Below are 51,916 nucleotides of genomic sequence, written 5' to 3' on the forward strand. Positions count from 1 at the left end.
GTTCTTCCAGAATGGTCCTGTATTTGGCTCCATCCATCTTCCCATCAATTTTAACCATCTTCACTGTCCCTGCTGAAGAAAAGCAGGCTCAAACCATGATGCTGCCACCACCATGTTTGACAGTGGGTATGGTGTGTTCAGGGTGATGAGCTGTGTTGCTTTTACGCCAAACATAACGTTTTGCATTGTTGCCAATAAGTTCAATTTTGGTTTCATCTGACCAGAGCACCTTCTTCCACATGTTTGGTGTGTCTCCCAGGTGGCTAGTGGCAAACTTTAAACAACATTTTTTATGGATATCTTTAAGAAATGTCTTTCTTCTTGCCACTCTTCCATAAAGGCCAGATTTGTGCAATATACGACTGATTGTTGTCCTATGGACAGAGTCTCCCACCTCAGCTGTAGATCTCTGCAGTTCATCCAGAGTGATCATGGGCCTCTTGGCTGCATCTCTGATCAGTCTTCTCCTTGTATGAGCTGAAAGTTTAGAGGGACGGCCAGGTCTTGGTAGATTTGCAGTGGTCTGATACTCCTTCCATTTCAATATTACCGCTTGCACAGTGCTCCTTGGGATGTTTAAAGCTTGGGAAATCTTTTTGTATCCAAATCCGGCTTTAAACTTCTTCACAAAAATATCTCGGACCTGCCTGGTGTGTTCCTTGTTCTTCATGATGCTCTCTGCGCTTTTAACGGACCTCTGAGACTATCACAGTGCAGGTGCATTTATACGGAGACTTGATTACACACAGGTGGATTGTATTTATCATCATTAGTCATTTAGGTCAACATTGGATCATTCAGAGATCCTCACTGAACTTCTGGAGAGAGTTTGCTGCACTGAAAGTAAACGGGCTGAATAATTTTGCACGCCCAATTTTTCAGTTTTTGATTTGTTAAAAAAGTTTGAAATATCCAATAAATGTCGTTCCACTTCATGATTGTGTCCCACTTGTTGTTGATTCTTCACAAACAAATACAGTTTTATATCTTTATGCCTGAAATGTGGCAAAAGGTCGCAAAGTTCAAGGGGGCCGAATACTTTTGCAAGGCACTGTAGGTGCTGTCAGCCACAAAACTTTAAAAAAGAAGAAGAAGCCTATGAGCAGAGAACACTTGACAAACATTTGTCTTGAAGTAGAATTACAGAAATACAGAAATCATTGTGGTGTTAAAACTAAACTTCAAGCTGCTTCATTGGGCATGTTGTTTATATGGATTAAACATATGTTTGAGTTGATAAATACACAGGAATATAAATTAATTTAGCGAAAAGACATGCAAGACTACTGTAACGGTAATCCTTTCAAACATGTTTTTATTATGGTAGGCTAAATAATTAATATTAGTGACTATCACTAACACTCACTCAGAATCACAGTGTTTTGTCATGTAGGACTGTTCACAGCACAAGGCCCAAATAAATCATTGTTGTGATTATTTAGGCTGTTCATGTCTCACAATAAACACTATTGAGGCCATTGTAAAAATCCGTGGTGCTTGCCTTCACTGATATTCAGCATCAGTCACTGGAATGAAGCAAATAATAATCTACGAGTTGACTTAAACAGGCCATGTTAGCATTAAGTCCTTAAACAGCTTATGTAACTTTAACATCAAATAGATTCTCCTCAAGAAAAATGCCTCATTTGATTTGACAGCTCACAAACTAATCAGTCATTTAATGTAAAATAATGATGATGATAATATAAACAATTTGTACTATAATTAGCCACAACTGAAGTTCCCCTTGGGCAAACAAATACAATTATTCTATTAAATAAAAAATTAAGGGTACACTCAGCCTTGGGTTTGCCTTGACAATAAATTGCAAGTTGATTACATGTTAGACAGATTAGGTCAAAGGCACACAAATATTTCAAGTCAAAGTTTATTGGTCATGTACACACATTTACCGATGTTATCGCAGGAACAGCGAAATGTTTCTAGCTTTAACAGTGCAGTAATACCCACATCAATACAATTTTTAAACCCAATACACACATAATCACAAAAAATAATATAGAAATTAAGAAATATCAGAATGAGCAATGTCAGAGACCGGAATATACTGCATGCAGTATATATATATATATATATATATATATATATGCAGTATATATGCTATATATATATATATATATATATATAAAATAATCATGAGTGTCATCCCCATCGAACACCTTTGGGATGAATTGGAATGCAGCAATTTTCCAACATCTAGTGGAAAGCCTTCCCAGAAGAGTGGAGGCTGTTAAAGCAGCAACTACATATTAATGCCCATGATTTTGGAATGAGATGTTCGACGAGCAGGTGTGACCCTACATACTATTGGTCAGCTCTGTGCAGGCCAGTGAAGTTCTTCCACACCGATCTCGACAAACCATTTCTGTATGGACCTCGCTTTGTGCACGGAGGGCATTGTCATCCTGAAACAGGAAAGGGCCTTCTCCAAACTGTTGCTGCAAAGATGGAAGCACAGAATCATCTAGAATGTCATTGTTTGCTGTAGCGTTAAGATTTCCCTTCACTGGAACTAAAGGGCCTAGCCCCAACCATGAAAAACTGCCCCAGACCATTATTCCTCCTCCACCAAACTTTACAGCTGGCACTATGACTTGGGGCAGGTACCGTTCTCCTGGCGTCCGCCAAACCCAAATTCGTCTGTTGGACTGCCAGATGGTGAAGCGTGATTCATCACTACAGAGAACGTGTTTCCACTGCTCCAAAGTCCAATGGCGGCAAGCTTTACACCACTCCAGCTGATGCTTGGCATTGCGCATCATGATTTTAGGCTGCTTGGCCATGAAAACCAATTCACGAAGCTCCTGACTTACAGTTCTTGTGCTGACTTTGCTTCCAGAGGCAGTTTGGAACTTCAGCAATTGAGTGTTGCAACTGAGGACAGACGATTTTTACACACTACGCGCTTCAGCACTCGGTCCCATTCTGTGAGCTTGTGTGGCCTACCACTTTGCGGCTGAGCCCTTGTTGCTTCTAGATGTTTCCACTTCACAATAGCAGCACTTAGCGTCGACCGGGGCAGCTCTAGCAGTGCATACATTTGACGAACTGACTTACAAAGGTGGCATCCTTTGACGGTGCCACGTTGAAAGTCACTGAGCTCTTCAGTTCTATTCTACTGCCAATGTTTGTTTATGGAGAATGCATGGCTGTGTGCTCAATTTTATACACCTGTCAGCAACAAGTGTGGCTGAAATAGCCAAATCCACAAATGTTGAACTTTTTTGTGTGTGTATGTGTGTGTATATATGAGTAGTCATTTCATTGAAAATAGTTATTCTTGTCATAAAAAGCTAACTGTTGCATACAGTACAAACACATTTAGTTGGCCATGTAGACACTAGTTTTTCAAAATACCATTAGATAAAGAATACTTGGTCAGATAAATGTTATATGTTTACATACAATGTAATTATTAGGACCTCTGCTCATTCAAATGTTTAGAAAATTCATAAAATAGAACTCTTGGATAGAGCAATGTGGCACACAGTCAGTCTCAAAGAAAAACAAAACAAATTACAAATGATGCTTTGCGAACCGTGTGAAAAATAAACCAAAACGTCCTTTAAAAAAACTGGGATTACATTTTTCACCACGGAATAAGAGGCACATGTTAGTGTTCATTTGAGTTGACAGATCTTGACCGAGGTTCCAACTCCAAAGCCGGGATAGAGGGGCTCCACAAACATGGTTTCGAACCTGTGCAGGAGAGTCATGTGGTTGCCTATACTGAAGAAGGCCAGGACCCCTGCCGAGTGGTCTAGGTAGACCCCTATCCTCGGTGAATGGGGCGCATTGATGGCTTTATCTGCCCTGTTGTGCCAGGCTGAGTACCCTGTATCAGAACACAGCAGGCTCCAAGACTTATCATTATAGCCCAGCAGACACAGTGATCCTTTCCCCTTGCGGCTGATTCCCTTATAGGCCACGCCCATGGAGAACTCCCCGCTCCACTCGATCTCCCAGTAGAAGCGGCCACCAGACAGGGCCTCGCGGCACAGCACTTGCGCGAAGCTGTCAAACCTTTCCGGGGTGTCAGAGTAGGGCTGGAGGTCCCTGGTTCGGATCACCTTTCTGCTGCTCTCCGACAGGTGTAGCTCCTTGTAGGCTGTGCTGGGGTCCAGTCTCAGCTGGCAGAAGTCTGGGGTAGGGATGTGAAATGGGTCAACATTAGTGTTGTTCTGTGATACAGGTTTGAGTCAACAGGCTTATGAAGAGATAATAAGCCTGGTCTCAGATCTGGTTTGTACTATCTTGCCAACTCCTATGGTCATTGTTTGGCATGACAATGACCATAGGCGTTGGTAAGAAAGCACAAACAGATCTGGAACCAGGTTTGAGAGTAGGTGCTAATTGAACATATATGTACTTACATTTCAGAAACTCTGATCTGGTCTTGGGCTCTGGTGGAGGAGGGCTGTCCACTGTCATGACTTCTATGACTAGAAGGTGAAAATAGAAGACAATGTCTCAATGTCTATTCAAATCCACAGCACTTAATTTCTTCATAGGCCTTCACCTCCCAAACCATTACATTTTTTGTTTGCTAGTGTGTTATCTAACTTTACACAACGAACAAACATCATATACAGTACACTGATCACAAGACTCACCTCTGCTGCTTTTCTCTCTCTTTTCTGTCGTATAAACAGGGACCTCGTTCACTGTGAGGGGCAATATAAAAGGTAGTCAGCAAAACATTGTGTCTTGGCTACTGTTAACAGAATTTCAGATATACTGTGTATTGTTTTTAGATATAAAACAAATGATGGTCAGTTAGATACTGGTTGTATATGTTCTAGTCTCATAGGTCAGACAATTGCTTCTGAAATAGGACACGGGAAAGACTGGAAACGGGGGCTATGTATGTTGTTTTGACCTGACTTGGAGATCTTCACAAGTTCCTCTCTACCCAGCTCCTCCAGACGATCCTTGATCTCTGCCACGGCTTTCCTGGCTGCGCTGAACGAGAAGTCTGGGTTTACCGACACTCTGGGGATAAAGCCATCATCCGTGGGAGTACACAGATAGTTGAAGTTCTGTATAAAAATAATCATGAGTGTCATCAAATAAGCAAGTTCAAGGACCAACAATGATTGAGCAGCAGAGGAACATATTGTAGAGATCCATGACTTTGATTGCTGCTTAATATCATTGCAATATTGAACCTTTTAAAGATCCAATTTTCTTGCCCTTTACAATTTAGTGGACATCCACTGACCACTATAAGTGAATGTACTGTATGTACTACAGAATATTCAGAACATACAGTATGTAATTGTATGTAGTCCTCTCAGTCTCACCTGTAGGAAGTGGATGTGGTCCTCAGTGCTGTACAGCTGTTTGAGTCCCGTCTCCTTCTTCTTCAGCTCATCTATCTCCTGCTCCAGCCTCTCCACCAGCCCCTCAGCCTGGTTGAATGCAGCCTTCTCATTGATGCCAATCATCTTTGTCACCTCTGACCTCATTCTCTCGATGGAGCGGATCATATCCTCAAACATCTTCTCACTCTCCGCCATGGCCCTCCGGGCTGAGCTCTGGACAACACAGTTAATGATAAATTTATCTCAGGTCAAGAGGCCTATACACATAAGTTAGTTGTACATTTCTAGACAAGACACAGTCATCATTGATACATCGTGAGTTACAGGCTGCCATGCAGAAGGTCATCACACATTAATTTGATCTACATTTCTCTGCTTTAATTGGGAATCAGGAATGTAGTTTAACAAGAAAATTATATCTAATGGTTTTTTAAACATTGAACATGACAGAGCAGTTATGAGTTAGTGTATGAAATAGACAATCATCAGACAATGTTTTCAAGACATTTTCTCCTTACCTTTAGTGAGTCCACTGCTGTTCTCAGTTCCTCCAGCTCTTTCACCCTGTCCTGACATTTCTGTCTGATCTCAGCTTGAGCAACTCCCAGGAGTTTCTGTTGAGGTGACACCACAGAATCATCAACACAATACCTCTTACAAGTGAGTCACAAGCGGCACCTTAATTGGGGAGGACGGGCTCATAGTAATGGCTGGAACGGAATCAATGGAATGGTATCGAACACACATTTTTCATGTGTTTGTTACCATTCCATTCACTCCATTCCAGGCATCATTATGAGCCATCCTCCATTCAGCAGCGTCCTGTGAGTGAATATTTAAGGGCCTTGCATGTCATTCAGTTCACGATTAGTATCATTAGATTTGTTATGCCTTCCAACTTGTCCTTGATTATGTAATGTCACTGAATGGTTTATTTGTGGTTAACAGTGACCGTGTACAGCATTATCTTGAGGGGCATTGCATGTGTTTATGTTATACTCTGCAATTAAGATTGAATGCTTATTTCTCATACTGTTATTAGTTATTAGGTCGTTTGTGTTTCTTTATGAAGTTAAAAAACGTATCTTATGTGACAAAGATGCAATTATACTATGAGAGTAATAGTGCCTTTTTCCCATAACAAGCTTAGCTCTAAAGATCTACTTAGAATGGGCGGCTTTACCTCCGAAGGAGGGGGAAAAAATAACCTCATGTAATCCTGACCATGCCAGGAATGTGAAACTACTGCTGTATGCCTGAGCCTGACTTTTAAAGAGATGTTTTAAGGTGCACACATACTGGCCTATACAGTATAGAGAGGAGAGGGAGAGCTAATTCAGCCTTTACTCAAAACCTACCAGCCCATTCTTCAAGATAAGCTCAAGGAATGTGGGGAATCTGGGGAGAGGGGATAGGGGGAAGAGAGGGAGGGGAGTGTGAAAGAGAAGGAATGAAGCCATGGGAGAGGAGAGTCAGGTTGTAAATCTGGGGATGAGAGGAACCAGTCTCCCCATTTAGCAAACAGAAAGGCTGAATTATGGCCTTTGTAAAAAGCTTTTCTTCACAGTATTACGATGATGTCATATAAATGTCCTTGATATACATTAATGTCATAGATATTGGTGATACTAATGTAAAAGTAACATACTGTATATTAGTGTGATGTGGCCCAACTGTGGCTGTTTTAAAAACTGTAGCTTTTGACTGCCAATTCTGGCAGTCCATTCGAATAGAGACTGATTTGGACGCAGTGGCTGGTCATGGTCAGGTCAATGGTTTGTTGATCATAAATAGGACATGCGGTTAGACAAGGTCTTGATTCAGTCTCTGCATTCTGGTACAACTGCATTCCATTATCACCATCCCCACTACCAGGCTTAAACCCAGCCCCTTCCCATAGGTGGGTTTCAAAGTTTAGTCCAGGAAACTAGAGTTTCTAGTTTCTGTAATAAAATAGCCCCAAATACACCAGGCTAGAAACCCTGGGTCTGCCCTTGGTGTATTCGGGTCTTCCTGGGACTTGAGACCCCTGTTTGTAAGCCGGGAACATGGCTATCAGATTGGGAACACTGTCTCATCAAGCACAGCTGGAACACCACAAACCTTTACCACATATTAAGAACACATTCCTCGATCAAACTCACAGCTAATCAGACAGTTGTACTTGTTTTGGATGTGTGAGTGTGCTTGCCTGACCTGCAGGAGTGGGTGGTAACGCTGGCTGGTTGGTGAGCTAGCTGGGTCAAAGTACAAACGTTGCAGAGGTGGTGAGAGTGGGTGGAGGAGTGGGGGTTGGGAATACTACGCGTCTGCCTAACCCCACATTCCTGTATCATCAACACGCACCACCATAATCCACTGGCCACTCACTCACATCCCTGTCCCGTATTTCCCCTCTGACTAACTACCTAGTTCTGTTCGCTCACTCTTTCTTTAGGAGGGAAGGAGGTGTTGGTGAATAAACCATTAGTCAGTTAACCTTTGAGTCAGTTCTAGAACACTCCCCTTAAAAGTGACTGTGCCTTGTACCTTCTGTAAGTACTGATTTCTGCCATATGACCGACTGAACAACTTATTTACATTGTATGTAAAGTATCCAGATATCCTCACATCACACCTGATTTCAGTTTAAATTATTCATATTTTGATTTCAAAATACAAATCATTCTGTGAAAAATTGTAAACCTACAAGTCAAGGTCTGGGCTACTCCCATAAAACTCACAGTTAAGCCTGACACTCGGATAGAAAGAAACATGTCTTCTCCTTACCTGTTTCTCACTCCTCTCTGCCTCGGCTGAGACGATGTCATGTCCCTTGTGTTCGCTGACAGTACAGATGGCACAGATACACATCTGGTCAGTCCGACAAAACAGCTCCAGGGACTTCTGGTGCTGGGGGCAGATCTTTCTGTCCAGGTTCCCCAGCTCGTCCACCAGCTTGTGCCTTTTGAATGTGGCTGACTCATAGTGGGGCTTCAGGTGCTTCTCACAGTATGAGGCCAGGCAGTTCAGGCAGGACTTAACAGCCTTGAGCTTCTTACCAGAGCAGTAGTCACAGGGCACGTCGGCAGGCCCAGCAAAGGTGTTCCCTGGGGGTGTGAGGTTCAGGTTGAGGTTGGCACCAGTCTTCTTGATCTTCTCTGCCACCTTGGTGAGCATAGTGTTGGGCCTGAGCACAGGCCTCTGGGTGAAGGTGATCTTACACTGGGGGCAGATGTAGATCCCTGTGTAGTCTGCCTCATTCCAGTAGCCGCTGATGCAGTCCATGCAGAAACTGTGTCCGCAGGGGATAGCCACGGGGTCCCTCAGCAGCCCCACACACAGTGGGCAGCTGAAGTAATCCGAAGACGTGGGATCAGCCATCGTCGCTACTCACTACACTACACACTCCTCAGAACTGTAGAGAGAGAGAAAGGCAGACAGACAGAGGAATCCACAGAGGGATCTAACCAGTGCACTAGGCAGTCCGCCGTCCACAAGAGTGTGGCAGAGCCTGCCAGAGACAGGACCTACTTGTATTTCTGAATTCCAGAGGTTATTGATTGAAAGCAGGCTCTACCCCTGTGCTGCCTGAGAGAGTATGTAGAGCTCAGCCCAGTTCAGATAAACAGGTTGAGCAAAGGCTGTAGGAGACTTAAAGGGAGGGGGAGAGAGCGAGGGGGCGGGCTGAAAGGAGATTTAATATTTATTTATTTTAAATAGGGGATAGGCTGAGGCAGGGAGAATGAATGAATTATATCACACAAGGAGGCACTAACTGCTGCTAAATATGCCTGCATTTTTGGGGGGTTTCAGTGTTTGGACTGATTCAAAAAATTTTAAACTGTATTTGATTTGATAGTGTACAAACTACACTGTAGGCTGGATCAGTTAATCATTGTTTTGTGTGCTGATCAGAGACTACGATACAGAGATAGAGATACAGCATTGTTTTCAAATATAAATCATTTTTCCCATTTTCACCCCCGAACTCAACTGGAACAGTGAACAGAATTTCAGATGTCATAGGCCCGACAGTAGATGCAGTTGAATAGACATAAATGCACATTTTGTGGAAGATCAGGTTGAAGGGGGTGGAGTTCACCCACTGAACAAACAAACCTGCTCCTACCACAAACAGGATAGGATAGGATACATTTCAAATTTCAGAGGGGATCTTTTTCTATCTTTTGTGACCCAAAACAAACAGCGGTACCTGTCACTGTTTGAACTGCCTGCCACAGGTGTTTTGACAAAGAGCAGTTAGAGTTCAGGACAGAAGTTATTGTATATATTTAAACAGCAGCCTGTTGAACAAGTCTAACTGCCCAACAGATACATCCCAGGAGGTTGGTGGCACCTTAATTGGGGAGGTAGGCCTCGTGGTAATAGCTGGAGCGGAATAAGTATAATGGTTTCAAATACAGCAAGCACATGGTTCCAATGTGTTGGATGACATTCCATTTGCTCCGTTCCAGCCATTATTGTGAGCAGCCTCCACCAGAGGTGCATGGAGTAGTAAAAGTAGATATGGTGTGTGTTAAACAGAGAGAGAGAAAAATGCTCATTAGAGGCAGCCAAAAGAGAACATTGCAATCACAGAAATATGTTTGACAAAACATTCCTATCTCTTACAGGTTTATCTGTCTGATGTTGATCTGAATGCTTCACATATTTTTAAGATATTGTGCCATGTAAAAATGCACATCTAGCCCATGACTTAAGGCCCCTTGTTACTTTAGTATTTGGTATGTACAGGATAAACATATCCTGTGTCTTTATTAGCTATAGTCTAAGTCCATCTTTCAAGAAACACACCTTGGTTTCTATATTGCCAAGTGTCATCCTATCCTCTTTCTCCCATGACAGGCTTATTTAGTAATATTACAGTAATATTACAAAGGCTTTAAAGAGTAAGCCTTTAAAGGGGCAATCTGCAGTTGCTACATACATTTTTGTAATTAAAAATTCATTATATGTACCCATTGATACTTGAATATAACTTGTGAGCTTATTTCAAGTGTCATACCCAATCAGAACCCCAAATATAAGCTTGTTGTACTACAATGTTTGTAAACAAAGTAAATGTAAACTAACACTATATAGCTTCAAAACATGGTAAAACTATTTTTAATATCATGGATGGTCAGTCCTTGCATCCATAGCTCTGTTTATTAATTTGTCTATGACCTGACGAAGATCAAACTCGGATCAAAACGTTGTCTTTTTTTTGTGTCTGATTAATTCACCATGGGAGCATACCAGAGTTGCTGACATTTCTTTGATACATTTCTCCAGGCCCATCCCTCATCTTTCTATGGAAACAGGGACCGGGAGGATGCTTTGTTAATGTTTCAACTGCTGGTTTTACTTTAAAGACCCATGCCACTGGGCACACACTGGTTGAATAAACGTTGTTTCAATGAAACCAACATGGAATAGACATTGAATTAATGTGTGTGCCCAGTGGGATGGTCCATTCTCACCCTAGAATTCTGGATCAATTCTGACATCATGAACTAATTATCTCATTTGCATTTCAATTTACACCTGGGTTTCGTCTTGGGCCAAGGATGTGGCCATACTGTAGTGCACATTTCTCTCTCTCACTAGTTCATTAAAGAGGACCTAAATGAGAAGCTCATTACCATGTAGCCACAAGGTAATGTGTGAGGTAGTGGACCTTAGAGATCAAATGGTTTGCTGAATTATCTTATTCCAGAAGAGTTGATAGGCATACTAAATTTACAATTATTTAAATTACAGGGCCACTGAAACAACCGGTTGTGTAAGGCCGTGTACGCAACTCCTCCCTCATTGCATATCTTACATCATTGCACTTTAGAGATAGTTTCGCCTCTCTCCGTATTTGGTCAGGTTTCTGATAAGCCAGTTTCTCTTCCTCTTTTTTTGTGTGGATCAGATGCCAGGAAAGTAGACCAATCCAGAGTAAAAGCAGCCCTCTGTTTTCCTTATTGATTAACGAGAGAGAGAGAGAGACTGTGATGGAAAGGGTCATACACTGCCAAATGCATGGTCTTGATTTATGTGGGAAAAAAATAATCTAGTTATACAGTAACAACACACAGGTATACAAGTTAGGCTCATCTGATTAGGTACAGACACTTCCCATTTTTATGAAAAACAATGCACAAGGCCTGCAATGTCTTGCAATGTACTTAATAAACTCAAAGACTAATGCCCACCACTCAAAGTTTTTGGGTAAGGAAGCAGTTTGGTTGTCATAAATGCATAAACATGTCCTAGTTATGTCTTTTGATCAGTCATTCATAAAAAACTTAAGGTTTACAAGGTGAAAGGTCAACATTCATTAAACCAAACATTCTCTTGCATCAGGTGTAGTGAGGGGTAACCGGGGGTAACCAGGAGATTTCAGTCAGGGAATGTTGTTGTGGAGAGTCAGTGAGTAAGAAATTACAAAATGGCTGTGTGAGTGTAGGATTACTTCCTAAATGGCTCCCTAATACCTATATAGTGCACTAGGGCTCATAGGTTGCTGGTCAAGGTAGTGAACTATGTAGGGAATTGGGCGCCATTTGATACGCAACCTAGAAGTCAAAGACCCAGCTGTGTCTGTGTGTGATTGGTCAGAATATGGAGAGAGACAAAGTATTTACAAGTGTTGCCTTGGAACAATGGTTACCTTTGTTAGTGCTGGCTGGCAGATACACAGGGCTGGCGAGGAGGAGTCTGGACAGGGGCCAGATCACAGGGAACAGGTTGTTGCTGCACACTGCAGAACAGACCTCCACAACAAATAGGGGCAAAAAGGGACAATTGTTGATGTGGATTAAATATATATTTTTAATGACATTTGTGTGGTACTTTGGACAGTTCACTTGGAAAAGTACCTGGAAAACAGAGACAGAAATGTATTATGCAAATGTAGGTTGTAGATTTAACATTGGCTCTGCATGGAAATGTATGAAAGCAACCAGTGAATCCATTGAGACAATGTAAGACATGGATTGTGTATGTGTGCCATTCAGAGGGTGAACGAGCAAGACAAAAGATGCCTTTGAACTGGGTATGGTAATAGGTGTCAAGTGCACCGGTTTGTGTCAAGAACTGCAATGCTGCTGTTTTGTTTTACGCTCAACAGTTTCCCGTGTGTATCAAGAATGGTCCACCACCCAAAGGACATCCAACCAACTTAACACAACTGTGGGAAGCATTGGAGTCAACATGGGCCAGCATCCCTGTGGAACGCTTTCGAAAACCTTGTAGTAGAGTCTATGCCCCGACAAATTGTTCCTAATGTTTGGTATACCCAAACAAAGTACAGAGTCAATCCAACCAATAAATAAAGCATTGCTGTCTTCTGTTTTGTGTGTGCAAGATTCACAGATTAACAAACTGGATAATTGTAACAGCACCACTGCTGTGAGTGAGCCAGCTATACAAATATCAAGGCTTCTCCTAAAACTGTCAAACACTGAAACCCCAAACTTAGAATTAGAGAGTTGTAAAGAACCTGTTTTTTTAAATATATAGAACTAATAAGATGAATTGCATGGCAAATGTTGATCATGTTATAATTTCCCTGGCCCTGGGGCAATTTCAGGTTAAACCTAGATTTCAATCTCTACCTACATTCTACAACACAAAAAAATTGACCAGATCACCTCATGTGCAATAATCTCTTGCAACCATCTCGTCAAACATGACACTGGACATTTTGTGAGTAGCATGTCAGCTACAGTACTTGTTCAGGATGACTTGCAGACCCTATAACAATGACATTTGGTGTGTAGAATATAGCCACTATGCTCTGACTAACACAATGTACTTTTTTAAAGCAGTTTTCTTTACACTGGTGTTATCTGGGCCATCTAGCCTGGTCACATTACATTCTTCATTTTTAACAACACTGAAACTCCACAGAGCTAACAAGCTGACAGCCATCTTGGAATGGACAGAGGAATGTTTAGGCTGATGTGAAGAGGAGAAATGTGGAGAAAAAATAAAATCCAATTAGAATCAGGATTTGGATTAATAGGAAATGAGTGGAAGAGAAATGGGAAATAAACAGTTGATAATAAACTGCTCTCAATCGCATAGCAGCGTGATGAACACCTATTGCAAGTCACTTCCTGTTGCTCAAGCCAGATTCCAACCAGCCAACTTAATTTATAGCGGAAGGGCAAGGGGATTCGTTTTGTCATTAGTCACTAAAGAAAAGTCCACAAAAAATATCTTCTTTACCCTCCCCTCTTTGATTTACAACCAGGCTTTAGCTCTCCAAGTACCAATAGGTCAGTGTGTACCTAGACCTGAGTGGGCATCCATCATATCACTCTTCCCCACAGCCATGCCCTCACTACAAGCTGGAGGCTATCAACCAGCAGCAATACTCTGAAGCCAAACTTCTGAACTAGGGGCCACATTTATCAGTGACAATGTTAACAGATTCATCTCGCTATGGACAATTATTACATGCAAAACATGCCCCATCCCTATGCCTCCTGAGAAAAAAATATTTATTCCCTATGACATTTGAGATATATGGTCATTGATCTTTTTTGTTTCCATGAACTGACAGAGGAGTACATTTAAAATTAGAATGCATTTTAGAAGAATGTGTTTAATGTTTAAAATATTGTAATAGATCGGGCATTGTTATAGGTCTACCAATAAGTGGCAGTAATGAGGGAAATGGAATCAGCCATCTTGAAAGCCATCTTACCTGAGATTCTGTTGGCCATGTGTTTGTCACGCTGAAGGTAGACCTTAACTGATCTGCAAATCTACTTGTATGATGGAATTGTGTATACAATGTATCTAGCATGTTTTGTCATTGTCGAGGTGTTGATGGATACTTCGGGCCAGACTTTAGAACTAGTGTGAAAGATGCCCTATTTGTAAGTTTGTTTAAAAAAAAAAAATCAAGTAACCTCTGCAAACTGTATTGTGATTTAATGGTAAAGATTCTAATGGAATATTTAGTAATTGTGCTGTTGATAAAAAGGCAACTCCAACCAGCTTTTTTGTCCTTTGTTTTTAGTATTGAAACATGGCTGAATTTTAAAAGATTAGACAAACCACAAACCACTTGTCATTTAGTGGGTTAGACTAATAGTTTACCCTTTTGTAGTGTGACTTATCAAAGAAACATATCACTTGTGTACAACTGATGTTGGTACTTCATTAGATGTGCAGTGAAGTCCAGTGTGACACATATCTTACATTATTAGAAGTGCAGGGAAATCCAATGTGAAATTAAACTGTGTGCAGTGAACCATGTTTTATGTCACATGTTAAATAAAAATATTGCACTGCATAAACAAACACGAGGGTCAAAATGTGAGCTGTGTCTGGGGTAGAGTCCCTGTTGGAAATTATGGAAACCAACAGTTATCTATATTTATAACTACTGTATCTATTTGCAGTACTGTCAAAACAAAGTTCAAACCTGAGATCACACAATTCAATCATTCCTCTCACTTTCTCTATTCACACTCCTCTTCCTGATTGACGGCTGTTGAATGGTTCCATTGACACTCTGTCCTCACCTGGCCCCACCCACATTTTACTAGTTTCTGCTTAACCAGTTTAGTCTCCTTCCCTCCCTGACTGTTTACTTTATATAACATGCTGCGGAAGCAACTGTTGCTCACTTTGCTCAGACCTGACTGACAGGACAGACTGAAAATTTGACAGTCTCACTTCGTCTTTAGCCTACTACTACCAAGAACCTAACAGCACCAGGGTGCATCAGTCAATCCCCATGTCTACTGACCAGGAGAGCTGCCATCTGTGTAAGGAAGACCTGAGGGACCCAGTCTCCATCCTGTGCGGCCACATCTTTTGCTCCATCTGCCTGAAGACCTACTGGGACCACGCTGACCACACCGGTTCCTACAACTGCCCACGTTGTCGGGTCACCTACAACAAGAGACCCACCCCGCGCCGCCTCCAGACCTCCCGCTCCTCCACACACTCAACCCACTCGCATCCCAGGATGTCTGAGACCTACCCTCCTCCACCTCCAGACCCAGACTACAACTACGCCGGACCACAAGATGTGGGATGTGATATCTGTATTGGGAAGAAGCACAAAGCCATCAAGACATGCCTGATGTGCCTGGCGTCCTACTGTGAGAGGCATCTAAAGCCCCACTATGAGAACCCTGCCTTCAAGAGGCACAAGCTGGTGGATGAGATCGGCCATCTGGACAGACAGATTTGCCCCCAGCATCAGAAGGGTCTGGAGCTCTTCTGCAAGACGGACCAGATGTGTATCTGTGTTCTGTGCACTGTGAAGGAGCACAAAGGTCATGACATGGTATCTGCCGAACAGGAGAGGTCAGAAGAACAGGTAAAACGGCTTTGCATGATTTTTGATTCAAACTTTTATATATTACGATGATTTATCTCTTTGAAGTAGTTGATGTTCTGTATTGTTAAATGACAAAGCCATTCGTGTAACAGGGTGAAAAAAAATACTTTTTTCTAGGCTTTTCAATAATTTGCCTTTTCAAAACCATAAGGTTTCTGTCGTCAATTGACTCCAGTTGTGTGACTGAGAGCGACAGGTTGATTGTTGGAATAGAGTAGCTAGTATCAGCCAAGCCCCTAAAACAAATACTTCAGGCAATCAGTTAGACCCACCCACATGAGTGAAAGCAGTTACTGTAAATGTGTGTGGGCTGGGGTGTTGCAATCTTCTATTCCAAGAACTACTATTGGCTAGATTTTATTACTGCATTGTCTGAACCTAATGCACATTGTAATAATGCATTTTGACGGCCATTTCAAATTACATGAATGGGGAGGAAAACGATGCCACTTCACTCAGCCACGATTTTTGTCTGTAGCATTTAGGTTGATCAGTTTTTTGAATATTTTGGAAACAATTGTCTGACTTGTGGGGCTATGTCACTGACGTCCTGTGTCCTCCATCCATAGCAACGTCTGGGTGCCACCCAGGCAGAGATCCAGGAGAGGATCCATGAGAGGCTTAAGCAGATGGAGGAGCTGAAACAAGCTGTGGATTCACTCAAGGTACATGTCTCTATAGCACATAAAACACAGTGGGTTGTGAAATTACACAATTACAATATACTGTTAAGTCATACTAAACATACTGTAGGTGTACTCACAGTGTATATTTCTAATGTGTGTCCTGGAGAGACAAATTATATTTTCCCACCAAGAGATTTCATGATCACAAATATCAATACATCACCAATAGAGTTCCATTATGACTGACCTCCTGGGTGTATTGGTACAACCCAAAATGCTTTAGAGATTTTAACAGCATGCCCATTAAGTGTGCCCCTTTCCTCTCCAGAGCTCAGCCCAGAGGGCTATGCAGGAGTGTGAGAAGTTGTTTGGCGACATGATGCGTTCCATCGAGAGGATGCAACAGGAAATGACCAAGCTAATTTCCTCCAATAAGAGGGCAGCACTGAACAACGCTGAGGGTCACCTCGAGCGTCTGACCCACGAGATCGCTGACCTCAAGAAGCGAGACAACGAGATCACACAGCTGTCACGCACAGAGGACCACATACACTTTATCCAGGTGACTAAAGGCTTGCACACATCGCACCGAATGTGGTTCTAGCGTTTGTCTTGCGATCGTTCAGTGCGCTTTGTTTTAGGAACCACCGTAAAATCTGTGAGCACTTGGTTCGCAAATGATGTTCAGAGGTGCTAGTTCTCTCGGGCTTTAAAGTCTAACACCCCTCACCCTAAAACAACTACTATAATATTTGGGCTCAAGCCAAGGAATGACACAAGCCATTTTAAACATTGCCTTCCCCCTAACACTATATATCTCATATTTGAGTGGCCCGCCAAGCTCATCACCCCAAAATAACCAGAACTCTTTGCACAATTTGGGTTAAGTGCCTTGCTCAAGGGCACATTGACAGATGTGTCACTTAGTTGGCTCAGGATTCGAACTGGCGACCTTTCGGTTACTGGCCCAATGCTCCTGCCACTTCAATGGGGCAGAAGGCCGTGTGTTGTTGTGATTCTGGATGGCCAGATGGCAAGTAACAATGATAAGAAGCTGCAATGTGGAGACTAGTAGTAGCTGGCTAGTTTTATCTTTATTTTTGATACCATGTCTTGTTTTGATGTCTCGTCTATGCTAATATGGCAAAAATTCACTAGCTTGCTAACCAACAACTGCAATGATGTATTTGAGACAACAATTGTGCAAATGCATTTGTTTTTAAATGAACATTGAAGACTAAATAGTTACATGTCAACAATCTAAGCCAACCCAGTCTGTTTTGACCCATAGTTGCACACGCGTCGGTTTTGTTGTTAAACAACCAACCTGTCTATAATAATTCAAGCCAGGAAATATGAAGCCAGGAAATGACACGAGCCAATTCAAATTATGAATGTGTCATTTGAAAAGAGGGCGTGTCTGTCCTCATCCATTCACACAGCTAACTGTCTCTTATCCTCTTTGTTGTAGAGCTACCACATGCTAATCGCTCAGACGGAGGCTGAGGAGCTGCCCACAGTCTCAGTGAACCCCTACTTCTCTTTCGGACCCGTCACCAAGGCTGTCTCTGAGATGAAGGTCCATCTCCATGACATCAGCAATGAGGAGCTGGTCAAAGTGGCCAAGACTGGTGAGGCAGTGAGATAATGCACTGTAACTTCAGTTAGTTACTGCCATTGCTGAATGAATGATGTAGAGCCAAGACCTAGATTAAACCCCAGACTTTTGTCATTTTTAAAACCATGGACTTGGAAATGCTTCAGTAATTTACAGTAAATTCTTAGAGAATATTTACTCAACCAGAACTTTTCCTGTTTCAGTGAACAAAATGCCTTTCTGCCAACTGGATGAAGCCAAAAGGAGAAATACTGTGAAAGGTGAGTCAATCAACATGAAACTCCCCACTGATCTCATTCTGGAAAATACTTGGAATGGTATTAGTTCAAAAACAAGAATATCGACCCCACCACTCCACCAGGCCTCCATCAAACCCCCAAACAACATTGTTAGGTGGTTGCTGAGGAAATATGGGCTTGCCTTGTGCTGTAGCTAAATTTCAGTAATAATATTTTCACAGGACAATTACGGCATAATCTTAATTTCAAATGGCTCCTTGAGTGATTATAATTTCCTTATTGCTCTGCTGTGCATAAGAAAACAAAATGGTTCCTCTAGTATTGTTGGAATAGTAAAGTAGTCTGAGCACCTTGATTTTTATTAGAGGGCACTCAACGGTCAGGTGGTGGCTCAAGTGGCCCTGAATATTTACATTGGCTGATAAGTTAACTCTCTTAGAACACCACACACGCATCAAGCAATTCTACACAAACACACACTCATTAAAGTTGGATTTTCTGGGGATATCCAAAACACTAATAAATCCCAAGATTGTAAAGTAAATTTCCATGCATGCAGTATCAGGCTATATTGTACAATCCAAATACAGTGTTGTGTATGTTTTTTGTTTACTTTTGCATTTCCTTCTCTTTGTAGCCGATGCAGTTGTTGCCGTGTACAAGACACCAAGCCAGGAGCCCCAGCACAGAGAAGACTTCCTGAAATGTACGTCTATTTAATGATTCACCTTCTGTGACTATACTTACCTAATCAAATACTATAGGACTCAGGGTTCATTCTAGTGCCATTTAATTATTCATACTATTTGATCATTTAAGTGTGAACTACTGTTCATAAATTGCGTTAAAACCACTATAAAGACAGGAGTTAGTCTAAAATACTACCTGGCGCCCAGCCCACATGGAAACAGGCTAGTGCTGTGATGGGAGTAGTCTTACCACATTCCTTAGATACTAGGTTTGTAAGTGGGCATGCTCAATGAACTTTATACCGGTTTACTGCGGTGAGTGGGAGTATAGGTTTGTAAAAGGGTTATACAGAATGACATCACTGTGTTGGCAAATCTTTCTAAGCTAGGTTACTTGACTACAACAACTATTGGACACTACAGCTTCGGCAAGTTTAAAACCTGCTCTGAATAGGACAATCAAGGTATAGAATAGAAGTGCGTACTGAGCATGCGGAAAGGGAAACATCGGTCACAAGCAGATTTGAATAACTGTGGTCCGAGCTATACATGTAAATAAATGGCTCTGCCTCCGGTGGTATTCCAGATGATAGGCCAAGTGGTCGATCTTCCAGACCAGATGGGCCGAGTGGTCGGTCATCTCGTCCTAGCCATGGCTACAGAGAGTACCACCAGTTCTGACCTGGCTGAGGGGGTGCAGGCGCACACACAGCAGCACAGCCAGGTGAACCAAGTCTATAGTACATGAGCTACTGTAGCTGTTCTACTCTACCTGCATGCTGGTGCACACCTGTCCTGCAGGGTCACAAGTTTTTATTTCGGAATTTTTTTGTTTGGTGGTTTACAGGTACAGTGTCAATTCATATATTCAGTTTATTTAACATGTACCTATGGGCTCTACAACTTTTTTTTTTAAGTAAGAAATACATACAGAAATAATTATTTTGATCAAAAAGGATTTTGTAATAGTACAATTGGTATGTAACCATGTTTTCCACCCCGTCTAGCAACACAGGTTAGTTGTCAGTGCCCACTCCCTTAAACAGCCAAGCTTCCTTGTCAACTGAGGATGCTTTTACATCCTCCCTTCCCATTTCCTCCCAGAGACCAGAGAACCCTCCCCATATTGTGCCTTCCCCCTACCAGCAGTAATCATCTGAGAGATTCAAGGAGCTATCACCGTTAAGTAATATAACATAGCAGATTGAACATTTACATTCATGCACTTTGAAAAAAAATGTGTAACTTTGTCCCAGAAGCATTTAACTGCAGTTCACACCCACATTATATGAAGGACTGTGCTTACCTGATTTAGGGCACACAGTGAACAGTTAGGCATGGGGCCAATTTCATCATATAACTTTCCTTGGTGTTAAATACAGTTCAAATAAAGTGTAAATTGATGGCTCAGATTATGGGATGTCAAGGTCATATTTTTCCATACTCTGTTCCAGTTAAAGGGTTGTTCAGATTCACTTGGATCTGAGGACCATACTTTTAATAGCTAGCTCAGAACATGAGCTTTCTAAAAGTTGTTTATATGCAGTGTATTCAGAAAGTGTTAAGACCTCTTCCGTTTTCCACATTTTGTTACATTACAGCCTTATTCTAAAATTGATTAAATACAATTTGTTCCTCATCTATCTACACACAATACCCCATAATAACAAAGCGAAAACAGGTTTTTATAAATGTTTGCAAATGTATTACAAATAAAGAAAACTGAAACCTTATTTACATAAGTATTCAGACACTTTGATATGAGATTCTAAATTGAGCACAGGTGCATCCTGTTTCCATTGATTATCCTTGATGTTGGAGTCCACCTTTGGTAAATTCAATTGATTGAACATGACTTTGAAAAGGCACAAACCTGTCTATATAAGGTCCCACAGTTGACAGTGCAGAGCAAAAACCAAGCCATGAGGTCAAAGGAATTGTCCGTAGAGCTCCGAGACAGGATTTTGTTGAAGCACAGATCTGGGAAAGGGTACCAAAACATTTCTGCAGCATTGAAGGTCCCCAAGAACACAGTGGCCTGCATCATTCTTAAATGGAAGAAGTTTGGAACCACCAAGACTCTTCCAAGAGCTGGACGCCCGGCCAAACTGAGCAATAGGGGGAGAAGGGCCTTTTTCAGGGAGGGGACCAAGAACCCGATGTTCACTCTGACAGAGCACCAGAGTTCCTCTGTGGAGATGGAAGAACCTTCCAGAAGGACAACCATCTCTGCAGCACTCCACCAATCAGGCCTTTATGGTAGAGTGGCCAGACGGAAGCCACTCCTCAGTAAAAGACACATGACAGCCCGCTTGGAGTTTGTCAAAAGCAACCAAAAGGACATTCGGTCCATGACAAACAAGATTCTCTGGTCTGATGAAACCACGATTGAACTTTTTGGCCTGAATGCCAAGTGTTACGTCTGGAGGATACCTGGCACCATCCCTACAGTGAAGCATGGTGTTGGCAGCATCATGCTGTGGCTGTTTTTCAGCAGCAGGAACTGAGAGACTAATCAGGATCAATGGAAAGATGAACGCAGCAAAGTACAGAGAGATCCTTGATGAAAACCTCCTTCAGAGCACTCAGAACCTCAGAATTGGGCAAAGGTTCAACTTCCAACAGGACATCATCCCGAAGCACACAGCCATGACACGCAGAAGTGGCTTCGGGACAAGTCTCTGAATGTCCTTGAGTAGCCCAGCCAGAGCCCAGTCTTGAACCCGATTGAACATCTCTGGAGAGACCTGAAAATAGCTGTGCAGCAACGCTCCCTATCCAACCTGACAGAGCTTTAGAGGATATGCAGAGAAGAGTGGGAGAAACTCCCAAATACAGGTGTGTCAAGCTAAAATAAATTTGCAAACATGGGGTATTGTGTGTAGATTGAGGGGGGGAACAATTTAATCAATTTTAGAACAAGGCTGTAACGTAACAAAATGTGGAAAAAGTCAAGGGGTCTGAATACTTTCAGAATGCACTGTATGTCATATCTTGTTTTCATTAAACCATTTCCATCATTACCCACACTTATTCATCAAGTCTGCTAACTGAATTTTAATGTTCAGAATTGTGAACTTATTTACTTATGTTTTATACCTTAAGACAAAATATGCTGCTGAAGAGATTCCATATATCAGGCTGCGGCTACAACTCCGTAATTATAGTGAGGAGGGGTCAGGGAAGGGGGAATGGTTTTACAGAGGGTCTTCTGGGGGCTGGGTGGGTTCCCTGTGGGTGCTACTTATTATTTTACATCCATGGGCATACCAACACTAAAGACAATTGTCTTAGAAAAATTATTGTATTCATTGCAAGTCATTTTAGAAAAATTATTGCAACACTAGTTATTCTCTTGTGGAATTTGAAAAGCCTTAATAGTCCTATCAAATGTGTAACAAAACTAATGTGTAATCATAATGATTTATAAGAACCTCAATTACCATTCTTGGTAAAGGCAAAGATCAAAAAGGCAGAAGCACTTTCCCAAAATGTATCCATAATTGAAAGAAAATTACTTTTATTACATCCATAATTTAAAGAATATTGCTTTTATCAATGTCTATGCACCAAATATATATTTTTTTAAATTCTCTGAACAGTATATTGTCTGAATTGACTGAATTCCAAATGGTTATTGGGACAGACATGAACCCCATACTGGACATGCAGGACAAATCTAATAAGACCAACTACAATCTTGCAGGGTCCCATTAATCATAGCCTGGTGTCCTGGTCCCAGATCTGTTTGTCCTGCCTTGCCAATTCATGAGAATTACCAGAGGAGTTGGCAAAACAGCACAGACCGACCTAGGACCAGGCTAAATTACTCGCCCTTAGTTTGTCTGGTGAAACTCAAGGTCACTTTGCTGACTTGAATGACTAGTAGCATTTGCAATATTATGTTTGTGGTAATTCAACTAACTACGTCTGACCTTTTTGACATTTCAGATTGGAGATGTGCTAGACGATAGGGTACTTAAATCTGGGACTTGGACTGTGTTTAGACAGGCAGCCCAATTAAAAAAAAAAAAATCCCACTAATTGGTATTTTGACCAATCACATCAAATATGTTTTAGAGCTGATCTGATTGGTCAAAAGACCAGTTAGTGAAAAACATATCAGAATTGGGCAACCTGTCTAAATGCAGCCATTGTTTTGTATAATTGTGTATAGTATTGGTTTTAAACAACCTTTTACATTCCATAACTAACCTTGTAATTTCTAATATTGTATGGGTATAAGGGTTAAATGATCAAGCCAACAGGAAAGAAGAGCATTCAGTTCACACAGTGGCACTCACTCATGACATGCCTTCTCTTTCTCCTCTCTCAGATGCCTGCGCTCTCACCCTGGACCCCAACACAGCCTACCGCCAGCTATATCTGTCTAGAGGCAACAGGAAGGCAGCCCTGAAGAGAGAACCGCAGGACTACGCTGACAGTGCCTCCAGGTTTGACTGCCTGCCCCAGGTTCTCTGCAAAGAGCCCCTGTCTGGAGGTGCCTACTACTGGGAGGTGGAGTGGAGTGGAGAGGGGGCCTCCGTGGGCGTCACCTACAAGGGCATCAAGAGAGTAGGCTATGGGGACAGCTGCCGCATCGGCTACAACCGCAAGTCCTGGAGCCTTTTCTGCTCCGATTCCAGCTATTCCGCCCGATATGGTAAAGACCAGGTGGAAATCAATGCACCCTACTCCTCCAGGATAGGTATCTTCCTGGACCACTCAGCAGGCACCCTCTCATTCTACACTGTGGGGGACACCATGTCTCTCATACACCGCTTCAAGGCCTCCTTTGCTGAGCCTGTCTACCCAGGCTTTTGGGTCTGGTATGAGTCAGCAGTCACCATCCGTCAGCTGTCATAATATTATATTACCTATGATTAAATTACGATTGTCCATGTATCGGTCATCATACATATTGTGATTCAAGTAAATATAATTGCATTTGTAATTTGACTTGATTTAGTATCCCCTTTTCTCAAATTGTACTATTTAAATTGGCAATGTTTTACTTTGTTCTATTGAGGTTTGAATTCATGTTTTATACTGTATATAAATCATCAGCTAGAGAGAGATATCTCCGACCAATTGGGTTTGGTGAGTAAAGGAATAAACCATGTTATCTATAATGTTTTCATAATCATGAAGGATCTACTTTAGAATAGACTGAAGTGTCAACTAATATATTTGATAATATATATTAAATACATTTAAATTTGAACTTATGTACTTTTGTATATTCTTGGTATATTAGACAAAGAGCAAAACAAATATACTTTGAATACACCTTAAATACATTGTATGTATATTTGTCATAAATTAGAAATATACTACAATTGTATTTATAGTCTCCTCACTACAAGACTTAGCAAATACACTTCTACTCATTAACCACATTAGCTATTGGAATAATAATCTTCTCAGTGGATGTTAACATTCTATTTTTATTCTGTATATTTGTATTATTCTTTTCACTTAGTCATTTAAATCGTTATTGTGGAGTCACTACAATGTTGTTGTTCCAACCTTAGTTTTCTCCTATCACAGCCATTTAACTCTGTAACTGTTTTACAATCACCAATCACTTCATGGTAACATCCCTATGCAGTTTCATTCCTGTCCTGCAGCTCATTTCAGAAGTATCTTTGATATTTCTGGGTGGTGTAATACATAATCCACAGCATAATTATTCACTTGACCATGCTTACAGATATATTCAATGTCTGATTTGATATTGTTACCATCAATCACTGCCCTTTTATGAGGCGTTCAAAGGGTGTTCAAATGGTCTTTGTCGTTGAATCTGTGCTTGAAAATCAGTACTTGATTAAGGGACCTTACAAATGTTGTATGGGGGACAGAGGAAATGTTAATCATAAACAAATAATGTCAACCCCTATTACTTCACACAGTCCATGTAGCATATTATGTGATTTGTTAAGCCACATTTGACTAATTTAGGCTTGCTGTAACAAAGGGGCTGAATTTGTATGCAATGGTTATATTTTAGTTATCTAATTTGTATTATTAATTTTTTACTTTGACATTAGAGTACTTTGAGTTCATTGTTGACAACAAATTACAATGAAATTAATTTTAATCCCACTTTTTAACACAATAACATTTGAAGAAATACAAAGGGTATGAATACCTTTGCAAGGCACTGTATACTTATAGTGTACTTGATCACTCACAAGCAGAGTTTCATAAAAACAAACCTGTGTCTTTTGAATGAATATAATAAATTACAATTAAAGCGATTGAAATTGAAGTATAGTTTTAATGAGTGTGTTTAAGTTGAATGATAGTGAGCATATAGTATACTTTAATGAATTTAAAGTACACTTTTAATAAGTATACTGAAGGTTGATAATAGTTTATTTATAGTACATTAAAAGACTGGAAAAATGATTAGTATAAAGTACACTTTTAATAAGTGTAATGATATTATATTTATAGTAGACTTAAGAACTTGCATTATGTTTTATCATTGATAAACAGTGCAATAAAAACATATGATGAGAGACAGAGAACATCAGGTCATAACAAGTGAGTGAGAGAGAGAGTGCATGTGAAGGAGTGACAGAGAGAGGCGGAGAGTGAGTGAACGTGAGTGATAGAGACTCCCACTCTCACTCAATCTCTCAGTCACTCACTTTCTCTCATTCTCTCTCACTCACACATACCCTCCTCACTCTCTGGCAGTGTGAGCAGTGGCAATTTTATTATGTAAATCTTGGTGGGGCAAAAATTTTTTTAAGTGCGATGCATGCCAGCAAAGCCACTACACAACACAACACTAAACTATACATTAATTGCACTATAATGGTGACAAACCGTGCCCACAAACTGTTAGGACCTACTTAAAGCTGTCCCAACAAGCAGAGTCCCAACAGCAGTCCCAACACCTTACCACATCTACACCTGGCTATCAGCGGAGCCTTGTCTGGCAGCGAAACAGTTCATTCAGCCTCATTTACTGACTTTAAAAAAACATAACTGACTTGCTGCCTTGCGAAACAAATGTGGTTTCTTGGAAAAATTCTGTATGGAGGAATGGTCTAAGATCCCTCCTAATGGGGTGGCAGGTAGCCTAGTGGTTAGAGCATTGGACTAGTAACTGAAAAGTTGCAAGATCAAATCCCCAAGCTGACAAGGTAAAAACCAGTTGTTCTATCCCTGAACAAGGCAGCTAACCCACTGTTCCTAGGCTGTCATTGAAAATAAGAATTTGTTCTTAACTGACTTGCCTAGTTAAATAAAGGTAAAATATTATCTTGACTTTAACATTAATCTGAAGACTGTTATTTATCTAATTACCTAAATATGTTTAATTGTTGCCCAATTAAATTAATCATGTAACAATTAACTCATTAGTATCCGGTGCACTATGAGAGCAGTTCTTTAAAGAGTTATCATCTCCCGAATTAAACTCTAAAAGGTCTTCACCTATCACATCTATAAACATTCAGGGTCCTGTGTGGCTCAGTCGGTAGAGCATGGCGCTTGCAACGCCAAGCGTCATGGGTTCGATTCCCGCTGGGGCCACCCATATGTAAAGTAGTGGCCCCAGCCGACTTGTAAGTCGCTTTGGACAAAAGCGTCTGCTAAATGGGATATATATTCAATTTATTAATTATAACCTTGTATCAACAGTTGTAACCTCCTTGTATCTGCAAAACGCATAGGATGGACACTTCAGACATGTAGTGGGTATACTTTCCAAGTTACAGTATTTCCTTTATAACATTCTTAATGACATCACAAAATAACAAACAAAATTACATTAATGTTCTGTAGATCGCCTCTGACTATTCCCCATGTTCTATGCTAGAAATGTTGTTCCAGTATTCGCTTTTGAACGTTTTTATTTAATTTATTTAACCCTTATTTTACCAGGTAAGTTGACTGAGAACACATTCTCATTTACAGCAACGACCTGGGGAGTAGTTATAGAGGAGAGGAGGGCGGATGAATGCGCCAATTGTAACGTGTTAGAGTTTTGGCGGGAAAAGTATCTTGAAACAAAGGCACATTCCTTTGGTGGATTTAGAGAGGGAGACTTCTCTCCTCGATTTACAACAGGGCGTGAGTTGTTCATCCCCACCAGTTCCCTCCTCCCCCATCTGTGGGTGAGAGGGGGCCTGGTTGAAGTTATTCATTGAATACCTGATCTGACCTATTTGGATGCTCACACCTTGTGACAATGTGTGATTCTGTCACTATCAATTGATGTTTGACATTTCAACAGGCTCTTAAACAACATACTAACTCTAAAATCAGTCAAAATGAATTATTTAGTGTGTATTATTATTATTTCAAGCTATAGCCTGCCTTTTAAGAAATCAGTTGTGAAGCATTTGTGGCATGCAGGAGCACTCAGCACTTCAACAACATGCCTATACATTTCACTGTTTAAAATTGTATATATTTTTTAAATTACTTAGAATGAAATTATAATTAAACGAAAAATCCCTTATTTGGCTATACAGTCATTCTACAAACTAGGCATGCATACTCGGCAGGCATACTCAAGCCATTTGTTGTTTAATGTATTCTATTTTATTACATGATATTGTTGTTCCGAAATAGATGTGTTGACTGTGATAAGAGCATCTGCTAAGCTAAATTAACAAACTAGGCATGCATACTCCACTGCATGATCCTCAAACTAAAGACTGGGCAAAATTGGTGTTTCTAAAACTGAATTCAGTTTTAGCAAACACAAGTTTGCCCAGTCATGTAATAAAATAGAATACATTAGGAAATTACTGCAAATAAGATGACAGATTCCTGCAGTGCCTTTATTATAATGGATATCTTTTGAACCTCTACCCTTGGCCACGGTGGTCTGCGAATCCACAATCGTCTGGCTACTTTTCAATCTAATGCTTTCAAAATGAAGAACAGTTCCTAAATCTGCTCTGGTCTGTCCTAGGAGTGAGAGTACATGGTAGGCATGTTCTCTGTTATCCACTTTATGTTTAAATGATTATTTTGTGTATAGGGGAGGGTAAATTGTTTTTTTTCAAGTGTTCAGGGAGGGTCTGCTAAAAAATATGCTTTACTGAATGGAGGGCTGCCCATTTTAATTTCAGAGGTCCGATTTTCACAGGGTATCCACCATCTGTGCAGGTACACCCTGTATATAGTCTCACTATTGTTATATTTACTGCTATCTATACGTGTTGTATTCAACGCATGTGACTAATAAAATTTGATTTGATTATAAATAACATACAGTCCCTTACTTTCAACTGTTGGTCTAACTCAAACAGTTCAGAATGTCACCACGGAACCCCTGTTTTAACTACATTTAAATGTCAAAACCCATTATTCTTATTTTTGTACCCTTTACCACAATTGTGAGGAAGTCAGTTCTGGTGACTTTTCTACTTCAAAACGAATGAAAATAAAATTATGTCGACAAGCATCTAAAATATAATTTCCCCCTCCATAAATTATTCTGGTGACGTGATGATCGATGATTGACTGCCGTTTGACAAATAAAAATATCCTCTCTCTTATCCACAATAATCTTTTCATGTACTGTATACTCGACAACCCGCACGTCCTACCAGCATTGTATCTGCGAGCTGTTGGCTAGAGAGCAGGTGCCAAGACCAGAGTAGGCACATTAGCTATTTAACGCAACAGTTTCTGTGACAAAACTATCAATGGAGTTGAAAATGCGATGGAAACCATCAAACTTTAGATTTTTACTTGGTGCATGAAAACTTAAGCGAAAAAGTACATTTTGTGTACACTACATCATCAGCACCGATTTATATCTTCATCAAGTCCATTTGATTGAAACATCCCAGCTAGCAATGAGGAATCGCCCCAGAAGCGGCCCTCTTCCGGGGGACCGGAACTGATTGAATCAGGCAGGAATCGGTTGTTGGACTCAGCCCGGAATCAAAATGAATGACGGCCCAAGTACATCTGGCCGTTTCCGTCTACCGGAATTCACCCGACTTTGCCGGCATCTTACCAGAATCCCCCCAGAAAGCGGCCTGATGCAAATTTAAATAAATGTATACATAATTACCCGATTTAGTCATTTTAAATATTACTATAATACATGTTATGCATATAAATTATACCCATCCACAAAAAAAAAAATATTTCGGAGGAAACACCGTACACATGGTGAACGTGCCAGCATGCATGCGCCTGGCCCGCCACAAGAGTCGCTACAGTGCGATGGGATAAGGACATCCCGGCCGGCCAAACCTTCCCCTAACTCGGATGACACTGGGCAAATTGTGTGTCACTTCATGGGTCTCCCTGTCGCCGCCGGGACAGGACTTGAACCAGCATCTGTAGCAACGCAGTTTATACTGCGATGCAGTGTCTTAGACTGCTGCGCACCTCGGGAGGCTCCATCCAAAGTTTTTAATGCTTATCAATTACCCTGCACAAAGTATAAAAATACTAAAATACAACTTAAACAGAACTCAAAGGATTTAATTCAAATGCTAATTTTATTTTTTGATCACAGAAACAATGAGAGAATATGGAAAAATAAATACATAATGAAATGTTAATTATATAAAGCAGCCCGTGTAATCATCTGCCAGATAGTAGCCCAATCGGCCCGAGCCCCAAGTAATATATTTGGACCAGATAACTCACACCTGAATCGTCCGGAGCTCAATCCCCACATCCTAGCCATAAGTAATACTGCCTAAGGGCAGCCCAGACTCGGGTCACAAGACGTCGGCGGAGTCTGACTCTCAGCCGAGTGCCCCGAGTCGGAATCGGCCCAAATCCACTGCTAGCTGGGATACCACTGGTCGGAAAATGCACGTACATTATTTTTTTAATAGAATATTTGCATGAAAATCTGTCGCCAATTGGATGGAAACCTAGCCAATGATAAAATGAATATGCGCACTCACCAGGGATTGGTCTGATGGTCTCCACTTGTGCAAATAATATATATACTGTTCAATAAATTCAGTTGAGAATTTTGATAACTTTAAAAGACAGATTACAGCATTTTCATTGTCTTCTCTTTATGCAGCAAAAGCGAGTTTATTTCCAAACTGTGATGAAATATCGCGATATGCCTATCTCAGCCTCTACCTTTCACTGACAGTCGCAACTCAAAAAAAAGAAAAAAAAAGATTGTTAATATCAAATCAATACATAAAGCACATGAGGGAACACAAGCATACATAGATTACAAACAATAGACAATCGAGCTAGGGGGTACAATATCACATTACAATTACACAAGGACCTTAAGGGACGTGCATATACAGTGCCTTGCGAAAGTATTCGGCCCCCTTGAACTTTGCGACCTTTTGCCACATTTCAGGCTTCAAACATAAAGATATAAACTGTATTTTTTTGTGAAGAATCAACAACAAGTGGGACACAATCATGAAGTGGAACGACATTTATTGGATATTTTTAAAAAATTTAACAAATCAAAAACTGAAAGATTGGGCGTGCAAAATTATTCAGCCCCCTTAAGTTAATACTTTGTAGCGCCACCTTTTGCTGCGATTACAGCTGTAAGTCGCTTGGGGTATGTCTCTATCAGTTTTGCACATCAAGAGACTGACATTTTTTCCCATTCCTCCTTGCAAAACAGCTCCAGCTCAGTGAGGCTGGATGGAGAGCATTTGTGAACAGCAGTTTTCAATTCTTTCCACAGATTCTCGATTGGATTCAGGTCTGGACTTTGACTTGGCCATTCTAACACCTGGATATGTTTATTTTTGAACCATTCCATTGTAGATTTTGCTTTATGTTTTGGATCATTGTCTTGTTGGAAGACAAATCTCCGTCCCAGTCTCAGGTCTTTTGCAGACTCCATCAGGTTTTCTTCCAGAATGGTCCTGTATTTGGCTCCATCCATCTTCCCATCAATTTTAACCATCTTCCCTGTCCCTGCTGAAGAAAAGCAGGCCCAAACCATGATGCTGCCACCACCATGTTTGACAGTGGGTATGGTGTGTTCAGGGTGATGAGCTGTGTTGCTTTTACGCCAAACATAACGTTTTGCATTGTTGCCAAAAAGTTCAATTTTTGTTTCATCTGACCAGAGCACCTTCTTCCACATCTTTGGTGTGTCTCCCAGGTGGCTTGTGGCAAACTTTAAACAACACTTTTTATGGATATCTTTAAGAAATGGCTTTCTTCTTGCCACTCTTCCATAAAGGCCAGATTTGTGCAATATACGACTGATTGTTGTCCTATGGACAGAGTCTCCCACCTTAGCTGTAGATCTCTGCAGTTCATCCAGAGTGATCATGGGCCTCTTGGCTGCATCTCTGATCAGTCTTCTCCTTGTATGAGCTGAAAGTTTAGAGGGACGGCCAGGTCTTGGTAGATTTGCAGTGGTCTGATACTCCTTCCATTTCAATATTATCGCTTGCACAGTGCTCCTTGGGATGTTTAAAGCTTGGGAAATCTTTTTGTATCCAAATCCGGCTTTAAACTTCTTCACAACAGTATCTCGGACCTGCCTGGTGTGTTCCTTGTTCTTCATGATGCTCTCTGCGCTTTTAACGGACCTCTGAGACTATCACAGCATTTATACGTTTAGACTTAATTACACACAGGTGGATTGTATTTATCATCATTAGTCATTTAGGTCAACATTGGATCATTCAGAGATCCTCACTGAACTTCTGGAGAGAGTTTGCTGCACTGAAAGTAAAGGAGCTGAATAATTTTGCACGCCCAATTTTTCAGTTTTTGATTTGTTAAAAAAGTTTGAAATATCCAATAAATGTCGTTCCACTTCATGATTGTGTCCCACTTGTTGTTGATTCTTCACAAAAAATACAGTTTTATATCTTTATGTTTGAAGCCTGAAATGTGGCAAAAGGTTGCAAAGTTCAAGGGGGCCGAATACTTTCACAAGGCACTGTAGGACAACCTTGCCTAATTCCTCTCTTTAACTCAAATCTAGGTGAGGTGTCATATTTCAATTTGATAGAGCTGTTACCATTTGCATAGAGAGTCTTAATAGCCTTACAGAAAAAATCCCCAAAGCCAAGTCTCTCAAGGGAGTGGAAGAGAAACTGATGCTCTACTGTGTCAAATGCTTTATAAAAATCTAAAAATAATATGAAGCTATCCTCAGTTATTAGGTCTGAGTAGTTAAGTACGTCTAATACTAGTCTGATATTGTTAGAAATATGTCTGTTCCTCATGAAGCCAGACTGTGTTTCATCAATGATTGCATCCAGGACTTCTTTAATTCTTTTAGCAAGTAGTGAGGCTAATATCTTATAGTCATTTTTAAGAAGACAAATTGGACGCCAGTTATCGATGAGCAGCACTTCTTTTTTAGGTATCAGTGTTATTAACCCCTGGCTCATTGTAGGAGGGAGAACATTGTTTTTAATACTCTCTAAAAAAGACTTCAAATAGGAAGGGAGCTACTTGTTCAGAAAATAATTTGTAAAATTCTGATGTAATTCCATCAACACCTGGTGATTTATTGTTCTTTAGACTCTATAATCTCTTCAACTTTGATGGGTTCATCACACTGTTTAGATTTTATATCACGGATAGAGTGAACATTATTCAGTGAGTTAAAACACATATCTGTGGACAGTACGTAGAGCTATACAATTTTCTGTAAAAATTGCTGCAGTATTTAGCGATTCATTTTTGGTCATCTGTAATAACACCATCAATGTTTAACTTATGGATAGTGTTATTTTTAGAGTGAAATTTCTCAAGTCTAAAGAAATAGGATGAATTCTGTTCTCCCCCCTCAATCCATTTTTTCCTAGATCTAATAAAAGGTTCCTTCTGCTTTTAATTTAAATATATTATCCAGTTTATTTTGTAACTCAATTAGTTCCATCTTCTCCTCCCCCAAGAGGTCAGCTGGGGACCTCTGAGAAAGGGAAGTTATCTTAATGATCACCTTTTCCTCCTCAGCTCTTCTGTTCTTAGCAAGATTACTACCATATTTTCTAAGATATTTGGACACCTCAAATTTAAAGAGCACCCAGTTCTTGCAATAAGATTTTTCTTCACAAGCTCTTTCCCAAAAGTGTGAGAGCAGATCTTTAACCTCAAATGTAACTATATCATTATTTAATAATGAGATATTTAGCTTCCAGCAGGATGCTCTACCAAGGTTCGTATCAAGGGGTAAATATTTTGATATCAATGTAAATAGCCTTATGGTCTGTGAGGGGAGTAGTACAAATATTTGTAGTAACACACCATCAATACATTTGGATATAAGCCAAAAAACTATTCTGGATTGTCTGGAGCCTGTTTTGTTACTCCAAGTGAATGATCTGTTCCCAGAAACCTCTCTCTCCATATATCAGTAAGATCAGACTTTTCCATAAAAAGTATTAAACCCAAATTCTGATTGGTTGGCCTACCTGGGGGCCATCTATCAGTTGAATTATCTATTGTAATGTTAAAGTCCCCTCCTATCAATAATAACGAATTGGGAAATTTAGATAACCAATGAAGTATATGTTTCTCTATAGATTCAATCAACTCATCATTCTCATGTTTGGTGTTGTACCCGTAGAAGTTTACAGTAATGAGTGTAATGTCATTGTAACTGATCACAAGACAAATAAAGTCACCAAAGGGGGTCACATTCCGAGTGTAGAATATTACCACCAAAGGTATTTTTCATTGTAGTGACACCAGCAGAGCGTTCAGATCCATGGGAAAGCCAAATATTGTTGCCCCACTGTGACCTCCAGAAGTTGGCATCAGCCAAAATTGAGTGAGACTCTTGAAAAAAGCAAACATTTGTTCGAAATTGTTTAGCAAATAAAAATAAGGCCTTGCGCTTCACACTGTTTCGTAACCCCCTAGCATTAAGAGATATAGACAAAGACAAAACAAAGATTATATACAAGTATAAACTGTAGTAGGATGAGTCAAAGACGTAGGAGCAGTGAACGTAAACGATAAGGAACAGAGATCTGCACCATTTAAGTCAATTTAAAGTGAAAATAGCTTATTCCATAACCTTTGAAATTCAACTCAACTGGAAATTATGTTCAAGACCAAACCAAGGGTTCTTGTAGTAAGAGAGACTAAAAACCCTCTTTAGTGTAATCAGGAACTATTCTGAGAAATAAAACAAAAAATAATTTAAATAAAAGGGTACCTACTATTTTAAGTACATATGAAAACTGATCATAAAATAATTGAATAACAAAATGTTTTACATATAAACGTTCCTAAGACCTTTTTTGGAAATAAGTATTAATAACTAAATAGAACAATAACCGTGTAAAGTCAGAGCAGTCAGAGCAGACCTGTATGCCATTTAAAACAGTATCTTAGTTACATAAAACATAAATTCAGCTTGCAATCTTCTTCGTAAGTTTGTAAACAAAATAGGTCTTCTGGTCATACAAGAACAAACTAATGAAATGAAATACCTGAGTATTCCTGTAAAATAGTCACCTGATGCTTGTTAGGTAAACCACATAAGTAAAATGAGAATACCATTGTTGAAACCATCAACCCCTTCCTTCTGGTGAGATTTTAGGGAGGAATATGGATTTCTGAACCGTTGATGAAACCTCGTCCTCCGACGAAGTAAGCAGCCTTCCCCTCACTTCGCGCTATCTTGAACGTTGGCCACAACGTGTTCCTTCTTTCTATGTCTTCTGGGCTGAGATGCTCGGCATACCATGGCTCTGAAGGAAGGCGTTCTTCCTAGCAGCTTTCCAGACAGCATCCCTGTAGAATCTGGTAGTGAATAGGATGATGATACCCCTGGGTCTTGAATCGTTTTGCTGTTGCTTCTTGCCGAGGCGATGCACAACATCGATGGTATCACCAACTTTGTTCTTCTCTGCAGGCAAAACTTCTTGGCAGATACGGATAGCCTCTCCTCGCACATCTTCATTCTCCACCTCTGGCAAGCCGTAGAGTCTCGGGTTCCATTTTCTTGTGTATTGTTGCAGATCAGTGAGACGTCTATGGTAGACATTGTTATTCTTTTCCACCCTTTCCACATTTTTTTCAACTTTTGCCACTCTCGTTTTCACATCCTTAATTTCTCACCACATGCAAACTCCAATCTTTTTCAAGCCTTCGATAACCATGGTGTTAGCGCATACCATTTTGTCAATGGCGTCACACCTGGAGTTGATGAGTATGGAGAGGGTAGCCACGATGTCAGAGTTCATGTTGGGTTTTTTGGAGGGTGGAGGTTTGCACGGAGTAACCAGTAAAGAGGGGAATTTGTCATCTTCAGCATTCGAAAGCATGCTATTATCCATAGGCCAAGCGTAGTTATGGCAGTTGTCTATAAGCACGTTTCTCTCTTGTTGATTAGCAATAGAACGGATAACTTCTTCCTTTCTTTTTTTGTCACGACTTTGCATGGACATGCTGAAATAAATTATCCAATTATCATTCTAGTCACAGGAAAGGTCTTATATATTGAACAAATCAAAATAATAATGACTAACCTTTTTTTTTCACAATCTTTCTGAAGTTTGGTACGGAGCTCGGTAAAAAAAGCGTCTGTTCAAGCAGCCATCTTGGCACCTGTCATCCGCAACTCAACAATCATCTACGTGGTATTCTCTGTGCATGCTGCCCAAATTGTGGGCCCTGCCGACATTAGGCAATGTGATTTAAAACAATCCACAGCTTTTTTTTTTTAATAAGCAAATGATCATCTGTGGCCAAATCATGCTTTCTAGTGTAGTAACCTATGTTGAATGATTTTATTTATTTCTGTATAGACAGGAGTAGGCAAATTAGGTGTTAAAGCAAGGCCCCTGAACTCTCGTGTATTTTCTGCACAATGCAATGATATGGGCAGTGACCATGTAATGCTTTTACAACATACAGAAGTGCGCTGGTTATCAAGAGGCAAAGTATTGACATGTATTTTTAAATTGAGAGATGAGCTAAAAGTTCTCTTTACTGAACATAATTTTCACTTGTCTGACTGCTTGCATGACGATGAGTTTCTCACAAGACTGGTCTATCTGGATGATGTTTTTCCTCGTCTGAATGATCTGAATCTAGGATTAGAGTCATTCTCCGCAACTTTATTCAATGTGCGGGACAGAATTGAGGCTATGATTAAGAAGTTGGAGCTCTTATCTGTCTGCATTAACAAGGACAACACACAGGTGTTTCCATCATTGTATCATTTTTTTGTGTGTAAATTAACACAAGTTTACGGACGATGTCAAATGTGATATAGTAAAGCACCTGAGTGAGTTGAGTGTGCAATTACGCAGGTACTTTTCCAAAACAGATGACACAAACAACTGGATTTGTTATCCTTTTCATGCCCTTCCTCAGGTCCACTTACCGATATATGAAAAAGAGAGCCTCATCGAAATTGCAACAAGCAGTTCTGTGAAAATTGAATTTAAATCAGAAGTCTTCCCTGGTAAAATAAAGGTGAAATAAGAAAATGAAAGGAAAATGTTTTTACATATTTTTTTCATTTAGCTCACATAATATAATTAAAACGTATACATTAAGCTGTCTGTAGTGGAATAAATGTGGCAAAAACAAAGTGTGGACATGAACAAATGCATTTCTATAGTTTCTAAAATATTTTTTACAACGGTGGGGGAGTACCAAGGTGGGAGGCACAGTAGCATCAAAACAGTGCCCGATGAGTCATCTAATGTATGTATAAATCATTGGAATAAATCAACTAAATCAAATGTTCTATGTTTCAGTTTCAAGTTTTAATGTCACGTGCCAAGTACAGTCGTGGCCAAAAGTTTTGAGAATGACACAAATATTAATTTTCACAAAGTCTGCTGCCTCAGTTTGTATGATGGCAATTTGCATATACTCCTGAATTTTATGAAGAGTGATCAGATGAATTGCAATTAATTGCAAAGTCCCTCTTTGCCATGCAAATGAACTGAATCGCCAAAAATGTCCACTGCATTTCAGCCCTGCCACAAAAGGACCACCTGACATCATGTCAGTGATTCTCTCATTAACACAGGTGTGAGTGTTGACGAGGACAAGGCTGGAGATCAGTCTGTCATTGAGTTCGAATAACAGACTGGAAGCTGGTGCTTGGAATCACTCTACCTCATCAATCTACCTCTGTCAAACATGGTTACCTGCGAGGAAACACGTGCTGTCATCATTGCTTTGCACAAAAAGGGCTTCACGGACAAGGATATTGCTGCCAGTAATGGAATAGCCTTCATTTCTCAGAACAAGAATAGACTAACGGGTGTCAGAAGAAAGTGCTTTGTTTCTGGCCATTTAGAGCCTGTAACTGGACACACAAATGCTGATGCTCTAAATACTCAACTAAAGGGTTTTCTAATGATCAATTATCCTTTAAAAATGCTCAACTTGGATTAGCTAACACAACGTGCCATTGGAACACAGGAGTGATAGATGATGATAATGGGCCTCTGTACGCATATATAGACATTCCAGTCTGCCGTTTCCAGCTACAATAGTCATTTACAACGTTAACAATGTCAACACTGTATGTCTGATCAATTTGATGTTATTTTAATGGACAAAAATGTGCTTTTCGTTAAAAAACAAGGACATTCTAAGTGACCCCAAACTTTTGAACGGTAGTGTATGCTGAGCACTTGTTTGCTGCTTTTCCGTCACTCTGCCCTCTTTGATAAAGCAAGATACTCTTCCTTTGGTTGCCTTGATAAAAGTCAACACTATCGTGTTTAGATAGTGGGCACATTACTCTGCCCAGGCATTGCTGAAGCATGCCAGATCTTACAATGCCTGGATAGGTATTTTAAGTAGGGGTTGAAACCAAAATGATTTGCTAATCGTTTTGCTCTGAACACAACCATTATTTTTTTCGTTCAATTTTTTCTTTCCATTTTCCGATCAGCAAAAAAAGTTCTGAAAAGTTCTGGTTATCATTCTTTTCTGTAAATTTTTTAAACCTCTAAAATCATTAAAAATATATATCGTATCTTTTTTCAATTATTAAATCCAACTATAGCATCCTTACCGAATCCAATCTTCTCTAATAAAACACCTCTCTCCCAAATTTCTGAATCACGCTTGTAACAGCAATAGGTGTAACGAGTGCGCTGAGAGTCGGGAAGCAAATTCAGGGAATGAGTGTTTTAATACATAAACCAACCACAAACGCACTGACATGAAAACAGAGTCAATAACACCTGAGGAAAGAACCAAGGGGAGTGACAGATATAGGGAAGATAATCAAGGAGGTGATGGAGTCCATGTGAGTGCCATGAGGTGCAGGTGCGTGAGACGATGGTGACAGCTGTGCGGGATAATCAGCAGCCTGATGACCTAGAGGACAGAGGGTGAGTATACCTGACAATAGGCTACAGTAGACTATGCTTTGGAGGGAGTGGCGCAGCGGTCGCACTGCATCGCATTGCTAGAGGCATCACTACAGACCAGGGTTTGATCCCGGGCTTGCCTAGTTAAATAATTAAATAAAAATGGTTCCATTGCTTTTAAAATGATGCTTCTGTTCCGGAACAATATAGAACACTTTCGTTCCCGGTTTTGATTCTGTTCCTTGAAAAATTCAGTTATTTTCAGATTTCAGTTCTGTTCCCTGAACTTTCCAGAAAAATTATGACTCAAAACCCCGCCAAAAGGCCTGAAAAGTAACCCAAAAAACATGTTCACAGCAAAAGAGAGGTTGCAATATTTCTACAAAAACAGGGGCGAAAATCTGATATCAACTTTGGAAGGGACAATTACATGACATTTTCTCAATATCATTTCCTGAGGGGGACACCAAAAGTGCTGTAACACAACCTACGTTGTTATATGTTAAATGTATATTTAGGAACCATAATCACTACTACTGGATAATTGATAGATCGTTAACTGAAGGGCTGTCCCAACTTATTCAAATCATTATAATACTACTACTACTAATAGTTATAGCAGTGTTCCTTATCAGTCCAGTATGTGCGAAGGTATGTATTTTACAACCAGCAATACCAAGAAAGGCCAGTAGGTGGCAATGGTACTGTACACTGTATGGGTGCAGTTTTCGTAAATACAATGAGCATAGTGCGATCTCATCTAAAGGAATCTCCATTGAGAACCATCACAAAGTTGGTCTCAGTATTAAATCGACCTTTTTATTAGACTTTTTCTGATACATTTATATAGTCATTAAATATGTGCCACTGGCCTGAGTCTACTACAATAGCTTCACAAGAACAAAAAGATCCAAATAAGTACAGTTCTAAAAGCGAAAGAACTACTTCAATGAATAATCCAAATAAATCAAACAAAACATCCTTCAAAAATACTTATTCATACTCATTCATACTTATTCTCAACTCTTCAAACAACAACTATGGTCAAGTATGTCACACAAAGTATGACATTTTAAATAAAATAACATAAAACAAATAATTAGTAAGTGTCCTGTCACGTACTAAAAACTGAAAACGACTAAACAAAAGAACAAATATCATACTATACACCAGGGGTTCTCAAACAGGGGTCCGTGGTGTAATTGCAAGGGGTCTGTGAAATAAAAAGTGTAATGAACATATTCAGCACCACATGGTTTCCAGTAACTTTACATATGATATAGAGGGGGTGGAGGTCCCTAAGGACCGCTCAAAACCTTGCCTCAAAATATGCAGGGGTTCCAGTACCCAAAAAAGGTTGAGAACCACTGCTATACACACTACTGAACTATTGAACAAAAGAACCAAACATATATTTGCGGGTTTCAATTAATCCAACAAATTGCTGGCAGATATTTTCCCTCTTCATGTACATTACAGCCTCTCTTGGCCCATGCTAGCCCGTAGCCAACACTGATCTAGAGACTCCAACTCCCCCGTAAGAAGTGTTCTTTCCAACTTTTGCAGGACGTTTAGACTACCTTGGTCAAAACGGTCACCAAACTGAACCTCCACACCATCCAACATTTTAAAAAAGTATGCTCTGATCCACTGCTTTGCCAGAAAATCATATTGAGTGTGTCTTAATAGATTCAATGGATTCAGTGGTCAATCAATGTAGTTGCTTTCTCATACAGTGCAAGGTAGCTTTCGTCATTTTTCTTGCCCCCAAGAGATGACTGCACACACTCGACTTCAGCCTGCATACCAGAGACAGTCTGAGTTTTCTTCTGCAGTGAAATGTTTAGGCGTTCAAGCTCTCCAAGAACATGAGAGGCAAGTGTGAGGCCCAACACAGTCTTGCCTTTGCTGAAGTGCTCAAATAAGCCACTGGCAGTTGAAGCTGTCTTGCATGCAGTTTTTGCCATCTCCTCTAGGCTGCTTAGTACCCTCTTATACTGCCCTAGCACAGCTCTAATAGCAGTATTCCGCACAGTCCACCTTGTTGGGCATAGGGGTTTCAGAGTGGTCAGATGTGTATCTTCGGACGTCCTGTGTAATCACATTTACACAGTGTGCTCCACAATGCACATAGAGGGCTAATGGCTGCTGCCTCCTCACAATTGCCTGTGCACCTGTGTATTTTCCAGTCATGTTTGAGCACCATCGTAACTCTGCCCACGTAAGCCAGACATGGGCAAATTGAGCCTCAACAACAGAACAGTTGCTACTTTCGCAATGCCCTCGCTTGTTGTCTCCGACACCCTGTATAGCCCAATAAACTCTTCGTGAGAGACAAGGTCATGGTCAACGTAACGCAGGCAGACACTCTCCTGTTCAGCACCAGAGACATCTTGAGTACCAACAACAATTACTGAAAATTGTACAATCGGAAGAGACCTTATCTCAGCTGCAATGCCTCGAATGACTGTATTGGCCATGATGTTCAGAATTTCATTCTGTGCTTTGGGGCCTGTGTACATTGTGGAACGCTCTGTTAACCACTTCAGTAAAATGGGATCATCCTATTCTGCACTAAGTTTCAAAAGCTGGTATAAATTCCCACTGTCATCCGTGTGGCCTCTAAAGGCTTGTCCCTGTCTTGCTACATACTTGCACCAAACTAACAATTTTCATCAAGCAATGTCTTGCATCCTCCTGCTGTTAACCCCACGCGCTGGATAACTGAGCACTGATTGGATTTAGCTAGTGTGATGTTACAGTTACAAAGTAGTGGTGGGTTTGGCAGTTTTGATGTGCTGTGAATTTGACAATTTTACATTTTACATTTACATTTAAGTCATTTGGCAGACGCTCTTATCCAGAGCGACTTACAAATTGGTGAATTCACCTTATGACATCCAGTGGAACAGCCACTTTACAATAGTGCATCTAAATCATTTAAGGGGGGGTGAGAAGGATTACTTTATCCTATCCTAGGTATTCCTTAAAGAGGTGGGGTTTCAGGTGTCTCCGGAAGGTGGTGATTGACTCCGCTGTCCTGGCGTCGTGAGGGAGTTTGTTCCACCATTGGGGGGCCAGAGCAGCGAACAGTTTTGACTGGGCTGAGCGGGAACTGTACTTCCTCAGTGGTAGGGAGGCGAGCAGGCCAGAGGTGGATGAACGCAGTGTCCTTGTTTGGGTGTAGGGCCTGATCAGAGCCTGGAGGTACTGCGGTGCCGTTCCCATCACAGCTCCGTAGGCAAGCACCATGGTCTTGTAGCGGATGCGAGCTTCAACTGGAAGCCAGTGGAGAGAGCGGAGGAGCGGGGTGACGTGAGAGAACTTGGGAAGGTTGAACACCAGACGGGCTGCGGCGTTCTGGATGAGTTGTAGGGGTTTAATGGCACAGGCAGGGAGCCCAGCCAACAGCGAGTTGCAGTAATCCAGACGGGAGATGACAAGTGCCTGGATTAGGACCTGCGCCGCTTCCTGTGTGAGGCAGGGTCGTACTCTGCGGATGTTGTAGAGCATGAACCTACAGGAACGGGCCACCGCCTTGATGTTAGTTGAGAACGACAGGGTGTTGTCCAGGATCACGCCAAGGTTCTTAGCGCTCTGGGAGGAGGACACAATGGAGTTGTCAACCGTGATGGCGAGATCATGGAACGGGCAGTCCTTCCTCGGGAGGAAGAGCAGCTCCGTCTTGCCGAGGTTCAGCTTGAGGTGGTGATCCGTCATCCACACTGATATGTCTGCCAGACATGCAACGATGCGATTCGCCACCTGGTCATCAGAAGGGGGAAAGGAGAAGATTAATTGTGTGTCGTCTGCATAGCAATGTTAGGAGAGACCATGTGAGGTTATGACAGAGCCAAGTGACTTGGTGTATAGCGAGAATAGGAGAGGGCCTAGAACAGAGCCCTGGGGGACACCAGTGGTGAGAGCGCGTGGTGAGGAGACAGATTCTCGCCACGCCACCTGGTAGGAGCGACCTGTCAGGTAGGACGCAATCCAAGCGTGGGCCGCGCCGGAGATGCCCAACTCGGAGAGGGTGGAGAGGAGGATCTGATGGTTCACAGTATCGAAGGCAGCCGATAGGTCTAGAAGGATGAGAGCAGAGGAGAGAGAGTTAGCTTTAGCAGTGCGGAGCGCCTCCGTGATACAGAGAAGAGCAGTCTCAGTTGAATGACTAGTCTTGAAACCTGACTGATTTGGATCAAGAAGGTCATTCTGAGAGAGATAGCGGGAGAGCTGGCCAAGGACGGCACGTTCAAGAGTTTTGGAGAGAAAAGAAAGAAGGGATACTGGTCTGTAGTTGTTGACATCGGAGGGATCGAGTGTAGGTTTTTTCAGAAGGGGTGCAACTCTCGCTCTCTTGAAGACGGAAGGGACGTAGCCAGCGGTCAGGGATGAGTTGATGAGCGAGGTGAGGTAAGGGAGAAGGTCTCTGGAAATGGTCTGGAGAAGAGAGGAGGGGATAGGGTCAAGCGGGCAGGTTGTTGGGCGGCCGGCCGTCACAAGAAGCGAGATTTCATCTGGAGAGAGGGGAGAAAGAGGTCAGAGCATAGGGTAGGGCTGTGTGAGCAGAACCAGCGGTGTCGTTTGACTTAGCAAACGAGGATCGGATGTCGTCGACCTTCTTTTCAAAATGGTTGACGAAGTCATCTGCAGAGAGGGAGGAGGGGGGAGGGGGAGGAGGATTCAGGAGGGAGGAGAAGGTGGCAAAGAGCTTCCTAGGGTTAGAGGCAGATGCTTGGAATTTAGAGTGGTAGAAAGTGGCTTTAGCAGCAGAGACAGAGGAGGAAAATGTAGAGAGGAGGGAGTGAAAGGATGCCAGGTCCGCAGGTAGGCGAGTTTTCCTCCATTTCCCCTCGGCTGCCCGGAGCCCTGTTCTGTGAGCTCGCAATGAGTCGTCGAGCCACGGAGCGGGAGGGGAGGACCGAGCCGGCCTGGAGGATAGGGGACATAGAGAGTCAAAGGATGCAGAAAGGGAAGAGAGGAGGGTTGAGGAGGCAGAATCAGGAGATAGGTTGGAGAAGGTTTGAGCAGAGGGAAGAGATGATAGGATGGAAGAGGAGAGAGTAGCGGGGGAGAGAGAGCGAAGGTTGGGACGGCGCGATACCATCCGAGTAGGGGCAGTGTGGGAAGTGTTGGATGAGAGCGAGAGGGAAAAGGATACAAGGTAGTGGTCGGAGACTTGGAGGGGAGTTGCAATGAGGTTAGTGGAAGAACAGCATCTAGTAAAGATGAGGTCGAGCGTATTGCCTGCCTTGTGAGTAGGGGGGGAAGGTGAGAGGGTGAGGTCAAAAGAGGAGAGGAGTGGAAAGATGGAGGCAATGGCTTTTCTCCAGTTCCTAAATACTGTACTAACGAAGGCAGCATCCGGTCTTAGGCCAAAAGATGGCTGGCTTGAACACCCTTGGCTACAGTGAAAACACAACACTCCTTTGATGGATTATAATGTAGCCAGGGGAAATTGCAAAACCATTTCTCTTGAAACGTCAACACACAGAGTTTGCGGTTTTATAAATTGTGGGTGTTGCTGATATGGTTTTGTGACATCACTGAGGTAACTGGACAATGCTGTGCCGGCAACAAGGTTGGTGCTGCTGGCAACAAGGTTGACACCTGGTTCTGTCGTGGCTGTGACACTGTCATCTGAAGTCTCTATCCCAGGCTCTTTCCCTTTCACTACACTCACTGACTCACAGTCTGTCTCCTAGAAAATAAATAAGGTGTTTGCCGTACTCCTAACTACCGGTACCAAAAACTACACAATTAATCGCAACAGCAATACCATTGCCTTAAACAAATCTTGATTCAGTCCCCAGTTTATGTTGAGAGTGGGGGTATCCATGGCATTGTCCAATTATGTCCCTATTTTACAAGTCTAAAAAAGAGAGAACCATAATGTTGACAAACAAAGACTCAACAAACTTACCTGAGACTCCTTGTCTCTGCCAGTCTGTCCCTGCCTATCTGTTCACAGCTCTGCTGTCTGTGTGCCATCTGTTGCCTGTGTAACCGTATAGACTTTAGTCCGTCCCCTCGCCCATACCCGGGCTCCTCTGCACACATGAACAACTGACACCCACGAAGCATCGTCACCCATCGCTCCACAAAAGCCACGGCCCTTGCAGAGCAAGGGGAACCACTACTCCAAGGTCTCAGAGCAAGTGACGTCACCGATTGAAATGCTTTTAGAGCGCACCACTGCTAACTAGCTAGCCATTTCACTCACCCCCCTTTTGACCTCCTCCTTTTCCGCAGCAACCAGTGATGGGCCAGCCAACGAGACCGTACAGGTCGCAATGGTGGGTAGTATATGGGGCTTTGGTGACAAAACGGATTGCACTGTGATAGACTGCATCCAATTTGTTGAGTAGGGTATTGGAGGCTATTTTGTAAATGACATCGCCAAAGTCGAGAATTGGTAGGATCGTCAGTTTTACAAGGGTATGTTTGGCAGCATGAGTGAAGGATGCTTTGTTGCGAAATAGGAAGCCAATTCTAGATTTAACTTTGGATTGGAGATGTTTGATGTGGGTCTGGAAGGACAGTCTAACCAGACACCTAGGTATTTGTAGTTGTCCACGTATTCTAAGTCAGAGCCGTCCAGAGTGGTGATGTTGGACAGGCGGGCAGATGCAGGCAGCTATCGGTTGAAGAGCATGCATTTAGTTTTACTTATATTTAAGAGCAATTGGAGGCCACAGAAGGAGAGTTGTATGGCATTGAAGATTGCCTGGAGGGTTGTTAACACAGTGTCCAAAGAAGGGCCAGAAGTATACAGAATGGCGTCGTCTGCGTAGAGGTGGATCAGAGACTCACCAGCAGCAAGAGCGACATCATTGATGTATACAGAGAAGAGAGTCAGTCCAAGAATTGAACCCCCATAGAGACTGCCAGAGGTCCGGACAGCAGACCCTCCGATTTGACACACTGAACTCTATCAGAGAAGTAGTTGGTGAACCAGGCGAGGCAATCATTTGAGAAACCAAGGCTGTCGAGTCTGCCGATGAGGATGTGGTGATTGACAGAGTCGAAAGCCTTGGCCAGATCAATGAATACGGCTGCACAGTAATGTTTCTTATCGATGGCGGTTAAGATATCGTTTAGGACCTTGAGCGTGGCTGAGGTGCACCCATGACCAGCTCTGAAACCAGATTGCATAGCAGAGAAGGTATGGTGAGATTCGAAATGGTCGGTAATCTGTTTGTTGACTTGGCTTTCAAAGACCTTTGAAAGGCAAGGTAGGATAGATATAGGTCTGTAGCAGTTTGGGTCAAGAGTGTCCCCCCCTTTGAAGAGGGGGATGACCGCAGCTGCTTTCCAATCTTTGGGAATCTCAGACAACACAAAAGAGAGGAACAGGCTAGTAATAGGGGTGAGATTGTCTAGCCCGGCTGATTTGTAGGGGTCCAGATTTTGCAGCTCTTTCAGAACATCAGCTGACTGGATTTGGGAGAAGGAGAAATGGGGAAGGCTTGGGCGAGTTGCTGTGGGGGGTGCAGTGCTGTTGACCGGGGTAGGAGTAGCCAGGTGGAAAGCATGGCCAGCCATAGAAAAATGCTTATTGAAATTCTCAATTATGGTGGATGTATCAATGCTCTTGTTTATTCCTGACGCTCTGTCGAAATGCAAATGCACCACACTTGCGATACGGTTTTGGATATCGTTGGAACTTTTATATAAGCGAGAAATAATATTTCAAATACAAAAGAGGTTGAGAACATTCTTTGATTTTAGGCCACTCAAATTGAGAAGTCTTTTTGGTGACTGACAACGCTAAAGTCAGATTACTCTATTAGAAAAAGTTGGATTCGTTCAGTGCTTTCCTGGGTTTCTTATTTCACCAGCCCAATCTTCTTGTGCAGTGGGCAGCTGGGAGGAGGTGTTCTTATTCTCCATGGACTTTACAGTGTCCCAGAACTTTTTTGAGTCGGTGTTGCAGGAATCAAATGTCTGTATGAAAAAGCTAGCCTTGGCTTTTCTAACTGCCTGTGTATAACGGTTTCTAGCTTCCCTGAACAGCTGCATATCACGGGGGCTGTTCGATGCTAATGCAGAACGCCATAGCATGCTTTTGTGTTGGTTAAGGGCAGTCAGGTCTGGGGAGAACCAAGGGCTATATCTGTTCCTGGTTCTAAATTTATTGAATGGGGCATGCTTATTTAAGATGGTTAGGAAGGCATTTAAAAAAAATACCCAGGCATCCTCTACTGACGGGATGAGATCAATATCCTTCTAGGATACCCCGGCCAGGTCGATTTGAAAGGCCTGCTCGCTGAAGTGTTTCAGGGAGCGTTTGACAGTGATGAGTGGAGGTCGTTTGACCACTGACACATTACGGATGCAGGCAATGAGGCAGTGATCGCTGAGATCTTGGTTGAAGACAGCAGAGGTGTATTTAGAGGGCAAGTTGGTTAGGATGATATCTATGAGGGTGCCCGTGTTTAAGGCTTGGGGAGGTACCTGGTAGGTTCATTGATAATTTGTGTGAGATTGAGGGCATCAAGCTTAGATTGTAGGATGGCTGGGGTGTTAAGCATGTTCCAGTTTAGGGAACGCCTAGCAGCACGAGCTCTGAAGATAGATGGGGGGCAATCAGTTCACATATGGTGTCCAGAGCACAGCTGGGGGCAGAAGGTGGTCTATAGCAGGCGGCAATGGTGAGAGACTTGTTTTTAGAGAGGTGGATTTTCAAAAGTAGAAATTCAAATTGTTTGGGTACAGACCTGGATAGTAGGACAGAACTCTGCAGGCTATCTTTGCAGTAGATTGTCTGAAAATGTTGTAGTTTGGGATGAAAATTTCAGAATTTCAGAATTTTTGGTAGTCTTCCTAAGCCAGGATTCAGACACAGCTAGAACATCCGGGTTGGCAGAGCGTGCTAAAGCAGTGAATAGAACAAACTTAGGGAGGAGGCTTCGAATGTTAACATGCATGAAACCAAGGCTATTACGGTTACAGAAGTTATCAAAAGAGAGCGCCTGGGGAATAGGAGTGGAGCTAGGCACTGCAGGGCCTGGATTCACCTCTACATCACCAGAGGAACAGAGGAGGAGTAGGATAAGGGTACGGCTAAAAGCAATAAGAATTGGTTGTCTAGAACGTCTGGAACAGAGAGTAAAAGAGGTTTCTGGAGGCGATAGCTTCAAGGTATAATGTACAGAAAAAGGTATGGTAGGATGTGAATACAGTGGAGGTAAACCTAGGTATTGAGTTATGATGAGAGAGATATTGTCTCTAGAAGCATCATTGAAACCAGGAGATGTCATCGCATGTGTGGGTGGTGGAACTAATAGGTTGGATAAGATATAGTGAGCAGGACTAGAGGCTCTACAGTGAAATAAGCCAATAAACACTAACCAGAACAGCAATGGACAAGGCATATTGACATTAAGGAGAGGCATGCTTAGTCGATTGATCAAAAGGGTCCAGTGAGTAGTGAGGTTTTTTGGGGTCATGGCGATTTAGACAGCTAGCCAGGCCATCGGTAGCAAGCTAGCATAGGATGGAGGTCTGTTATTAGCCAACCCGTGTGTTTCCGTCAGTAGGATTAGTGGGGTTCCGTGTGGTAGAGGGGATGAATCCAATTCACACAAAAACAAAATGTAACCGTATAGACTTTAGTCCGTCCCCTCGCTCATACCCGGGCTCAAACCAGGGACCCTCTGCACACAGCAACAACTGACACCCACAAAGCATCGTTACCCATCGCTCCACAAAAGCCGCGGCCCTTGCTGAGCAAGGGGAACCACTACTTCAAGGTCTCAGAGCAAGTGACATCACCGATTGAAACACTATTAGCGCGCACCACCGCTAACTAGCTAGCCATTTCACATCCGTTACACCTGCTCTGTTTAATGACATCATTATGAAACATTTCCATTAGCATTTCACTCATTTCTTATTTTATCAACTAGTCTTTGAGATATTAGGCTACTAGGGTTCGTTGCATTTTGGTGTACTAAGGAAATGCTCTCATGTCTGTCTTCTTTATTTTTTCTGACATTTTTCTACCTGGCTGCACACGCACAGTGGGCATCTATCATCTATTATCGTCTATCATTTTACAATGGGCTTCGATCTACCAGGTAGCTAGCTAGTCAGCTAGCAAATGTGAAACAGATTGCAGTGACAAGGGTTGACACCTGTATGAGTTCACCATTTACACAATGTAAGCTGCAAACTTTTGTAATTTTAATATAGTTTATATTTTCGTTTTATATTGGCTGGCTTCCCACAATCGCTGAATTTGCAGAGCTAGCGAGCACCAATTGCGTTTCTGTGGTGTTATAATATTTGCTATCGTCAGTTTATTCCAAGATTGGCACACAGGTGCTTCAAAGTCCCCTAGCAACAATTTAGCTTTTGCTACGAGACCATTAAACATATTTAAGACGATGGTAGAAGAGTGTAGTTCTGTTCAGTTTGGAGTTCAGTTTATCTCTAACCTTATCACAGGGACTTCGAAGTACTACAGCTGCATGCTGATTGCGGAATAAACTGATGATAGCAAAGATTCTATCTTTGACGATGCCACATAAATGGAATTGGTGCTAGCTAGCTTACTAGCTAATGTTTGCTTTAGTTTGCTCCATTGGTCTGCTGGCTAGAGCTCTGCAAATTCAGCCATTGTGTGTGTGAACCCTGCCAACATAAAACGAATTCGCTATGGTGCGATTGACTGGATTAACTTCATGTTAGCTATCTGAACTGAGTGCCTTTCAGAAGCTAGACACGAACACTCTGTCACCTTGCCAGCTAAGGAACACTACATTGCATTGCTAGCTTTTCTCATTGACTCAAACTCAAACCATTGTGAGGCAAATGTTGGGGGGGGGGCAATCTTTTGATATATTGGTGGGGGGGGGGCAAATCATATCTTGGGGTCCCCCCCATCCCCCCTGGGATTTACACCCATGTACAAAAGGCCCCATAACGTCAGTGAGACAATTAAAAAGGAATATCATAGTAACTTGTAACGACATTAGAAGCTAAATTTGTTTTTCCTCAAAATAATAATTTTTGCATGCTATCACGTGACGCAATAAAGGAATTTGAATATGTCACAAGAAAAAATATAACTTGCCCTTATTAAACTCAACAGATCATATTCCATCAATGGGTGGCGATTTAACGAGTTTGGCTGCTATGATTAACCAATAAGGCACTAGGGACTTTGGTATATGGCCAACATACCGCGCCTAAGGGCTATTCTTATGTGATGCAACACATATTGTCTGGATACAGCAGTTTGCCGTGGTATACAACTTAATTGAGGAGGAAAGGCTCATGGTAATGGCTGGAGTGGAATGGTTAAAATATATCAAACATAGGTTTCATGTGTTTGATGCCATTCCATTCACTCCTTTCCAACCATTATTATGAGCTGTCTTCCACTCAGCAGACTGAGTGACAATCTAAATAGCCTACCTACAACTGGTCTCCTCTCGCACACGTGAGGAGACCAATATATTTAGTGCTCTCTCAACACACATAGTTACACACACCCCTCCGACCCTCCCTCCCTACCACTCACTCACTCACTCACTCAGCCAGAGCCTGCCTCATTGCCTGACAGACAGCAGCGGGTCACAGTGAAATATATATAGTACCAGTTAAAAGTTTGGACACACCTACTCATTCAAGGGTTTTTCTTTATTTTTACTATTTTCTACGTTTTAGAATAATAGCGAAGACATCAAAATTATGAAATAACACATATGAAATCATGTAGTGACCGAAAAATATTTCAGATTTTGAACTCTACAAAGTTACCACACTTTGCCTTGATGGCAGCTTTGCACACTCTTGGCATTCTCTCAACCAGCTTCATGATTAATGCTTTTCCATCCGTCTTAAAGGAGTTCCCACATATGTTGAGCACTTGTTGGCTGCTTTTCCTTCACTGTGCAGACCAACTCATCCCAAACCATCTCAATTGGGTTGAGGTCGGGTGATTGTGGAAGCCAGGACATCTGATGCAACATCTCGAGACATCAGTCAGGAAGTTAAAACTTGATAGTAAATTAGTCTTCCAAATGGACAATTACCCCAAGCAGACCCATTTGTGATCAAGCTTTAACTTCCTCTGATGTCTTGAGATGTTGCTTCAATATATCCACATAACTTTCCTCCTCATAATGCCATCTATTTTGTGAAGTGCACCAGTCCCTCCTGCAGCAAAGCACCCCCACAACATGATGCTGCCACCCTCGTGCTTCACTGTTGGGATGGTGTTCTTCGGCTTGAAAGCATCCCCCTTTTCCTCCAAACATAACAATGGTCATTATGGCCAAACAGTTCTATTTTTGTTTCATCAGACTGGAGGACATTTATTCAAAAAGTATGATCTTTGTCCCCATGTGCAGTTACAAACCGTAGTCTGGCTTTTTTTTATGGCGGTTTTGGAGCAGTGGCTTCTTCCTTGCTGAGCGGCCTTTCAGGTTATGTCGATATAGGACTCGTTTTACTGTGGATATAGATAATTTTGTACCCGTTTCCTCCAGCATCTTCACAAGGTCCTTTGCTGTTGTTCTGGGATTGATTAGCACTTTTCACACGAAAGTACATTCATCTCGAGGAGAAGGAATGGGTCTTCTTCCTGAGCGTTATGAGAGCTGCATGGTCCCATGGTGTTTATACTTGCGTACTATTGTTTGTACAGATGAACGTGGTACCTTCAGGCATTTGGAAATTGCTCCCAAGGATGAACCAGACTTGTGGAGGTCTACAAACTGAGTTTGAAGATAGGCCTTGAAATATATCCACAGGTCCACCTCCAATTGAGTCAAATTATTTCAATTAGCCTATCAGAAGCTTCTAAAGCCATGACATAATTTTCTGGAATTTTCCAAGCTGTTTAAAGGCACATTCAACTTAGAGTATGTAAACGTCTGACCCACTGTAATTGTGATACAGTGAAATAATCTGTCTGTAAACAATTGTTAGGAAAATTACTTGTGTCATGCACAACGTAGATGTCCTAACCAACTTGCCAAAACTATAGTTTGTTAAACAAAAAAACAAAACAAGTTTGAAGTTTGAAAAACAAGTTTTATTGACTCCATCCTAAGTGTATGTAAACTTCCAACTTCAATTATATGTGTGTGTGTATATATTTACGTGTGTGTGTATGTCTGTATATATGTACGTGTGTGTGCGTGTGTGTGTATGTACGTGTGTGTGTGTGTGTATGTACGTGTGTGTGTGTGTGTGTATGTACGTGTGTGTGTGTATGTACGTGTGTGTGTGTGTGTGTGTGTGTGTGTGTGTGTGTGTGTATATATATATATATATATATATATATATTTATATATTTATTTTTATTTATATGTGTGTGTGTGTGTGTGTGTGTGTGTGTGTGTATATATATGTATGTGTGTGTGCATATACAGTGGGGAGAACGAGTATTTGATAACCTGCAAAATCGGCAGTGTATCAAATACTTGTTCTCCCCACTGTATGTGTGTGTCCAAACTTTTGACTGGAGAAATATCATGCGGCTGTGGTGCAACTTAAAAATAGCCCCAAAACCCGCCACACACGACCAAGACATGTTTACCCGTATCCCAATTTGTCTAGAAAATCGCAAACATAGCAACACTGCCCTGAACTGGCTCCAACCCCTGACTTTAAGTATACTGAAGTGTGTAGGGGCGGAGCTTATGATTGACAGACACTGCTCCTCCCACCTCTGTGACTGTGCACTCCTCGTAATGAAAAGCTCAACTTTCAAATTGAAGAGACACATTTGAGTCATTTAACAGATGCTCTTGTCCAGTGGTGGAAAAAGTAGACAATTGTCATA

The 51,916-nt window shown here is 41.6% G+C and overlaps 2 protein-coding genes across 2 annotated transcripts; one reads left to right on the plus strand and one right to left on the minus strand.

Annotated features, from left to right (window-relative positions):
* Positions 1 to 1,298: 1,298 nt before the first annotated feature.
* ftr82 (finTRIM family, member 82) lies at positions 1,299 to 8,937 on the minus strand. The gene is made up of 7 exons (XM_064980770.1): positions 8,115 to 8,937; positions 5,864 to 5,959; positions 5,325 to 5,558; positions 4,901 to 5,060; positions 4,635 to 4,685; positions 4,395 to 4,463; positions 1,299 to 4,162 (listed from the first exon to the last, which is right to left on the minus strand). Exons 1-7 carry the CDS (start codon positions 8,706 to 8,708, stop codon positions 3,642 to 3,644), a joined length of 1,725 nt encoding a protein of 574 aa, XP_064836842.1. The 5' UTR covers positions 8,709 to 8,937; the 3' UTR covers positions 1,299 to 3,641.
* Positions 8,938 to 14,935: 5,998 nt separating this feature from the next.
* Positions 14,936 to 25,119, plus strand: ftr83 (finTRIM family, member 83). The gene is made up of 7 exons (XM_064980790.1): positions 14,936 to 15,663; positions 16,254 to 16,349; positions 16,639 to 16,872; positions 17,782 to 17,941; positions 18,132 to 18,188; positions 18,805 to 18,873; positions 23,193 to 25,119. Exons 1-7 carry the CDS (start codon positions 15,073 to 15,075, stop codon positions 23,720 to 23,722), a joined length of 1,737 nt encoding a protein of 578 aa, XP_064836862.1. The 5' UTR covers positions 14,936 to 15,072; the 3' UTR covers positions 23,723 to 25,119.
* The last annotated feature ends 26,797 nt before the right edge of the window (positions 25,120 to 51,916 follow it).

This window comes from Oncorhynchus masou, chromosome 12, assembly GCF_036934945.1.
Source record: "Oncorhynchus masou masou isolate Uvic2021 chromosome 12, UVic_Omas_1.1, whole genome shotgun sequence".
NCBI lineage: Eukaryota > Metazoa > Chordata > Actinopteri > Salmoniformes > Salmonidae > Oncorhynchus > Oncorhynchus masou.

Excerpts from the sequence above, each read along its gene's own strand:
- ftr82 (XM_064980770.1), bottom strand. The coding sequence starts at position 8,708 with ATGGCTGATCCCACGTCTTCGGATTACTTCAGCTGCCCACTGTGTGTG. Across the intron at positions 5,061-5,324 it reads ACCACATCCACTTCCTACAG|AACTTCAACTATCTGTGTAC; the intron begins GTGAGACTGAGA and ends ATTTTTATACAG. Across the intron at positions 4,686-4,900 it reads TGTGAAGATCTCCAAGTCAG|TGAACGAGGTCCCTGTTTAT; the intron begins GTCAAAACAACA and ends TGCCCCTCACAG.
- ftr83 (XM_064980790.1), top strand. The coding sequence starts at position 15,073 with ATGTCTACTGACCAGGAGAGCTGCCATCTGTGTAAGGAAGACCTGAGG. Across the intron at positions 16,873-17,781 it reads ACCACATACACTTTATCCAG|AGCTACCACATGCTAATCGC; the intron begins GTGACTAAAGGC and ends TCTTTGTTGTAG. Across the intron at positions 17,942-18,131 it reads GGTCAAAGTGGCCAAGACTG|TGAACAAAATGCCTTTCTGC; the intron begins GTGAGGCAGTGA and ends TTCCTGTTTCAG.